General features: G+C 44.0%; 4 protein-coding genes, 1 long non-coding RNA gene and 1 pseudogene across 5 annotated transcripts; 3 read left to right on the top strand and 3 right to left on the bottom strand.

Moving 5' to 3' along the window:
• Positions 1-10111: 10111 nt before the first annotated feature.
• LOC112902870 lies at positions 10112-14034 on the bottom strand. The gene is made up of 7 exons (XM_025972054.1): positions 13834-14034; positions 12664-12750; positions 12296-12529; positions 12009-12176; positions 11334-11387; positions 11076-11222; positions 10112-10728 (listed from the first exon to the last, which is right to left on the bottom strand). Exons 1-7 carry the CDS (start codon positions 13984-13986, stop codon positions 10354-10356), a joined length of 1218 nt encoding a protein of 405 aa, XP_025827839.1. The 5' UTR covers positions 13987-14034; the 3' UTR covers positions 10112-10353.
• Positions 14035-29248: 15214 nt separating this feature from the next.
• Positions 29249-30447, top strand: LOC112902420 (NAD(P)H-quinone oxidoreductase subunit T, chloroplastic). The gene is made up of 2 exons (XM_025971490.1): positions 29249-29607; positions 29850-30447. The coding sequence occupies exons 1-2, from the start codon at positions 29294-29296 to the stop codon at positions 30268-30270; spliced, it is 735 nt and encodes a 244-aa protein (XP_025827275.1). The 5' UTR covers positions 29249-29293; the 3' UTR covers positions 30271-30447.
• LOC112902419 (pyruvate kinase 1, cytosolic-like) lies at positions 30436-36553 on the bottom strand. Its single transcript, XM_025971489.1, has 16 exons — positions 36254-36553; positions 35679-35775; positions 35449-35546; positions 34182-34337; positions 33864-33941; positions 33655-33786; positions 33044-33124; positions 32422-32490; positions 32251-32340; positions 31774-31918; positions 31612-31700; positions 31437-31532; positions 31288-31355; positions 31097-31196; positions 30927-30983; positions 30436-30841 (listed from the first exon to the last, which is right to left on the bottom strand). Exons 1-16 carry the CDS (start codon positions 36323-36325, stop codon positions 30686-30688), a joined length of 1584 nt encoding a protein of 527 aa, XP_025827274.1. The 5' UTR covers positions 36326-36553; the 3' UTR covers positions 30436-30685.
• Positions 36554-43934: 7381 nt separating this feature from the next.
• On the top strand, positions 43935-44727 carry LOC112903407. Its single transcript, XR_003230801.1, has 3 exons — positions 43935-44111; positions 44485-44570; positions 44711-44727. It is a non-coding gene; the product is annotated as an uncharacterized LOC112903407 (long non-coding RNA).
• Positions 44728-45450: 723 nt separating this feature from the next.
• On the top strand, positions 45451-46743 carry LOC112903650 (annotated as a pseudogene).
• Positions 46744-68219: 21476 nt separating this feature from the next.
• On the bottom strand, positions 68220-68867 carry LOC112903400 (dirigent protein 21-like). Its single transcript, XM_025972657.1, has one exon. It carries the CDS (start codon positions 68762-68764, stop codon positions 68324-68326), a length of 441 nt encoding a protein of 146 aa, XP_025828442.1. The 5' UTR covers positions 68765-68867; the 3' UTR covers positions 68220-68323.
• Positions 68868-71811: the final 2944 nt, after the last annotated feature.

The following is a 71811-nucleotide window of genomic DNA, read 5'->3' as shown; positions in this document are numbered from 1 at the left end:
GCCGGATTCGGTGTCGGCTCGGGGGTTAGGGTTTCGAAAAAAACATTTTAGCGTGTGATTTTCTTAGCAAATTTTTGGGACGTCACAGACGTCACAGTAGCCCCCAAGGGTTACATGCCCGTCGAGAGGCATACCCAAAAAGGTAGCCGATCTTGTGAAGAACAAGTCAGAAAAGGTATAAGTCACTTAGCTTGATTCGTGGATGAATGTTGACGAAGCCGTAGAGCTCGTTGATGGAACTGCGACGGTTTGTTGATGAAGCTCGACTAGTCGGAGTCGATTCCGACTAGTTTTCAAGTCGAGACGAGTAGATGATGTAGTCGTTGCCATGAGGCTCACCCACGACTAGTTTCTAGTCGAGACGAGTAGTCGAAGTAGCCTTCGGCGGGCAGCCGATCGTCCTCGCGAAGTTGAAGTGATCGCCGGCGGGCCGCCGAGCCTCCTCGCGAAGTCGAAGTAGTCGAACTCGTCGCTGCTGCTCGCGGATATTGCGGCACAAGCCGAAGTTGAACCGGGTCGTTGAGGTCGACGGCCACGGTGCATCGACGTTGCAGCACGAGGTGAAGTCGAGCAGAGTAGTCGAGGTCGATGTAGCCGTTCGCTGAAGGATCCAATCTCAAACTCGATGAATCGATCCGCCGATGCATACATACGAAGTAGCAATCTGCCACCTTGAGTGGATTGATGTTGGTGAAGAGGTCCTTCAAATTCGCCCAATGATCGCGACGATCGGCCCCATGGTGGGCGCCAGCTTTCGGTGTTTTTACCGTCAGCCTACCTAGGGATACCCTAAGGTAGGTGATTATTTGGTGAGGGATCGCCGGATCTAGAACTTGAAGGTGAACGCAAGGACACAAGACACAAATTTAGACAGGTGAACGCAAGGACACAAGACACAAATTTAGACAGGTTCGGGCCGCTAGAGTAGCGTAATACCCTACGTCCTGTTTTGGGGTGTTGTATATTACGTCCTGCGCTTGGGTGTTGAGTTGCCTATTGGCTGCTCTCTGTTGGTTCTCTATTTATCTAGGTATCCCTACCCTCCTTTATATATCCCAGAGGACAGGGTTCCTAGTAGGATTACAAGGTAGGAGTCCTAGTAGGATTACAAGGCATGAGTCCTAATAGGATTACGGTGGAATCCTAGTAGGAATAAGACTTTTTTTTCCTCACGGGTAGGTTTTTTGCGGTACCTAGGGGATCTATCCCTGACAAGTAGCCGCTACTATTTTCTAAAAATGACAATAAATTAGATATCTTATAGCAATGATAAAGTGCACAACGACTTCAAAAATATCAAACTTGTATAGTACTTGAAGCTGTCGTTGTTGAGCGAGAAAACCTTGCATGTACTCGTGTTGTTGCCTTGCCCACTCCTCTTGCCTCTGCATTGCCTCTCTCTGCTGTCTTATCTCCTCCTGCAATCGACTTTCCCTTTCGTAGCCCCAAGAACTCTGAGAGGACTGAGAACACCATGCCTCACTCAAAGCACCACTTGTGTCAATAATGCCATTCAACATGCTGAACCTGCCATGCTTCTTCCCTCCCCCGCTTGAGTACAAGGCACCAACATCCACATCACTCCGCCTCCAATCGTACTCCTCCTCATGATGTGCCACCATTTCATGAACATATCTCACCTACCATTCAAGCAGGCAATATTAAGATAATATTTGTTTCATCACTTAATTCAAATCAAATTGTTGTACTAACCAGAGTCTGTGTGGCATTCTCACTGCAAAGCAACTCTGGCTGTGTAGGATCAGCGCCGTGGTGGCCTCGAATGTATGTCTCAATATAGCTTGGGGCCACCCCACTTTGTGCCTTCTGCCAAAGAAGAATTTGTGATATTGAAAACAAGTACATAATAATCAAATTGAAATAATAAACAGCTACCATTTGACGAGCCAAACGAAGATGTCCATCGGCCCCATATCTTTGTGTAACCCGTGGTCCTTCTTGACAATTAGCTCTCTTCGTCCTGGATTTTTCCACAAAGCTGGGTGAAGCCCAATCAGCACAAAGTACTCACCAAGCATCTGGACACTTTCTCAACCAAGGCAAACCGCTAATATCAACTTGAAGATACTCATCCTCTCGGAGATATAACTCAGAAGCGCCCTATTTCTTGTTCATGTCTTGCACCTTTATCTTCTTGTAGTATAAGCAAACATACTGCATACGAGCATTGGACATCATATCCCTAACCACCTTCGTAGGGACTGCTCCTCCCCCTCCGGCAAATGATACCTCTCCTAAAAATAAAAATAAATTAGTTATACGAGTTATACAAGTTATGACAAAAATTACCCAGAACTCATTCCAAACCCTCGCTGCAGTCATGATGCCCTGATCATCTGATTGCAGCTTATAGTGCTCCCACTTCAATGCAGGCTGAAGCACACCTCCAACAGTGACCATTCCTGGGTAGTGAAACCGACAAAGTGTTCCCAATGTTGCATTCACAGGTCTTAACCTATTTTTTCCCTCCCAACAAATGTCATCCCACTATCTACAATCAGAACATCATACCCATCATGTTTCTTACTTAAACTATATAAAATATTGAATGAAACAATCACAACAATAAAATAGATTACTTACCAATCCCTATGTGGCCTAATCTGTCGATGATTTGCCGGATTTGTAGCTACAGGAGTTATCATATTGTTGCCTCTAAATCTAAATACATCGTATTAGTTAGCTAGCGCATATAAATTTTTTAATAAATTGATCATAAGTACCTGAACACAGGTTGAGCAGCAGTATCCTCATCTTCCTCCTCCTCTTCCCCCTCCTCTGCCTCCTCCTCTGCATCTCCATCTCTCTCCTCGCATCCTTCTCTATCCTCGCACCCATCTCCCTCTCCACCTCCATCTCCATCGCCGTCCACATTCGCAACATGTTCTTCCTCCTCCACACCCCTACCTACCTCTTCTTGCTGTTCAAGGACAAGAAGATATTTAGTGTGATTAAAGAAATTAAATTACACATGAAAAGTAAATATGACTTACTTGCTGAGCCTCATCTAGACATCGCTGAAGTGCACTTCTTCGACTGAGATGCGAACTGCTGCCTCTAAACAGAGAAGACCTAACCGAAGACGTGATACCATCATTCTTCTTTCCTTGACTCCTTGAAGATGAGGAGACATCCTTCTTTCCCTTCAAAGACTGCACAAATGACCTCATCCTGAAAGAAGCAGATTATGGATAGTAAATATCATATAAAGCAATAGTAAATAGAAGATAACAAGTTTCATAACAACAATTAGCAAATACTACACTACTAAGGAAAACTAGTTTTTACATCACATTACATGTCAAAAGTCGTCGGGGTCATCTTCATCAGCTATGGTGTCTCCAGCCATCATACATCCAACTTCGATCATCTCCCATTTTCTCAAACTAGCTACTTCATTAACAAAATTAAGAATGTTACTTCCTTAACGATACTAAGCAAACAAAAATTATCAAGCATATGTAACACAAATCATTTTAGATATCATTAATGCTATATATTTTCTAAGAAATGAACCAGAAATCTTATAACAATCACAAATTTTATACGAACAGAATCACAATCGGAGGAAATCTCCAGCCAGGTGGCGGAATGCACCCGCCTAATCCTAGTTTTAGGAATAGTTTGGGGGAGACCTAGGAGCGCTTGATCGATGGGCGGATGAACACGGGCAGGACACGAGGATTTAGAGTGGTTCGGGCCGCCGGAGCGTAATACCCTACGTCCACTTATGTGTTGTATTGATTGCCGAAGCTTGGGAAAGCTTGTGAATCTAGTCCTTGTGTAAGCCTGAGATGGAACTTGTCCTCTAATGGGTGCACCCTCCCTTTTATAGTCCAAGGGAGGTGCTTACACTGAGCGGGGCTCCGACAGGTGGGCCCGGCCAACAGGAGCCTTTTATATGAAAGATATGGAGATCTTCATCTCCAGCTCCTCTCCGTAGTCCTCTCTATCGAGAAGTTGATGTGCATATCTACAGCCAGGATATGGCCGTGTGCCGCCTTGCCTGCACAGTGGCTGCTGTCATTGTTACTCAATAGTGGAAGCCGTGCTGCCGCTGTTGGGTCAGGACCCTTTGTCAGGCGAAGAAGCAGCGCTGACCCACCGCGCCGTCGCTTCCGCGCGCACTGTGGTAGATAGGCTGGTGTCCCATGAAGGGCCTTCTACCACGGGCACGTGGCAGGGCCAGCCCTGCTCCTACCTCCGAAGCTGCTCGTGGCAGTGTCGGACCCCTTCCCGGGGGGAGGGGGTCCGGGCCCCTGAGCCCGGTTGGAGCAGTCAGACCCGTGGGGGTCTGGCCCTCACACGTGGTGGCACCGGACCTCCCTGGGGAGTCCGGGTCCGTGGGGGCCATTTCAGAGCAACCTGCCCTCGTGGGCACGTGGAAGCGCCAGACCTATAAGAGCACGGCGGAGGTCCGGAGACCATGATCCCAGCTGCCAAGCCCGGGCCGTACGCCACGTCACCCAGAGAACGAGGGAGAGGTTACGGATAACCTTACACCCGTCTGGATGGTCACCCTGTTAGAAGACTCACTGGCGGGCTAGGCCCGTGGAGAGGCAGATCTCCTCGCAGCGGACTATTACGACCTTCTGGTCGTTGAGCAGCTCCTTGGCGATGATGGAGGATAGGCGGCCGAGCATGTGGTGGCGCGCGTCCACTACGATGCGCTTGGCGCACACGCCGGAGCCAGACACCATCGCACTCTCCTATGAGGCGACAGCGAGACGCTAAGGGTCTGGACACCCTAGTAGGAGGTACCCCTGTCCGTATGTACCGACAGAGGCCCCCCCACTTTGTGCCTCCTGCCAAAGAAGAAATTGTGATATTGCAAACAAGTATATAATAATCAAATTGAAATAATAAACAGCTACCATTTGACGAGCCAAATGAAGGTAAGCATAGGCCCCGTATCTTTGTGTAACCCGTGGTCCTACTTGACGATTAGCTCTCTTCATCCTAGATTTTTTCACGAAGCTGGGTGAAGCCCAATAAGCACAAAGTGCCCGCCAAGCATCTGGACACTTTCTCAACGAACGCAATCCGCTAATATCAACTTGAAGATACTCATCCTCTCGGAGATATATCTCAGAAGCGTCCAATTTCTTGTTCATGTCTTGCAGTTTTATCTTCTTGTAGTATAAGCAAACACACTATATACGAGCATTGGGCAAGGGCGCGCGCGTAGCAGCGACCGGCGGGGCAGCAGGCCGCGAGCAAGGGCGCGCGTGGGCAGCCGCGGCCGGCAGGGCAGCGAGCCGCGGGCAGGGGTTCGCGCGGGGCGGCGGGCGCGGGCGCGGCCATGCGCGGGCGCACGTGGGGCGGCGGGCGGCGGGGCGGCGGCGGCGGAACGGCTGGGAGTGAAACGAAGTGAAAGCAACGGGCAGCGGCGGGGCGGAAGGTGACCTGCTGAAGAGTTAGGATAAGATCAATTTCGTCGGCCAAGTCAAGCCAACGAAAATAAATTTAGTTTCGTCGTCTTAGGTCAAGCTGACGAAACTATTGAAGAGATACGACCAATATCACACCCGATTTATAAAGAACATAAATCGAGCAATCATATATGCGCCAGGATCAAGTCACGCATATATACAACGGAATCATCAAGATATCACAACACATATCACGAATATATTAATATAAATCGTAAATAAATCGTAAATGAATTATTTTATTACAACCGAATCAAGAATCGGTTCAAGAGTTGCGGAAGCGTAAAAGAGATACATGAAGAGTAGGGCGCCACAGGGACGTCGACTGGGAGACAAACGCCTAGAAGTCGTCGAAGCCGCTGACGTAGTCCTCCACGTTGCCAGGCACTGAGCAGCAGTCGAAGGCATCCAAGAGAACAGAAAAGTAGAGAGGCAAGTGTGAGTACAAACTAGTACTCAACAAGTATAACACAAACTATGAGGCTCTAGGCTAGCTGACTCAACTGCATTAGCTTTTAGTCTTGGCAATTTTTATTAAAACTATTTACTATAAGTGGATGAATTATCATAACCCAAGTTGCATAAGAAATTAATCAGTATTAATTAAGAACTACTGGGAACCATCCAAACCAAAACCACCCGGGGAATCTCCCTAATCAAAGGTTGATAACCCCACTAATCAGACGGAGGATCTGGACCGCTCATGACTGTGAGCACAGCTGATATATCAGTTTTACACTCTCGAGAGATTGCACAACTTTACCCACAAGTCGTGAGCTACGCTAGTTGTTCATCACACTTCCTTAGGTGAGATGGCTAGCAAGCACACTACGAGACCGTTACAAAGGATCACGTTGGTAAGGTGTAACCGCTAAGGATTCTGGATCAGCAACGATGGGACCCACCTCCGGGGGTACAAGACACACAGCACAGACCAAGCCGGAGGAGCAGGGACCATTGAAGCTTACCACCCCTCTTGCCCACGCAGGTAAGTTACTCCCGAACCAACACGACCTAATTAGTAAGTCAAGACCGTCCCATTCCAGTCTTGTGGTTGCGCGGTTGTCCCAGGTTGTCGCTCTATGAACCGGTCCTTAGGGAGAGTGGCCAACCAAGCACTAAGCACCGTGCTGGCCCCCTAAACCATGTTTCTACAAAAAAACATATTTTTAAGGACGCACAAACCACTCAAGCACACAGCATAGAGGGTCGGCTCCAGAATTAAGTTGCATAAGATCATTAACAATTTAATTAAAAAGGACCAAGTGTGTTATAGCGCAGCAACCTAGCACAACTAACCAAAATGCAACCCAAAGGATATATATAAAGGAATATAAAGTGGCTAGGAAGTCCTTATAGGCATACAGAATTAAAATGCAGTATGAAATTGTATTTAAAAGTGATAGGATATTCATGTTATACTTGCCTTCCTCGAAACTCTCCTGCTGCTGCTCAAACTGCTCAGAAGCTGGCGGCTCCTGGTACTTGTCCAAAGGCTCCGCGTCTACTCACGATCGCAACGCCAAAACATAGTCCAGCACATACACATATATGCAAACAAGGATAAAATATAAGAAACAGTACAACATTACATAGAAACAGCTCACAAAACTATGCTAGAACTATTCTACGTGTTACAACGATCGCGTGAGCGCCAGAATCGCATAAAACGGACCTAAGACGCGAAATCTAGGGCTAAAACAAGGTCCAGGGGCTTTTCTGCGAGAAAACAGAACTTCCAGGGGGGTCTGCACAAAAACCAGGACCTAAATGAAATTAAAGGCTAGACGCAGGGGCTAACATGTGAAAACACAGGGCATGGACTGCGGGTACTAATTCCAGTAAGCTCAGGAGGTCAAAAGGGAAGAAAAGGACCTATCTGTAAATACTTTTGAACTAGAGATGGATGGCGGATTAATTCCTCAAAAGGGCAGGGGCTCTTTAGCAAAAGAAACAGGCTGAAGGGGTACGCGGCTTCTAATCTGGGCAGTTGGATCTAAATCGAACGGTTCGGACGCATTCCGGTTCGGACGGTCCGATCTGAACAGCATGGTTCGGAGTGGTCCGATCTGGATCGGACTGGTCCGATCTGGTTGGGCTCGCGGGGACGGCGGGTCTGCACGGCGGCGCACGCCGGTGACAGCGTTCCAGGGGCTAGGGCGGGTCCTGGGCCACGACATCTGGCGCATAAGCTTCGGGAATGGAGTGTGATGCTCACCAGGGGCTTGCGGACACCGGAGCTGCTGCGTAGACTAGGGTCGATGACGGCCGGCGGCGAAGAAGGTCGGGTTCTTGCGGACCAGCGGCTGCAGACGAGCCCCGGGGTTCAGGTCACCCTAGATCGCCTTAGGAGGCTCCTACGAGGATGACTGAGGGGTTAAGAGGGCGCAAAGATCACCGGCGGCGAGGAATTTCGGGGGCAGAGCGGGGTACCGGCGGCGGTCCTCGACTCGATTCCGGCACGGGCAGGACGGCGAAGCCGCTGCAAGCCTCGGCCGGGGCTGGGACGCACCGGAGCGGCCGACCCACGACGGAGCAGAGACTCTGCACGCGGAGCAAGCGGGCGGCGGCGCTAGGGCTTCGGGGTGGCTGCAGCGGGGTAGGGGTAAGGGCGCAGGGGGTTGGGGGATCCTATTTGTGGGCGATGGGGCAACCTCGGCATGCGGGCTGGTACTAGGGCTCGCCGGAGATTTCGGGCGGTCGTTGCGCAGCCGGTAGAGGAAGGAGGAAGAAGGGACCGACAGGTGGGGTCGAGCTGGGGGAATGACCGAGAAAGAAGGAATGACTGAGAAAAGAACGGGAATGACTGAGAATAGAAGGAATGACTGAGAACAGAAGGAATGACTGCGAAAAGAAGGAATGACTGAGAAAAGAAAGAATGACTGAGAATAGAAGGAATGACTGACCTACCTTCCTGTTTCCTTCCTTTACTTTTCCCGCACCAACTCAAATCTATTTGAATTCAACTCAAATTTGAATTCAACTCCTATGCACTCAACCAAATAAAACTTATGCACCAGCATGAATGCACAAACATGTTGAACCTAAGATAAATTTTAATTCTTTGTGAATTAAATTATAAATAAATACAAGCTAGGCAAAATAAATCCTTAGAAAATTACTGGAGCCCAATTGAATTCATTATAAATCTCGAAATTTTACCTTAGGGTGTTACAACCAACTACAATTTCGTCGGCTTAGCTGGCCGACGAAAATATAGTTACTTTCGTCGGCTTAGGTCAAGCTGACGAATATAGGTCATTAGTTTCGTCGGCCGCTGCCAGGCCGACAAAAATATATATTTATTTTCGTCGGTTTGTTGTGGACCGACAAAAATAAATGTGACCGACGAAAATGAACTGTTTTGGTGTAGTGACCGCCATGACGCTCTATTGCAAATAAGGTTGAAAACAAGTAGGAAAACTAGTCAACCACTCACTTTCACATTTATTTTGAAAATGAAATACAAAACTGTAAAGCCGGATACGGATTACAAGCATGTATCCAAAATACACTCCGGCAAACTGAACATGTTTTGTAACAATCATTAAAAGAAAAGCCAAACTAAGAATATCGACATGTAGAAGAAATGTTGATGACTCCAAAATACCAACCAACCCAATTGACCTGACACATTAGTAATTCGCACCATACCAAACAATGCATAATGAAATAAGTCTCAGATAAAATAAATTCTATTATGAGTTTTTTGCACCACTACAAATAGATGGGCTAAAAGCAAAATTCCTTTTTGCAAGTTATCTTCAAAGTTTTGTATTGGCTCCATACATAGGCTATACTACAGAGGCCTACTACACATGGTTCAGTTGCAGCGGCGTCTCAGCATTTGACACAAATGACAAAGGATTTTTTTATCTGGTCGCATGGGTATCACTGTTATTGATGGATTGATTGTTATTATAGTGCCCGGTTCTTTATTTTGTGTAAGATTGTGAGCCTTTAAGGAAGAGGCTGGGATTCTTTCTGTAACGATGATTGAAATAAGTAAAGGTCCCTTTCCAAAATAAAAGCGATAGATGAGCTAAAACCGGTGAAGAAGAATAGCAAGTAAGAACATACATTTTTTTATGTATGTCACATCCGGTTTTAAGGAGAAAATCGGATGTATAACTATATATGCAATAGGATGAAGTTTAATACACTATAGCAATACCATTAGTGAATAGTCATGTTGCTATCACTAAAACGAGAATTACAGTAACTTAAAATCTACCAGAAAGACAAAGCTTACCCTAGAAACACAGTCTCCAAATTGACTGGAAATCGACTGGAGGTTGCATACACGTAGAACTCAACATCGTCTTCAGCTAGAAAACTTCACGTGAACTTTCAATTCTGAATATTCTTATGGTTGGTGCTCAGCAAGTATGGTGAATAATATAACATGAACGGAAATAACAAGGAAATGTTGATTAATTGACTATGATAAAAAAAATTTAGTTGGTTAAATTTTATTAACACTTCATTACTAGGGTATAAATTTATACCAACCCACGTTAAAAGAAACAAATAACAAAACCATATATCCATAACCATAAGCATGAACCACAATTCATTTTCAAATTCATTAATCATGTGAGGATCAGGCCACTGTTGACCGTGAGCATGGCTAATATATCGGTTTTATACGCTGCATCTTTCATAACAAACAACGATAGAAGTTCCTTATTCAATACACACTTGTCTGCAGTGCAGATAGACACCAGTAATAACAAACGATGATGGAAGTTCCTTATTCAATACACAATTGTCTGCAGTGCAGATACACACTTGTCTGCAGTGCGGATACACACTAATAATAACAAACGATGGTGGAAGTTCCTTATCAATATACACTTACGTACGTCCGGTTATGCAAATATTAGTAGTTCAAGGTTTATTATGGGCATTTAGAGTTCCTGCCAGGTCCTCCATAAAAGATGTAAGTGCCCCACTCGTTGCTACTGGTGCCATTCTGCACGTTATAGCAGTTGGGCCACTGATGTATCAAGCCCAAACCATTTGGTAGCCTGAGATAGTTGGATGAATCAACCACTTGGATGTTCCTGATGTAGCTGGCCTTGCCGTACCATTCGCTAGGGAAGTGTCCACTGCCCATTTGTGTGGAAGTTTGGCCGGCATTAGGTGGTGAGTACACCTCCCCACCCCATTGTACATAAGAGGCACTGCTCGCCAAGTAGGAGAAGATGGATGATGGCCAATAGCCTACAATAGTGCTTCCTACTTGCAACCACCAGTTGCCCCCTGTTGGGTCCTGCAAGCCAAAATTCAATAGACAATTCAGGAGACATTATTATGATGAGGAAGTATAGCGACCAGATTTGCAATATGCTTCATGTTAGAATATCAAGATAAAGATCCAGTTGAAGCTTTACTATAAAGGCTAACTTAATGTTGCATTTGTGGAGAAATCTCTATTTTCATAGGGGGAAATACAATTCCGTGAGTGAGATCTCAAACAGGTCAGAGCCACACTTAGTCTCCACATAATTTGAAGGGACATTGAGAAAGGAAAAAACAGTATTAAATGGAAGTCATACGGTAAGTATTTATGAACATTATTTTATATGTTCAGAACGTGAACATTTTTTTGTGTTTTACCTTCCAAATTAAAATATCGAATTCATACTGTGAGCCACCATAGACAGACTGAGGGGAGAGGCTACCACCGATAGCGATCTGATCATTTGTCTGGACGAAGCCTGAGCAGAATAGGTTGTAACATCCTGTTTTTTGGTACGCGTCACTCTACAATATTCCATAGAAGTAGCAATTAGTAACTTTATGCCTGAACTTGATAAAAAAGGATTAATATTACTAATGAAGATAAGAGCAATGTGGTGTGGCTATATATCTTACAGTCCAGTAAATGAAGAGTCTAGGATTGGCATCCCCATACATAGCTGGGTAAACCTGAAGTGTTGTAGAGAGCACAAAGTCATTAGCCACAATATAAATGCAAAAGATAGTGCAGAACTACGGAATGTTTAAGCTCGTACAACAGTATTATGTTAGCTACCCATAATATAATAACATTGACAACTTATGTTTTCCTTGGAAGAGAGAGAAGGAGAGCGTTTTTGTGGCCTTCCTTGGTGAAGCAACAACAACACACGACCATCAAACCTTTCTTTAATTTGATTATGAAAAACAAAAGCGCCAATATGAAACATGCCCATGGAATTCCTCTTCTCGATCCTTTCTCCAGTCCCACACTATTAAATATTACTACATGATCTTGTAGAGTAGAAGACAACCCACTATGGAAGTTATCTTGAATGCCATCTGCGGATATAAATTGGACATTTATATAGCTTTCTTTTTTCCTTTTTAAAGTTAGTATGTACATTACTATGCGCCCTTGGTTCCCAAAACCAATGCTGCTAAGACAACTCATGAAAGAAAAATATTGAATGGAGAACCTATAGTCCAGCTCCTACTCATGCTCTAGCCGTTTCTGCCACGAAAGCTGAAAGGCAGCGTTTAATAGAACTTATCAAAATGTGGTTTTAATTTTTCCTATGGAGGTTTCACCTGCCATCCTGCTTCGATGGTATTGAGGTCATTGTTGCCGTAGGAACCTGCAATGATCCAGAGTTGGGTCAGGCTGAAGTCTTGGGCCGTCTCGGTCGTTGGTTTCCACAAATTGATAGTAATTTTTGTTCCATAGTACTTATCCAGCGATGAAGATGCTACAGCATGCTGCTCAACGGGAGAACATAAAAAACTTAAATGAGAAATTTCAAAAAAAATAATTCAAAATAAGAAGATCATTACAAATAAAATGAAGGCGATTCTTGTCCTTGAATGATGTTTTGCACCTGGTGGCCGCTCGTCACATCACTAGACACAGGGTACAACTTTAGTATGTTCTTGGGCCTCTTCTTGCCATACCAATTGACCAAGCCGGCCCTCAGGACATCCTCCTCCTTGGTCCTTCGGATTGGTACGCTGTTCTCAGGGCACCTGCCATTCCGGTGCCATGTTTGGGTGATTGGATGAAGTACATTGTTGGAGTCATCATACAGACCTCCTGGGTGGTAAAAAGGCCGCATCTGAAAGGTGACGGGAGGAGCATCATTGCGTGGTATCATGATACATGTGATTGTGTTTTTGTGGGAGGAGGGGGGGGGGGTTCGTCTGCACCCCATCAGTGAAATGAAAGGGCAATGGTGCTTCGGAGAGAAACCTGGATTGTATGGTTCTTCAGGAGAGGATTATCGAATGCAGGCTGTTTGGAGACGGGCACACAGTCAATGATATCTCCATCTGGGCTCTGTTAATTTATCAGATCAGTAGTTGCAACGAAGGTAGGGAAAAGTAGAAGGTTACAAGCAAACTAGCAAATGATAGATTCATTCTACTCGCAATATACTCCTGGATGCCAAATGTAGAAGAAAATAAATGCGATTTAAGTTTAGAGATTTTGTGCAATTTCAGTGGAAAATGATCACCTTCTGTTATTACAAGTTATCAACCCGTGGTGGGGCAACTTATTTGAGAAGAGACAAGAGATTGGATATACATAATATAATCAGCAAATATCATTTATGTTAGAACATCATTTATTGCTTTATGATTAGAAATTATATGCATATGCCTGAATACTATAGAAAAATACCTTGTGCAACAGCAACTCCGCAAGTAATTGCTCTTCAGTATTAGGTAGATGTATAGAAGTGGTAACAATTTTTGTGGGATTTCTAAATATACCACTACTACATAAAGCGAATAGAATAAGATTTTTCGGGGACTCTAAAAGGTCGAACAGGACTCTCTATATATTAAAATTGTAGGTTGGAAGAGTTCTACAACTTTCAAGTTGATTTTTCCTTAAGTCATTATATGTTCAAATAATTGACCAGCGTTTGTAACAACAAGAATACGAAGGAAAAAAGACTACCATTGCATAAGAGTGAGATGGTACGAAGAGATCATGCGAGTGGTGAGGTTATGACCACTAGGCTTTTTTCTCTATTTTTCAATATTTTAAATAGCAGGCTACAGCGGAACTATAGCGGTTTTATGGAGCTGCCGCTATGACCACTGCAGTAAAAATTAGCGCGCTATAGCAGGCTATAGCAGCGCTAATAGCGGTTGAGAATTCAGCTACTAAATTCTATAACCCGCTATTTAAAATATTGCTATTTTCTTTTGTCAAGTTTTGTTCCAACTATATATCCTTGCCCGCTAGGCATATGTATATGCATGACTTGCATCTCGATCTGGTCGGCTATGTAGCCGGCATGGCTACTCGGCGTCATCTGTATGGTTTCTAGTGTCAGTTGGATAACATTGTCTGAGTATTTCTACACTAGTAGATTTTGTGTGTATGCTCTTCTCGTTAAGATGCCAATACCTTAACGCTCCTGAGAGGAGCCTTGTTGACCCGCTTGAGGAAGCTTCTCACCTGCCTCAGGTCCTGTTCCGAGACCCCGGCAGTACCCTCAAAGAAGAAGAGAAACGCGAGGGCCACGACGAGCGAGACCAAGCACGCTCGCGTCGCGGCCATTGAGCGTGTATGCCAGCCGTGCTAATAACTACAGATATCAGAGCTAGCTTCTCCTCTGGCTGTGGAGGTGGAGCGTCCAGCAGGCTGGCCTTTTATAGAGCCGGACAGTGTGTGCAATACTCCATTTGTTTGAGATATCCACTCATCAGACCACTGACCGCCGTTGTTTCGTTCGATGAGTTAACCTTGGTTTAGTGTTAATCACACGTGTTAATACAACAAGTTGCTATGAAGTACTACGACTGATGATTGCGTTGCGATTCATCGTGGAGAAGCAAAATAGCGGAAGCAAAAGGAGTCCGTGTTCTTACTGACTGTCACTAAAAGTCGCCCCAATTGACAGAGACGGTCCACGATACGAACCATGGTTAGAAATCCTATATAGCCACGGTTTGCTAGGTGGCCCGTCACCACTATAACAATCTTACACAACAAAATTTATAACTTTTTCTTATATACTTGGATGTAGACGAACTTTATGTAAACATTGTAGAGCTTGAAAAGATCTAAAATATTGTAGTGGATATGTTTTTCATTTGAGATTGTTTAGAGGTGCGAATATCTAATATAAAATTTAAAGAAGTTAATACAAAAGAATAGCATAAGTTATCTACTCAAAATTATTTGACAATACGGTGTGGTGGAGAGTAAGGTTTGCGCAAGCGTTCCGTTGAGGGTTAAAAATCCCAGTGAACGCATGGGCTCATTATTATTATCTCATGACTTGTGATGACTAGCAAAGGCTGGATATAACAAAGATTTTATTTTGTATTGTCTAGGGTTATTTTCTATTTCTTTTGATTTTTTTGTAACTGATTTTAGGAGCAGGTCAATAGACATGTCTCTAGAAGGCTCATGTCACGATCTGTCCTGATAAATCAATTTCTAGGGATGATCAACATGAGCCACAACGAGAAATTGATTTTTAAGGGCATTTGCATAGCTGCTCCTCGAAATGCTTTCTTTCCATCAACGAATATTAGCTATGCATGGGAAAATCATTCCTAGAAATAGCATTTGGACCGAGTGTTGACGATGACAAGCGGCATTTTCTGAGCTTTGAAGAAGATGAGCCATGTTGAGGATGTGTATGTAGCAGTTGCATGAACCACTTTCTAAAACCCTCACCTCATCTAAATCACACGAGCACGATGGGTTCTAAAGACATGCTCACCTATTCCTAGTGCATGCTGACATAGCAGGACGGAATGGACTATAATGGCAGTGCAACAACAAGATAAGAGGCAAAGGCCTAACCTGTTGAGACTACCTTAATCTAGGGTGGTCGTCGTCTCTAATTATAGAGAGATAAAACATCCTTCACATCCATATAGCAATATAGGACTAATCACTACTACAACCACCTCCATCACCGCCGTTCTTGGGGTTGTTGGATTAGAGTTGGCGGTGATGGGGTGGCACATCACCGCGGGGTCTAGAACCCCGCCGCGGAGAGGAGAGGGATGGTGAGGCGGTAGGGGAGAGAAGGGGATGCGGCGGCTGAGAAGAGGAAGGGAGGCGGTGGGGAGGAGGGGAGGCGGCGGCAGGGGAGGGGAGGGAGGCGGCGGTGGGGAGGAGAGACGGGGGGAGGAGGGGAGACAACATGGGGGAGAGGAGGGAAGGGGAGGTAGGGCAAGAGGTGGGGAGGCAGTGCACAAGAGATTACATGGGGGAGGGGGAGGGGAGGCGGATGAGGGGCAGGCGAGGATTTGGGGAGGAGGGAGAGATAGAGAGAGAGGGGGAATATGAGTGTAATGAGAGGGAGAGGAGGGGAAAAAATAAAGTGACGGGTATCACCACTGGGTCGTATTATGAACCGGGCAGTGATACCCGTACTGGGTCGTGATACCCACTATCAGTCTCATGTCTCATGCATCAGTACCAGTTGCATGAACCAATACTAAAAGAAGCATATAGTACATGTTGAAAACACCAGCCCATACTAAAGAGGCTACTACGCTGGCGCATGCAGGCGAACCCTTTACTACCAAGTGGTGTTTCTAATCGATACTAAAGGGTTTTGTTTTTCCCTATTTATTATTGTTATTCATGAAGAATCGTTGCACGTACCCAAGATATTACTCTACTATACAGACATTACTCCCGATTGAATTGAAATAATACATATGAAACTAAATAAATGTCACGACTGATCATGTAATTAAATAATACATATGAAACTAAATAAATATCACGACTGATCATGTAATTAATTATATGCTAATATATGAATACATAAATATTAGTATCACCATCGATCGACGTTTATAAGTGTTTTGTCACAATTAATTACAAGTATAAAATGTAAAATGTCACAATGTTGATGACCTTAGCTCTGGTTTATTGTGCTTTCGATATAGAAGAAGTCTCGTATAAGGTTCACGATCTCATAACAAATGAATCCTATGAGTGGCTCCGACACTGTCCAGATCATACCCTTCTCGAGGACCTCATCCCTTGTAGTCATCATCTATCGTCTGGAAAAGGTGAATATATTAAACCATCGCGTCAACATAGTGAGAAATGAATATTGCGAATGGTATATACGTACTTTAATGTCCTCACTCGTCATCTTTTCTCCTATTAATGTGCGCACATACTCATATACATAGTACCCATATAAATTATTTCCACTTTCTTGTCTCCAACACATATAGAACTCTATTCTAGGAAGATGGGTGTTGCATTGCTGCTACAGCGGCCGGTATATCTAGGCTGGACCGATAGACCATTCTCTACTAGTGTTTTGTCGACTTCCAAGGCAATAATAATGCATTCAACAAATAAATTAGGCAGCTGCTGCAGATGGCATCTCAACGACCTGAGTAATTATCTAGTATCGATTGACCACGACGGGTTAAATTTCTAAGGACACTAGGAATGCAGGCAGCGAGCGGGCGTGTCTCCATCATATATCATTGCAAAAATCCAACCACTTCAGTGGGCACAAGGTTTTCCGATCCGTATATATATTGGGCCAAATTACAGATAAGAACTGTGATTAGCTAAAAAATTAAATATTTAACTGTTGGAAAATAAAAAATATTTCTTAATTGAAACTATTAAATACTTGGGTTCCTTTTGGAAAAGAAATACATAGCATCAACATAATGATTAATTGTAGCAGAGTAGTAATAGACATGTAGTTGTTAGCCCATGCGACTCAATTGTAGTTCGATCTGATTGTGGTGTGCTGGAGGTTTAGTACCACCTTGGAAGTTTATGGGGGAAGGTGCTTTGTATATGTGTGCTCATTTCACGTGTAGGCAGATTTTGGACACCGGGTATTACAGTTGTGAGCTGTGCAACAATTGTACATGCGCACATCTCTTCAGCTTGAAAGAGCTAGCATGAAATTACCCATGTCATAGTTGAACTTAAATATACAATCATACACAGCAACCGGCTAATGACAATTGGCGGATTGTTGTGTACGAGTGAATGTCTAAGTTGCTGATGTTGGTGTAGTGTTTGCTCTAGACAATCTCTTGGTCGGTATACGTTAATTCAATTGCAATTGCAACCGGAATATGTTAACATGTAATTAGTTATATTGTATTAGAATTTTGGTTAGTTCGATCAGTATCCTGACATTGAAAAGCGATAGAAATTGATGGTTTATGAACTTTCGAATTGACATTGTTTATAGAGCACTTGAAATATTTAATGGCAATGTTAGTTGTAGATCCACTAGTTTGGATGAATGTCAAGTAGTATGAAACGTGCACGCATGTCTATGTGAGATATTGTTACAGCCAAATTGTTAGGCCAAGTCGTCTAGATAAGCACAAGGTTTTGAAAGTTAATTATTTGAACCTTTGAATATGGTGGTAATAAACAGTATGTAATTATGCCTGTTTGTTTGTTGCTGGTTACGAGCAGACCTACCTGGTTCAAGTCTTGGACAGAAAACCACGATTTTTGAAAGTGTAACTTGACTAAAATGATTAAATCTCAAATGGCCCCCTTTGTTAATCAACTAGCATGTAAATCTTGAGATAAGGTTGTAATATGCATGTTATTATTTGGACATAAATCTACAATAAGCTTGTAGAATTTTATCCTTCCATAAAGTGTGAAAATGACTGGCCCGCTTGACCCACGCAAACAGGCCAGAAAGCACAGGCCACGATCAAACTTTTTTGCTGGATTTTTTTTTCCACTACCGCTAAGCTCGGCTGTGCCCTTTTGCACGTAATGTTATTCAGTCTTTAAGTAGAAAGTATTTTTGCTCAAATATCACGCCTCCAAGATGTACATCCCACATACGAAATGAAATGCTCAAGTCCTCAATTTGTAACAAATTAACAATACCGTACCGTAGATATCCGGCAGGACGCCAACTTCCGAAAGTAGCCATCGCCGGCAGTTATATTACTAACTAAAACCGTGCGCCTCGGCCCTATTTCCAACCAAATATTAATGTTTCCTTTTCAAGTCGCATTAGTCATGGTGGTAAATGTACCCCCTTATCCTTAGTACATTTACCACAATATCAGGAATATTTTGAAAAAGACAGACAATATACTATGCATTGTTGATATATACTATGAACTAATTTGCTTGTTCTAAACGATGTATATTCGAGAACGGAGGTAGTAATTTGTTTATTCAGAAATAAGAATTTTATGTACTACGCTAAAGACTACATATTTTAGAACCATTTTTCACGTTTGTGCTATATTGCAAGTTGATTTGACAAGCTTTTATTTTATAATTGAGCCATTTTGAAATGAATTTATTTCGTGATTAATAAACTATAATGTTGTGTGTGCAGTTTTTTTTTCAGTGCATGGGTAGCGAGTTTAATTAGCTAGCTTGTGCTATTAGTAAGGGCCTGTTTGATCCGGGTGCTAAGTTTACTCTGCTAATTCTCTAGATGATCTAAACAGGAGGGAAACATGGGCTAGAGATTAGCTAACTCGCAAACTAAAGTTTAGTCCATTGACTCTCCAAACCTAGTTAATGATGGCCAATTTCTGGCTAATGGACTGAAGTTTAGTTGAAGGGTTGGCTTATTTAGATCATCTAGAGCTAAGTTTTAACTGACTAAAAATTTGCTTCTAGATCCAAACACACCCTAAGCCCCGAAGTGCAGATCAGACTGCTCCGCCTCAAGAGTAGTGGGTCACTCATTTCTCGTACTTCACACTGCTAATAATCAGAGCATAGCACCAGTAAACTAAAAGTTTCTTCGTGCCAAGTTCATCCACACAGCTGATTCTAAAGCCAAACACCGTCGAACTCTGCCTCCACTCCAGTTAAATTGAGGGGGGATTTAAATTCTGCAAGAGAAAAGGTGATGATGAAGTCTCAGGATCGAGGCAGTACCGAGGAACGTGGATCAATCCTGCTTGCGCTTACATCTGAATTGGCAGATGTTTTTTTCCCTCCATGTCTAAGTTGTCTAAGAAATCCTAGAAGTCATTTTTTTTTGTGGAGGGAGAGAGCCGTGAAGATGTTTGATCATGGGCCCTGGTTTTCAGCTTATGCTCTCCTCTCGGACTTCAGTTACAGCGGCGTGATGCAAACACGGCAGCCAGCGAACACGAGAGCAGGCGAGGCATGGCTGGGGCAGGAGGGGGACGGAACCCAGGTCACCCCCCCCCCCCACTAGGGGTCTGCCAGTGCTCCACGTATCAATCCACACAGTGAATATATAGCATCTCACATGTCTAGTCAAATTATCAATTCATCTTAGAAAGTATCAATCCAAACATTAATACGAACATTCAAAAACCGTGGTCTTTGACTTGAAGACTTCGACCAGGCATGTCTGCGTATGGTCAGTACCAAACTAATCAGCACATCATTGAAGTTGCGTATACGCTTCGATTTGGTTAGTATTTGAACAAGAAGCTGAGATTTTTTTCAATTAAAAAATTAGCATGTTAAGCCCGGAAGTCGATTATTTGTTAGCACCAAATTAAACTGGAACAGCACCTAAACAGGTAGGCCCGGTCGAAAATTTTGAGCAAAGTGCCCTGTATATGAGCACGCAATGAAAGGTAAGAACAAGTATTTTATCAATATGCTAGAATCGAATTGAGGTTGACGGGTAAAGGCACGTATATTACTATGAACTGCAGAAATGTAAAGGAGCGGGTAAGAGAGTTGAAACTCAGAACCAGGGGCGGAGCTGTAGCCAGCCGTCAGGGTCCGTCGACCCCGACGACCACAGGCAAATCCTTTTAAATCACTATTATTTATACCAATAATGACCTTGTAGAAAATTAAAATTACTACACGTCAACCTCGTACCGAAAATTTCTAGCTTTGCCCCTGCTCAGAACGATGATTTTTATACCGTGGTATCGATAGGCAATTGCCACCCCTAGTTCATGTTGGATCTCTACCACGGATATGCTCACTCACCAAGTCTCTCCCGATCAAAGTCTTAGGCTCACCACAAAGGTTCTCGCCAAGCCAGATGAGAAGTTTACCACAAAGGCAAGGCTCATCACTCCTTTCATTGTTCACCTTGACGCCGTCTTCACTACGAAGCTTTTCATCCAAGAAAGGGGTCTACTCTTCCACTGTACATGGTCTTACATGGTCGTCGTAAGCTATCAAGGACATATACCATGGGTATAGAATATCAAGGCAGAGTAGAGCCGGAGACCTCCATAGGGATGCCCGACCACCTACCGGAATGGTCAGTGCAACTCACATTGCAAACAAACGGCACATCCTGCCAAGGTCGGACTATAGTCACCGAAGTTCCCGGAACGACGAATCAAGGAACGAGGAACGGGAAACGGGGAACAGTACTTGGGAGGGATTTTTACACTGGAATGAAAATGTTCCCTGTTTCCGTCACTGTAACGGGTTCTCGGACACCCAACCTCCATTGCCTGGTTCCAGACTGATCGGCGAACAGGATCCATGGGCCATAGAAGGGAACGCCCGACTTCGGCGACCGCGAGGTCGGGAGGGCAGGCCAACCTCCAGGTAGGGTTTCGCCCAGTCAGGTCTCCGGTATGATTGCCTCCGGCGGCCAAAGACCATCACTGCTGCCAAACCGCACGCACGCGCTCCCCTGCTGTTGTCTGCTCAAACAGGAGGATGGAATGGGACGAAGCTTAGCCCTGCAAGATCTAAGCCGATAGGCCGCAGCGACATCAGAGCGGACCTGACACACTCCCGCCTGCGTGCTCACCTGCCCCGAGGGCATGTGGATGCCCCGTTTGACACCATGGTGCCATGTCCGAACAACCACAATAAAAAAGAGAAGCTGGTCTCTCCTCTTCTCTCTTGAAACCCAAGAAATATTCGCTAACTTCTCTCGCGGGGGCCTTCAGGAAAAGTGCAGTAGCAACGGATCATCCCCTACCAGCATCAAATCATCTGGTACCCCTGGTTCGATTTCATCATGAGAACATTCTCTCTGCACAGTTATCTGATGGAAACTCTGATGGTAGTACATGATTATCGGATAAATATTTGAGTGCAAATTAGTATGCACCGGATTATTCCCTGCTAATACCGGACCATCCCCTACTAGCACCGGGTCATCCGGTCACTCCGACAGATCAAGTAGTAGTAGAAGGATGACGACACGAGATGCTCCGATTTGATAATCTTTTACTCTATGAAAAGCTTACGAGATGCTCTATAAGATTATCCAGAAGTCCATCTCATTTTATTATATTTTAAATACCGAATAAATTGCCAAACTCCGACACTACGTCGGATCCTCCGGTCACCACTTTTCTATCTTAATATTTTGGTTGTAACTTTTTACTGGTACTCCGATTTTGATGATCTTGGACTATATAGAAAGCTTGTAAAATAAGATACAAGATTCTCCATCAATATAATTTATTTGATAAGTCAAGATATAAATATTTATCTGTTCTTAGACAAGTCCAATTCATTGCTCTCTTTGTCCTGACTAGGTAGTTTTCTTTGTGTTGAATCTTTGGCACGTTAATTGACGGACTGGATCTCGATGCAGCGGGTAGTTTGCACGTATTATATTATTACATTACAACATAAAATTAGTGGGGAATTTACGAAAATACTGCAGGAACATATATATAAATCCAGCTGGCAGGTCGAGCCACAGCTCAAAGGGCGCATGATGCCGTCTCCATGGACGGATCATCGGACGTCAGTTCTGCCTATCAGCCGCTGGCAGGGGCAAAGATCTGCGCAGGACTCAACTTGGCAGCCATCCGGGTGGGCATTCGGTTAGACCCAACCGAACCGATCGGTTTTTATAAAATTCAGTTATTCAAAAATAGGAACCGATCAATTCCTACGAAAATTCAAGATCGAGCATTTCGGATTCGGTTTTCGGTCGCGACCGAATTAACCCACCACTCAGTGGATCCTACACAAAATCAACGGATCCAATCATCTACATGTACCTTTTGAATAGTGAATTTTTATTTTTCTAAAATGTGAAATTGTGAATTATTGAAAATGTGAATTAGTGAATGCGTTACTACATGTACATTTGAATTAGTGAATTAGTGAAATTTGAATGTGAAAAATAACGAAAAGTGAGTTAGCGAATTAGTGAAATTTGAATGTGAAAGTTTCATAGTGAATTTGAATTGTGAATGTAAAATTTTCATTGTGAATGTAGAATTTTCATTAGTGAATTAGTAAATCAAGTGTATTCGATATTGTTTGAATTAGTTAGTTATTTTTTTCCATTTCAAAGATGTAAATTTGACTATGGTTAGTTAGTCCTTGATTCGATTATAGGAATGTAATTTGTGCTAAGTTTTTTTTCATTTGAATAAGGTTGGTTCTTTTCTTTTTTTATTTCAATGTGAAAATTTGAATATAGTTAGTGAATTTATTCATTTTTTATATTTATTCAATCCATTTGAAAAAAAAGAGAACCTTAATAGTGAATTCATTTGAATAGTGAGCGTAAGTAGTCCTCGATTCGATTATAGGAAAGACTTTGTGATGTCCGCATTCTTTCTCTCTCTCTCTTTTGCGAGAGACAAATACATAGACACTTACATAGAGAGACACATAGAGAGAGTCATAATGTGGACATTTCAGAGTACTTTTTATAAGAAAGTACGAGATCTATCTATTGTTAGTTCTTTTCTTTTTTATTTCAATGTGAAATTTTAAAAATACCATAGTTTTATTCAAATATTTCAAAGTGTTCGTTTGAATGGTAAAATAAACCGAGATACTCTAATGATGTATATAAGGATCTGTTTATGAAACAAAATTGCATGGCCTCCCCTGGACTCTTCTCCGAAAGAATAGAGGCACCAAATCTTAGAACTGATTTGGTGTTCTCCCTTCTTTCGAAGCGAGGGTCCAAGGAAACTCAATTTGTTTCGGAATCAGCGAACCATCTCAGAAACTCAATTTGTTTGGGATGTATAAGAAGAAAAAGAGATCTAGTAATGTGAACAAGGAAGAGATAGTGGGTGAAACATTCATGCGAGTTGTGGAGATGCTAAGAGGTGCAGGAGTAGCAATACCTCCTGAAATTGGCAGTAACCCTAGCACCCACCAAGGACGGAAAAGTAGTTGTGGGGAGGTGGAACAGAGAACACCGGGTCCATCACCTGAACCAGACACCATAGATGGCCTTATGGAGCTGACAGTTTGCAGCCTTCTGGATAGCAACTATAACATGGTGCTATGGTGCAACCTACTTTTATGCGGGGCAATACGAGGCACATCAATTTACCTATCCATGTTGGTGATGAGATCACAACCATTGGTGAAGCTCGTTTTCATCGGATACAGTGGCCAAGGTCAGGTATCCTAATACCACCAAGGACAAGGCCTCCTCCCACCTCTGGCCCCACATCATCTTCACTTCCTTCTAATCCTCGCAAGTCACCCTCGTTGCCTCCTCCTCCTCACAAGGATGAGCATGTGAGCCACTGGGTGCTCGACTGCTAGACCCACCTCCTCCTCCTCAAACGGATGAGCATGATGAGCCTCACAAGGAGGTGCTGGCTCAGAAGGAGACGCCGCCTCAGACGGAAAAACTGCATCTGTTGCCTCCATTTGGACTCAAGCCAATACTAAATACAAGCCTGGTGAGCCTATGCTATCAGAGGAGAATCTAAAGGCTGCTGGACCGTCATGTGTGGCCTTGCATAATCACTACATGCTAGAGAGTGCAAATGGATTCGACAACATTTGTGTATCGTATCAGGCATGCCATTTTGGATCTACAGCAAATAATTTTATGTTGCATTCGATGACATGTATGACCTATTCCACCTTGACGCATTGGACATAAGCTTGCCGAGGTGCTTCTCATTGTAAGTTCCTTGACACTAGAGTTTCATTAATTAGCTAGTACCATAATATTCAAACTAATAATTTGAGTTTTTATGTAGGAAAATGTTTGAAATGGCAAAAGAGAAGGGGGCAGATGTTGGATTTTTGGACCCACAAATATTCTCGGCAACGGTGATCCAATGGAATTCCAATACTGTAATAGATCAAATTGCTAAGCTTATGAATCATGACTTCATGGTAGGAGCGTACAACACGGGTGGCCACTAGGTGCTGGTACTCATTGTCATCAAGTGGAATCACGTATTCTATCTAGACTCCGCTAGAATTGTGCCGAAGCGAAAGTTCCTAGATGTCCAACAAGTTGTTAATTGGTAAGTTTGTTGTAGGTTTGTTTCTATATATGCAAATTTTCTAACTCTTTAATGTTCCTAATCACTAGCGCTCCATGTAGTGCCTTTGGAAAGTACATGAAGTCTAAAGGAACCAAACCAAAGTCCAAAGCACCAGCGAAACTCACGCATAGGACCGATTTTCAGGTAATTCTAGCAAGGAAATGAAGGATTCCATCATCGATGCAATATTACCTTCATTTATGACATTTATTCTACCATAACATTTTTGTGTATTGTAGTGCGCTCAACAACCACCAGGGAGCATGCTATGTGGTTTCTACGTTGCAATCAACATGATGAGCATGGTGTGTGACGGAACAACCTACAAAAAAGTTGTTGTATGTACTCATCACAATGCGTTTATGCATTAATCACTTGTTCTATTTTTTTACTATTTGCCAATATACTTTTATTAAGCATGGTATTCTGCAGGATTATAAAGCTCCACTCGGCCCAATTTCCAAAGACTCATATGAGATGATCTGGGAGATGCTATGCGATTTCATCATCAAGGATGTCATCCCACCAGACAGCCGCTGCTACCACGGTCCACTTTGAAACTGTGAGAACTTGTGATTATGACATGTGGAGAAAATTTGACCTTGATGTACATGTGTATATGTGTACATGTTTATATTTATATTATGTTACATGTTATATTTTTGTGAACTTGAGATGATATGTGAGGTTGCACTGTAAACTTGTGATATGTGATGATATGTTCATGTTGAGTTCCTGCATTGTAAACCTTTCCTTGCTGCTGTGGAGTATATATATTGCTTGCAGGTTCAAGGTGCTGCCAAATCCTGTCTAGTTCCAGGATGCAGCCAGGAAACAGGCCAGCCCAATCGAGCTGGCACAGCTATAAGTAACGGGCATCATGTACAACCTGTTACCTTTCACAAGTGACCCGTTACCTTCAAAATATCAATGGTAACGAGCTTTAAGTGATGACCGTCACCTTTGATTAGACACCGGTAACGGGAAACAAATGAAATCCCTTACCTTTGAGAAGTTATTGGTAACGAGCTGTTACCAATGTCATATGAAAGGCAACGGACATACATGACTCCCATTACCAATACTGATAGTGGCCCAGCGGGAGCTGCCGCACGGGGTGATTGGTAATGGCCATTAAGGGCACCTGTTACCAACTCTGACAGTGGGCCCAGAGGGAGCAGCCGCACGGGGTCATTGGTAACAACTATTAGTAACGGGCTTGTATAGCCGCCTGTTAGCGGTGACTGATAAATGGTAATGGGCGTCACGTGACACACGTTACCAATATAGACTGTGGGCCCAGCGGGAGCAGGCGCAAGTTGTGATTAGTAACAGACGTTCCCGAACGCCCGTTACTTTTTGCACATAATTGGTAATGACTGGTCATTAGTAACCTATAAACGGTAACATTGGCTATGCACGTTACCAATGGTTGTTTTTGCCTATTAACAATGTCAGTCATTCACGCAGTGCAAACCGTTTCTTTACTAGTGTCATCTGGACAATGGGACCTTTAATTTTGCCACTATTAGTAGATAACAAACGGGTGAATAATAATTGTTTACTATAGCATCAAATTGAGGTTGAGTATATATCATAGGCATCAAAGTTTCCCACCATCTGCACGTAATAAAATATATACTTCCAAAGAAAAATCGTAGCTGTGTTCTGCCATTTAGTAGGAGTCTAGTCGGATTACACGACCCGACTCGGGTGAGAAGATGTACAGTGGTCTCTTGGTGAGTCATGTGTTCTATCCTAATATGGTGGTCTAAGAGTCCAATCCTTGTCAAGGTATTTGACCTCCCATTATATGTTTCACCGGGTTTCCATAGATAGCCAAGCCAAGGGATAAGAGGGTTTGGTGAAAAGATGTAGTCATGGATGTATAACGGAGATGCTATACACCCCCGTACCAGCCTCCATCCGCTCGTATGCACATTTCAACAATCGTTCAGTCAGGTCCGTCTAGATCAGTGTACCAGCTCGACCTATTTCGTACCACGTGTTGTAATCCTGTTTGGCAAGCACGGTGGATTAGTATCCGATGTCCTCCACTGACCACCCATCCATACACTCCCCACCTGTCAGCGACTGGGTGTAAGCGCTTGGTGGTTTCCAAACTCGAGCCGGATTTCCTTGGATTTGATAGCTACGCTGCCACCTGCGCACATCCGTCTGACGTCATGATGCCAGGGTGGGGCAAAAGACGCTAACACTATCCTGCTATGCGCTGATTGTCGCGCCGAACAGAATACATCCACACTGTTTGCTTAGGACACTGTTTGTTTGTTTAGATGGATGGGTTTGGTATAGCAATTTTTTAGCACAGACTGCAGCGTCATTGCGTCAAATACTACGCTAATCAAATAGAATATTTCCCACTGAAGCCGCGAAATCAATTCGGGGGCGTTGGAGAGAGCGCTAGGGAGGCATGGCGCAGCCTGCCAATTGCGCCTGATTTGGTGTGGTGGTGCACAGTACGCCAACTTTAGCATATGTTTTAGCGCAGCGCTGCGGATGTTTTTCCGCGAAAAGGTGCGTCAAAGTGGTTTGGCGCTGCGCTAAACAGATGTGGTGTGGATTGTCTAACAAGGGCATGCCATGCGTTCCACAGGTCCCAGACTAACGTGGCGCTGCGACCTAGACCTAGGGGGTGACCTCACCTGAGTCTTGCCCTGGAATGGTCCATCCGAAATCCCCTAGTACTCTTGTCTTGTCGCGACTTTCAGGGTCCACTTCCATGAAACTTTTGACGCTTGCTATCGTGGCACCATGTCTGGATGGTCCACGTGTCTCGAAAATTTTCAGGCCAGGAACCACATGTTGTACTGATGGTGATTCCATATTCAATCATCCATTTGTAATTTGATTCATGTAAAACGATTCTTTGTATATCCAGACAAGGAAATTAGAATTGTGTCAGATTCTATAAAATTATGTTCCGTATGAAATCAATTCATTTTCTTGGATGCAAACTTGTCCTAGTTGACTTCTTTGGTGCTTTGTGTGAAATGTCAGGCGTGAACGAACCATTTGTCTCGCTTTCCCCCTCTCCTACAGGTACCTGATTCAGTCGCACAGGATAAGTTTTCAAGCCTAAAAACTACAAGTTACAAGTACCTGTAACCTGTTTGCTCGTCGCTCCATCCCGTGGCTTGTGAAAGTATTCATAATTAAATATATATATATATATATATGATAATTGTGTTACTATGTCAACAAAGGGACAGGGGCGCAGCTAGGGGGTGGTTCGGGTGGGCCATGGACCACCTTGAGAATCCAGTCCAAGGCATATTACCCCCTTGTTTAGCAATCTAGATCGATCCATTCCGAAAAAAGAAGACATCGTGTCCGTCGCGTCCTTTCACTGAGGTATTGTTGTGCGTTCAGTTTTTCCCTCGAGACAATCGTGCGGCACTGACTGAAATCAGAGCACGGAACGTCAGGCCGTTGAGCAAGAACAGCGCTGCAGCAGCTAGCATCGGCAAATACTTTGGTACTAGGCAGCTAGGCCTTGCTGGCGGCAAGCACAACACCACGGCAGGGACTACCGGAGTCCGGAGACCTGCGAGCCACGACGCCATTGCACGTATGCACGCTTGTACATTATGGTTGTGTCGACTGCATTAAGCAAATTTCAAAAATGTTTATTTTAGAATGTTGGTTTCAATAAGTTCTTATTTATATATTGTTATTAAAAATTCATATTTCAAAAATATTTATTTTAGAATGTTGGTTTCAATAAGTTCTTATTTATATATTGTTATTAAAAATTCATATTAAGTTGCATTGGACCACCCTAGACTGAAATCCTAGCTACGCCACTGCAAAGGGATGTAGCTCAAACGCTCGCTTTGCATGTGAGAGGCACGGGGTTTGATCCCCCGCATCTCCATTTTTTTCGTTCTTTCTTTAACCTTAATTTCTCCTCCACAAGCAGCGCGTTGGGGCCTTGGGGGTGTGTGTGGCTGAACCGCATTGCGTGTGACCTTACCTGATGCAGGTGTTTCTGTGGCAGAGATATTTCAAATTTTACCTAGGTGCCGATAAGGAAAATCCTCGGGTTCCTACGGCTGCCGTTTCGTTACTCTGTGGCCATATTTGTTACTGTCTTGTTGAAATTTGAACATTGGTACGGAAATTTTTTGAGCATTGCTCATGCTCCATGCTTTGTAGTAAATTTGTAATAGCAAAGCCAACCGCATCAAAATAAAATAAGAAAAAGGAGAGAGATGCTTAATTAGCAAGGAAATGCATTATTTTATAATACATGACAAGAAGTTGTTATGCAAGACCAAAGCAGCAATACAGGATAAGTTTGGGCGAATTGGATCAATGATCTCATCAGGCGGCAGAAAAAGACATTCAAACTCCCAAGTCCCGAAATAGCAAATCGGTACTACCTCAATGTAAATTTGGACGCGATATGTATATAACGACCCAATTCACCGTAATTTATTTCCACGTCGTCGTACTTTTTCTTGATGTAATTCGTGACGTAAAGCCAGAAATAACTTGAATTGCCAGTGTATCATACGAATAACGACGATACGAGGTGGGGCCACCTTATCGCCTTCCTACCACCACTCGCATGCACGAGCACCTGTCTCAAGAATCCCTCCGCGGCCTCAGATAATACTCCCCTGCCGCAGACACTGACACGCACATTCCCCATGGCGGCAGCCACGGCCTCGCGCCCCCTCACGCCCCTCCTCCACCGGCACCACCCTCGTAGCTGGCGGCGCGCGAGCGCCGTCGTCGTTGCCGCCGCGAGCACGCCGGAGGCCGAGCCGACGGCGGCCGGGTCGGGGCAGGAGAAGAAGAAGACGGTGGACACGAGGATACACTGGTCGGACCCGGACGAAGGGTGGATCGGTGGCAAGGCTAAGAAGGACGGCGCTGGCGGCGTTGGCGGCCGCAGCAAGAACGAGCCGCTGGGAGGGAGGTTTGCCGACCTCATCAACGCCGCGTCCGAGTCTCACTACCAGTTGAGTCCATATTTCCTGTCCAGGCTCCTTCCATCCAAGCTGAAACTCTCTGAATCGTAGTTCAAATTTCCAGATTTAGTCAATCTCGTTGCCGTCAGTTGCTTCTTCCCTGAAATTAAGCACCAAAAGTAGTGTTATTCAGCTCATATTTTCTCCTGATGGCGAATTAATTCATGTGTAAACTGCAAAATCAGTGACTATGAGCCGAGCATCTAACATGACTTGATGTAAATTATCAAAGGTTCCTGGGGATAGCGCCGGAGGCGGACATCGAGGAGATCAAGGCGGCGTACCGGCGGCTGTCCAAGGAGTACCACCCAGACACGACGACGCTGCCGCTCAAGGTGGCATCGGAGAAGTTCATCCGCCTCCGGGAGGTGTACAACGTGCTGAGCAAGGAGGAGTCCCGGCGGTTCTACGACTGGACGCTGGCGCAGGAGGCCGAGAGCCGGCGGCTGCAGCAGCTCAGGTCCAGGCTCGAGGACCCCTACGAGCAGGACATCCAGAACTACGAGTCCGTGCCGGACATGGTAGACCGCCTCGGCGGCAGGAACATGAAGCTCAGCGACCAGGCCATGACCGCGCTCACCATCGATTTTGTCATCATCATCATCTCCGTAATCTGCATCATCTACGCTCTGTTCTTCAAGGAGCAGTACTGATGGCAGCGTATCAACAGCAGCAAGGTTGAAGGAGTGTACCATATACAGAACAGTATTCCTAGGTAAATTAACTGATAATACCTCAAGCCTGTCTTTATAGATGTTATATACAGTGTTATGATGTAATGTCAAATAGAACAAGATAGCAACAAATAATTCATGGTATTTTGTCAACAATCCTATATGCGTTTGCTCATCAAACCATAATTCCAGTATAGGTCTCTGAGACAATCTTGGTTTATTGGATCAAAACTTCGAAATATTTGAAATCTGAAGAGAGGCAAAATCACCTAAAAAGACAACTGGTGCACATGCTGTACTCTCTAGTTATCTTTGGTCAAATAAGTGAGAAAAACTGGAGGTAATCTCCCATGCATCACATGAACCAATAGTATGGGTTGTGGGTATCTAATGTTTAACCTTCACACTCTATGATCTTGACAACAGAAGAATCACCAATCTTTTCAAAGATTATCACCCTGTCGAAAGGCTTCACTATGCCGACTGACCGACCATAGTTCAGTGCCAGTTTTATCCCATACTCTTCCTTTGTGAGCCCACCAGTTTCGGCCTGATAAAGAGTTTAAACTGACCTGGTAAGTTCTATGTTTTCTTTACACTAGCTCTAACGTTAACAATAACTACTTCATACATACCTCATCAGTACTCCCCATCAAAGGGTACACGCCCCTCACTGCAAAGCATTGCCTTGCCTGAAAGTGATTCAAAAATGGTCAAACAAAAGTTTGTAGATCCTGCTTCATGGTGAAGAAAATACTATGCAAGTACCAAACTCAATAAAATCGAAGAGGTGCAAGTTAGTCACCTGAGTGGTGCCATAAGAACGCCACTTTGATGGATCAGACCCTTCACGCGGGAAGATAACTGCTAAAACTGGCATTGTCGGCCTGTACTTAGAAACTAACCTGCACAATGATAAGCATGAAATTATTCGATTGCTTCATATGACATGAACTTGTCTAGTAAGGTGCTGATCTCAGAGTAAATATAGGGCACCTAGCAGCTCTCCCTGAGAATGTGAACACAACGATTGCAGCAGCTTTTACTTTAATCGCAGAACCAACCTAAGAAAAGCAAACAATGGTTGATCAGTAATATTCTAGATTAGAAAACCTCTATTTGACCCAATGAATGATAGTATTTACCGCTGCTGATGCCACAGATTCCTCATGGGGCATCGGGTCACCAACATGCCACATTACTTTCTTGAATTGAAGTGGTTGGTTATACACAGTCTCAGCCTAGAAGACTTATAACTGATTAGTCAAATATTTTGGATGGTTCACTAAAGTTTATTCTTATAAATAGGTAGGGACATACTTCTGCACATATTCTGCCCACAGTACTCACTGCATCAACAGGATAGAGCCCTCGAAGTGTCTCAGCACCGAGCAAAATACCATCAGTTCCTGGAATTTGAACAGCGCGAAAACTAAGCAAGACATTCATTAAGTGGCCAAAATGTAGTAAATGTCAACTAACCATCTAGCACAGCATTTGCAACATCAGTGGCCTCTGCACGTGTAGGGCGTAGGTTGTCAATCATGCTGTCCACAACTCTAGTGACGATCACAGGTTTACCCTCTAGATTGCATTTATGAATAGCTGTCTTCTGGAACATGAAAACCTGATGCGTCAAGAGTACACGTGTCAACAACTATATGCAATCACAGCATTTATGTAAATTTTGAGCAGGAAAGCAAATGTTGCAGCAGTATTTCTTGGTCTTTCTTCAGCCTATAATAACAACCAAATAAGTAACTTGAACTGTAAAATGATAAGCATATAAATGTAAGACTTTTGCACCATAACGTTGGACATTGTCATGTATTTATATTGCTATGCTACTTAAGACTTACCATTGCAAGGAATAATTGATTGACACTAATATTGAAATATCTGATAACATGCTAGTGATAGACAGTGTAAATCTCTATTTCATAGACAATTAGAACATACATTTTCTGGTGGAAGGTCAATTCCCAGGTCTCCTCGAGAAATAATAATGCCATCAGCCTCTTTGAGAATTTCATCAAAATGATCCAAACCCTAGAATGAAATGCTGCAATAATTACAGCATAGAAATGAAACAAACTGACAACAGGATCTTTGCAAAAGCATGATGATTACCTCAGAATTTTCAATCTTCGCATATATTTGTGTCTCAGGAAGATCATGTGATTGTAAAAAGGATTTAAGCTGCACATCACAAATATCTGAAGATCAGCAGAGCCTCTACAATTATCATATGTTACTTCAATAACTCAGATACTGTATGCCAAAAAGCATGAATAGCTTATTATGGTACAAAGAAGTGAATAATGTGTGCTCTCAGATCGAGGGAGAAGAAGTTACAAACTAACACCATATCCATATGCAAATATCAAACAAAGTGATCAACATGTTATATATTTTTATCTACAAGTGTCTGTGTTACATTATCTTAGACACTATTTACCCCATGTACTTCAATTAACTGAATAAGCATCAATGTTGTTGATTATCTTCAGAGATGAAAGTACATGTGTGCACGGTGGATGTGCCTTGACTAAATGTATAGTTTCAATTGGCTGATAATTTGCACAACTGCTCTTAGAATTTGATTTTTGCTAGTGGAATCGACGTCACATGAATGCCTCAGATAAATGATCTACTTGAAGGAACCGTAAACGCAAAATGAACAAGTAGGTGACCAATCAACTGAATGTTTAAGTCAAGCACAAGATTGAAAGCATTAGGAAACAAAACTCACCTCCCTAACATCCTCAGCAGAGCGTGTATGGGAAAGAGAAATAATATCAACGTTGTTACGGGAACCCCAAGTTGAAATGACCTATTGCAAGAAAACTGTACTCAGGACAATCTTCAAAACATATAAGAGCACTAGTATTATAAAAATATACGTGCCTTAGTAAACAAAGTAATCTTTAGAGAATTGAGTGTTTAACTTTGAGGAATGTGATTTGATGTATGATCTAAATTGCATTCACATACAGATCGAAGACAGATGTCTGCGTATAAATACATAATGCTCACATATGGGACATCTGTTTATACATGCAGCATGATAGAAGTACACATTCTTCTATATTTGCAGTATATCGACTTGTAAAGCCCAACCAGAAAACACATTCAGTTTCTTTCATGAAAACCATATAATTTCTGTGGTTGAGTTTTTGGTCAAAAGCAAAACAAAAGGAAATAAAAATAAGAAAGGACATGAAAAAGAACTATCATTTCTTTTGTACAAAAAAGTTTTCTAGCCTAATCTTTTTGTGCAAAAAAAAATGTAAAGCAAAACAGGAATATTGCACTATAGAACTTAGTGATGGTGTAAAGAAGTTGAGAGGTGGTCCACATTACTTGTTTATCATATTCACTCAATGTTGGCAAACTGATGTGGACTTGTGAAGCATGCAAAGTGAAAATGGGGCCAGCAAGTGTAGCTGCGTTCTTCACAAGACAATTCACATTTTCACCAGAAGTGTCCACAACCTACAAATTGTGTCATATGAGGAATTTAGGAACTGCAAAATAGCATTTACTTGACAAAAAATTAAAACTGCACACACCTCTAACCACACAGATGTCGTTTCACTTCCAGTGAAGAGATATTGACCCATAAAAAGAGTATCACCCTTCTTCACATCCTGAATTTACAGGAAGGGCAATTTAGTAGAATATTCAATGTCCTAAGAGTTTAAGTATTACAAGTCAAATCGAAATATTAAATACGAGGTATTTTTATTGGCACAGCAGAAAAGTTGAGATGTTTCTTATCGCACATGAATGATATACTCAAATTAGACCAGGTGAGCAGGAAAACCCAATGTGGATTGTGGGGAGCAAAAGAAACAAACATTTCTAATTAATCCACATTATTCACTTACTTTTGCAAGATCACCAAATTTAATTGGTAAGATCTCAGCAGATAGAGCTTTAGAAATATCTGGAGTTATGATAACATGGTTCCCAGCTTTCAACTCAATTGGCCCACCTGTGGAATTGTGAACCTGAATTTCTGGACCCAGAGTATCAAGCATTACCTATGCGTAGTAATTGTAAATCAAGTTAGATGCCTCCAGGATATGAATCAAAATGAAAAAAGTGGCAAGCAAAGGCATCACATTTTCTAACAGAGTTAGAATAATGCACAAAAGGCCAACCAAAATGCATATAGGAAAGACATGAACATTCAAAAAGACAAAAAAAATCACAATTCTCTAACTTAAAGAAACTTATAAATAAGAAAACAAAATATAGGCAGGAAATTTCAGATAAACTATAAATATATGATATGTCTAACTGCCAAAGTAAGATATGCCTTTGTGCTAACCATTGAAAAGAAATTCAGCATGTTCTCCAGCTACTTCAGAAAACATATCCGGAAACAATTGAAGACAGTTTGATTGTCTACCACAAATAGTATATTCGACTAATCTTACAATAGCTGAGAAATCATCCTTCGGTAGTGCCACCCATCCACTTACTTAGCCAGAAGCTCCATTATTTTACACAAAATAGTTGTGACAAAAATCCTTTTTAAAATGTTAGGCATCCATATTGCATATGTGTGCTCATGGGACAGCAAATTGAAACATCACAGTGCTAAATTTTAAAATGAACAAATCCTAGTTGTCAGGGAGGGATTTGTACAACTTCCTTAATAACAATATAAATTAAATAGAAGCCCATAGAGAAAATGAACCAAAAACAGGGGACAGCATGTTTCAAAAAATGTTGATTATACCATACAGTGGTAGATATATAAAATGTGACTTGTAAGCAACTAAGCATCCAAAATTTACATATGCACATGCATAATAGAAGACCAAAATTAATTTCAAAGCTACCATTTCAACAATATTGTGAATGTACAGTCTATATACATAAACTGAATTCAAATGACAAAACCATGTTCAAAAGTAAGACATATAAAACCCCGCCAAATAAGTTGGAAGTGATAAAAAAAACCCAGTGATTCATCAAGTGACACAGGGCAATAGGCAATGTCTTTTCCACTCAAATTCCAGTTACCGAATTCCCCATGCATGGCAGTGTTTGCACATTGAAACATACTTCAACAGTCATTGAAACATACTTCAACAATCATGTCCAGATTTGTTAATAATTGAGTCAGAAGAAGAATGAACTTACAGGGCACAACTTCTTCACATTCTGCGCCGCTTTCCTCAGATTGTTAAGGGTCTCCTGGTGATACTCAGCTTCCATCCATGAGAAATCGAACCGCGCAACTGCAAAATGAAAGATACACATATCATCACCACTATTAGCATTAGTTAACATAACAATAACCAACAATATAAAAGTAAGCCTCACTGCAAATAAATCCAGAACAGATAAAGTTGTGATCAAACTACTCTAACCTGACATTCCAGCAGTGAGGCATTCCTGAATAACCTGGACAGAGTGCGACTTGGGCCCGAGCGTCCCAACAATCTTGGTGAGGGATGGGAACACTTTCTGCACAGGTGCAGGTTTCAATGATTAGAAAGAGTGATGTCCATAATCCTCAAAACCAAATCAAATCTATAAGTTCCATCAAATCTATGAGTTCGCCCTAACTAAGGTGTACTGAATAATCCCAATTTCAAATCTCACACACAAATTGGTACCGTCACAGGTTGGTCAAGGCAAATTGGCCCGATAATAAACCCCGGGCTGACCTGGCCCGTGACGCGAATCACACACATTACATAAGAAATGGATCCTCGCATTTCCGCGAAACCCCGGGCGGCCTCTCCGCGCACCGAATCGGACCGTTCCAATCAAACTTACAAACAACGCGATTCAACAATCACCACATCCAGATGCAGAGGTCGGGGCCGGCCATAGTAGGTACGCGCGGACGCCCGAGGAAGAGAGATCCTGCGAGCGAGGGAGCGAGAGAAATGGATGCCCGGACAGGTGGAGGAGGTGGGGAGCAGGCGGCGGCGCTTACGGGCTTGGCGGGGGCGAGCACGGAGGCGAGGCGGAGCGGCTCCTCCAGGAGCATGTGGCTGGCGCCCTGCATCTCTCTTCCTGTCCTCCTCCTCCTTCCGGGAAGACCACCCTCCCTCGCTGCTCTAGGGTTTTGCGGACTGCGCCTCTCCCCTCTCTCCGGCTCGATGCGATCGCCCCGCGGCTCGAGCAAGACGAGGACAAGGACGGGAAGACTGGGAGAGAGAAAATGGAGCAAACAAATCGTGGGGAGAAAGAAAGGAAGGAAGGAAGGAAAAGAAAAATAAAAGGAGGGCGAACACGTGGCCTTTCGACTTGGCTTCCCGTTTGTTTGATCTTCTCGACGGTTGGAAGCGACAAAAGGCTGGCTGGGGTCACTGGCTCGTGGGCGCCCCCGGGGAATCGATGCCGAACTCTCCGCGTGCCATGCGGGTCCGGGTGGTGCCGGTCCACTTGTCAGGAGGTTAGAGTGGTGAGGGGTAACGGGTTGTGCGTATCAGAAGTTCACGCGCGTGATGGCCAGGACTGGAGCCCAGAGATAGGGAACGCTTCGCAGTGGATGCGCGCCGCGCTGCGTGGAACGGCCGATCGGACGGCGGGAGGTGCTCCCGGCGCGCGAAAAGGCGTGCGCACCAGGGGACAGTCGTCGTCGTTGGGGCAGCGTGGAGAACTGGGATACGGGCTTGGTCGTCGCGCAGCATGGGACCCACGAGTTAGCTTTGTGGGCTTCCACGCCAAGCGTGGATGACTAGGGTCACGCCACGTGTAAGAGTATCTCCGGTAGTTTTTCTAAAATCTACTCTTTAAATTATTATTATTTAAATTATTTAAAAAATTATTTGAGTAAAAATTATTTTCTATATGTACTCTACAACAGTTTGTTTTATATATTGCACCAAGTTTTAAGAGTAACGTTTTCTCTTATTTTTACTTAGCAAGAAATTCGGAACAGAGAAGATTTATATTTAGATATATAATTAAAAAGTTTGTTAAAGGCTAAATTTTTTACCAAAATTTTTATTTTTAAAGATATAAAAAAATCTTTTAAATTTTTATTTTTAAAGATATAAAGAACCTCTTGACATGAAATAGGGAGCACGATAGGACCCGGTCCAGGCAGCCGCAACGGGCCGATAGCAGCTTGCGATAGTGATTCCACGTCTATTTTGGCTTACGTGGAGGCGAGAGAAACGAGGAGAGTGGGATCCATATCGCCCGACCTAGCGAGAGCCGATAGCACGCCTTCCTAGGTTGAGTGGCCCCCATTTCTAAGGCTCCGTTTGGTTCCGCTTCCGGCAGGCGATTCGCTTCCAAAAAATCCGCTTCGCAACCAAAGGGGTCGGACAGCCGTAGAGATTTTTTGGAATCTATCGATTCCCGCAGTGCGAGCGACGCAGCGACCCGCAGGGCCGATTCTACCGATTCCCGCACACAAATTACCCACGTTGCCACTCTTAAGTCGTAACGGTTCGGTTCTTTTCTTCCATCTCCCGTGCGCCTCCTCCCCCACCCTCTCCCTCTGCCCCCCGACGCTTCCCCGCCGCCGCCCGCCGCCCCCCAGGCCGCCCCCGACGCGGCCCCCGCCGCCGCCCGCCGCCCCCCGACGCGCCTCCCTGCCGCGCCGCCCACCGTGTCCCCCGACACCGCCGAGCTCCCGCCACCGCCCCACCCCCGACCTCGTGCCCACACCACCCCCCCCCCCCCGTCCTGGTGCCGCGGCCGCCCATCGCCCACTCCTCCGATCCGAATCTAGCGCAAGCTCGGGCTCGGCCTGGGCCCAGGCTCCCGCCGCGGCGTCCCCGTAGTCGTCAGCTGAAGCTCCCGAGGTGCGTGCCGCGCGGATCCGTGCTCATATTCGTCGTATGCGGTGGAACAAATTCCTGGTACCAGTTATGCTTGGTTTGATATGAGCGATGTTGCTTGTGTTTACAAACGATGCATATGCATATGCTATTATTGTACTGTCTTGTCTCTTTTCTTTTTATGTGTAGTGGTTACTAGTGGAAGTTAACATGCACTATGGACCAGCATCTACTGAACATTACAGAATTCCAATGTGCACTAAACAGATAACAAAAACTGCTCTTTAGAAATATATGCATCCCCTTCCTGTTTTATTTTAGAAAATGGAAATATACCTGCACCCCTTTCCTGTAATGGAAACGCTTATCACTGATAAATGCAACACTTTTTAATTGCTGGCTGCTGCCACAACAATTTCATCAAAGCATATAGCTTCTGTAGTGGAAAGTTACACAACCACACTACCCCCTACAGCACCAAAAGAAACCTCATGTCACAAATACTCAACTCAGACCACGTCAATCTATCTAGAACATACATGGTCAACACAATGCTCCATGAGCTCTCAAATAAAACAAAATAAAAACAAGACTCTGAAATTGTATTTGTGACCAAATCTCTGCCTAGATCTCGTACTTCATACTTGAAATTGTTTGTCCATTCAGTGCACTCAAACTTGTTGGATCTGCCTTGTAGGAAGCAGTGGCGAATCCAGCAGCTGATTTTGGGGAGGTAAGGGGGCTTGATCCCCCTAGCCCCCTGTAGATCCGCCCCTGGTAGTAAGGCTTGTGCAGAATAGTGGTTTAATAATGTAGGAAAAGAACAGATAAGGAGATGCGGAGCGCAGAGTGCTGATAAAAGAAATTCAGAACAGATAAGGAGATAGGAAGAATGTTCAATCAAAAATATTTCTGTGCATGTGCTAAGTAGTAAATCGTTTGTTTCCTTCAGAATGCAAGATAAACATGATGTATTTGAATATATCTGTGCATGTGCTAAGTTTAGGATGAGTTTGAAGTTCTGTTTTCATTATAAGCCATGTAGGTTTTGAGGTTCAGGTTTCACACAAACTTGTAGGGAATTTTCAGTGGTTACACAATCTTTTTTCACAAAGGTTGTGTTCTTTGTTACCTACCTATTTGAAGCCTGACCTTCAGTCCTCTAGCTATCAACTAGTAAAAGCATGGAATTTATCTAGCTTGTTTGTTGCCGCTGTTATCATTGTTAACAATAATAGTGGGAATGAGCTAATAGATAATGTTAGATTACTCAACTTCCAGGAAATAGTCCAGCTCACCTTGTGTCTTTGGCTCTTTGCAGACAAGAATGACAGAAGTTGTAATGATGTTTCAGTTAACTCATCATATGATAAACTATGCCACTGGCTTCTAAATATTTTGATGCTTACATTGATCTTTATTGGTAGGAAGGTCAGCATCACGCCCTGCTCCGCGTGCTGCTCCAGTGAGAAACCCACCACAGCCAGGTACTTTTGTGATTTACAACAATATAATGAATAGAAGCGTGACTTGACATTTGATTTTAATTTGGTGTTGTTGCATGGTTTGTATTTGGGTATCTTGATTGAAATATTGCAATATTATATTATGGTACAAGTATGTTTTAGTTTATAATGCATTCCTGTTCATAATGTGCCAGCTGAAAATTCTTTTTGCAGAGCGCCAGGCTCGTCCTCCAGCTCCTGCTCAGAGCGGTGGTGGCTCCATCCTTGGAGGAATTAGATCCACAATTGCTCAAGGTTGGTATTGACAGCTTGTCCTTTTCGGGTCCACATATATCGTGTTAAAAATATCTTCTTGACAACACTATTCGAATTTGTAACTGGTCATACCAGTTTTACATTTACATTCTGGCAGCTTGATAATTCTTTTTATTCACACTAGTATAGCTGAAAAGGCGGTGTGGGATAAGAAAAATGTGAAGCACTTCTGTGACATATGCATGCGTGAGGTTAATGCTGGGCATAGGCTATTAGATCATTTGAACAAAGTCGGATGGAAGAATGTTGCAGAAAAATTTGAACACATAACTGGTCGGAAACTAGAACATTTGCAACTCAAGAATAATCAGTCCTATATCTTTTGTATTAATTATATATATCAAACAATTCTAATTATGTTAATTTCCTCTCCAAAACGGTCATCTACGTATCCTTACGATTAATCAGCATATAAACAGTCCTATACAGTCTCAGGGGCAAAACTGACATTTCTCACAGAATCCCACAGCTGACAGCTGTTTCAGTCAAACAGTTTTCAGCTTTCCCACAGCTGTCAGCTCACAGCAGTTTTGCCACAACTGATTCCAAAAATTAGATTTTCAGAAATCTACAACTGAACCAAACACAACCCTGCCGAGCTTCCCCAAGTATGAGGGGAGAGGTGAGGCCTCGGCGCCGTCGACCGGGTGGGGTGAATCGTGGCCGTAGCAGCCGCGAGCGGACCACTGCCGAGCACCAGTTAATTTGTGGAGCTCGCACGAGAGAGTGAGCTGCCGCCATTGGCATCGATGACGGCGAGGCTGTACTACCACCGCCGCGCCGCTACAGTTCCTTCTCTCGTCGGCGAGCTCGAAACTCGAAAGGACCCATGGCAAGTTTCTAGCGGTGCGACAAGTGCAGGACTCGTGGCGAGGATGTGAGGGTGGCACAAGACGGTGACGACCTCGAGGCAGCGCGTAGTGCGGCGTGACGGTCGCAACCTCCTCCATGCCCAGCCGCCACCCTCCGGTTAAAGAAGCAAATAAACAGAGGCGGCATGCTACAATGAAACGAGCTGCTGTTGGTTTGCTTGCTTTGTTTAGATGGAAGCAGGGGCGGATATGGGCCTAGGGCTACTAGGGCCACGGCCCTAGATGTGGCCCAAAAAACCACTTGGACCCCCTATAATTTTCTATGTCCCAGCAAAGGTTCATGTTAAGTGGTCCTAGTCCTCAGCTGGTCCAAGTTCTTTCGCAGCCCACTAGTGTAACACCCTAAATTTGCAAACTACAAAAAAATTAAATAAAATGTTAGGTTTAAAGGAGCCATAGGGCATTTGATAAACAATTTTCCTTAATTATAAAAAGAAATATAAGGAACCATAGGATTTGTGCATTTCATGCTCTTTGCACTGTTATTTTAGTTGCCTTCTATTTGAATTCAAATTTTATTTTCAAACTTAAAAGCATTTGTTTTGCTTTTTCTCTCTTTTCCCTCTCTCTCTTCTCTTCTTTGGGCCCAGCCCAGCCGGCCACCTTCCCTCCTCTCTTTCTTCCCTTCTCTCCCTCCCCAGCAGCCCGGCCCACGGCCTTCTTCCTTTCTCCTTTTCTCTCCCCCCCCCCCGCACGCGGCCCAGCTCCCCGCACGGCCAAAGCCAGCCGCGGCCTTCTTCCCTCCCTTCTTCTTTTTCACCCGCGCGCAGCCCACTCCTCGCTCCCGGCCCAATCCGCCCGCGCCCCCGCTCCTTCCTCTCTTTCCCCCGCTGACCGACGGGCCCCACTTGTCGGGGCCGTCTCCCTCCCCGCGCCCGACTCGGACTCGAGTCCGAGTCCGGCCGGTGCGCGTCGCGCGGGGCCACGGGCCCGCACGCCCAGGCACCCCGGGGCCGCCTCTATTTAAGGCGCCGCCGCCCGTGCCCTAGCCACAAGCCGCAGCCGCCGCCTCCCGCCCCCGAAACCCTAGCGCACGCGCCCTCCGCCGCCGCCATTGCCGCCCGCGTCTCAGGCCGCCACCGCTCGCCGTCGTGCCGTCACTCCGGCCGATGTCGGCGCCCCTAAACACCCCAATTGGGATCCCCTTGCCGTGCGCTACCTCCCCGTCCAAACTGCACGTGAAACCAAGGTCGGGAGCGCGTTTTCGCGTTGTCTCCAACGAAGCTCCGCCGCCCGCCGCCGTTCCTGCCTCGCCGCCGGCGTCTCGCCGCCGCCCCGAGCCGTCAGCACCGTCCCCACCGTCGGATCGAGATCCGACGGCCCAGATCTAAACCATCTCGAGTCAATCGGATCTGATACCGGTCAACCATGACCTTTTTGCAGATTAGCCCTTAAGTTTCCCAGGAATCAACCCGCGGTCCACCTCAGTTCAAAAATAATCGCGTTTAGGTCCTTTTTCTTCTGTTTAGACCCCTGTAGTTTTCCAAAATAGAACCCGCCTTCCAGACCCTTCAGTTTAGCAGACTAACCCCTCTGTCTAGGGTTTATTTGCAATCTAACCCTCGGTTTCTTCTGTGAGAGCCCTTCTAGATTTAAAACCTTCACAAATAAGCCCCTGGAATCCTGTTTTAGCCCTAATTCCTCCGTTTTAACTCCGATTTCATCGATTCTTGCGCTCGCGCGATCCTTACGGCATGAGCAGTCGTTTTATTACATTATTTTGTTCTGTTTATATTGGTTGGTGTGCTGTTTCTTATTATTTACACTTGTTTGCTTGTATGTGCTTGTGTACGACAATAGACGATACACAGTTCGAGGGTCCGCAAGAGCCGAGATTTGAAGAATTTCCTGAGCAGCAGCAGTTTGCTAACGAAGGCAAGTGGTCCTTGATCATGTTTCAATCCTATTAATATTACAAATTACACCTTTACTTTATATGCATGCATGTGTCTAGAAAATGATGGATCCCAAGTTAAGGACATGCCTAGTTTCAATTGAACTTTCTTGATTAAACCTGGGTATTTATATTTATGTTGTAGCTACGCTATTTGCTTCTACATAGATTTTACTTGGATAACCTGGATATCATGATAATGTTTTATCTATTTTAGAATACTGTTTGGTGATAAATAAGATTATTGAATCAATTGGAACATGGAGAACCACCTAGAAAAACAGTACAACCACAATACTATATGGCTCTGGTCTTGGCTAATTAATTAGAAACCTTAGCTTGTGATGATCTTACCGAAAGGGCAAGAGGGGTTGCATTGACGGGGTATAGCTCGGTCCTTTTGAGGCACATGGCTATGTGGTCCTTGGCTAAGATATTTCCTCATTAGGGAGGGTTATGACGGGTTTAACTTGAAACCTTAGTGGATTGTCATGAGTTAGGGGGTCTTTGTAAAGGTCTCGTAGTGAATCCCTGCCACTCACCCTGGAAGTGTTTAAGGGCCTTGCAAACCCGGGCATCAAGGGAAACACGAATTGTGGGTAAAGTGTACAACCTCTGCAGAGTGAAAACTGATATATCAGCCGTGCTCACGGTTAAGAGTGGCTTGGACCCTCACATGATAATTAAACATAAAGATGATCTAAATCACTGGTTCTGTTTATTTATCTCTGTGTTGTGGATTGAATCACCTCAGATAGTTTGTTTAAGGGATGGTATATACTTACACTTAGCTAATGCTTGCCTAACTAAAACTTGACCAACTAAAAATGCATACCGCAATCAAACCATATCAGCTTTTCCTTGGTTATAGCCTTGCATGTCATATAATTTACTCCACTTGCTGAGTACCAACCATAAGTGTACTCACACTTATTTTATTAAAAACAATGCTGCTCAGAACAAGATAATTGCCCGATGTTTCCCGAAGATATTGAAGAATACCAGGCGTATGTCTCCCAGTCATCTGCCTGTGAAGTTGAAGTCCGCTGCTATTCATCGACGTTTACTTATTCGCTTAAGCTTAAGACTGTCGGTCATGTAATAAAGTACTATTATACTCTATTTCGTTAATACATTGTTTCGAATATTCGTTTGTGACGTCTACTGTATGTACGGAATTTGATCCTGACGCACATATGAGATGCATTCTGTTACCTTTTCTAGACCGTGTGATAACTAGCTTCCCGCGGCCTGTCTCCCCACGCGCTCGCCCCCAGCTCCGCAGCCCTTAACGATTTGCGGAGCCCCGAGCGCCGCCTGCCGTTCTGCTTGACTGCTCATCTTCCCAGCCGCCAACCCTAAGCCACGAGCGCCGACAGCAAGAGGCCGACAGGCACGGCGCGGGCGTGCGGCGCCGTGTCCCGGCCGCTCGGTGTCCAGGCGGCCAGCGCCCAACGCCACCACCCACCAGCACGGCAGGCGGACGGCCGGCAGCAAGCCAGCAAGCAAGGTCAATTTGATTTTACCTCCCCCGATCGGTCAATCTTGCAATGCATATTTATTTTCTCTGCTAAAATTGGACAAATTGGCTTATGAGATCATTTATGCCCCATTATGTAGACTAAATTACTAAATGAAGAGGACCAGGACAATAAAATTATTTTTTCTCCTGCTCCTACGCCTGTAACTGCACCTGAGCAACCTTCTGTTGAGCCATCAGGCCAACCTCCTGATGTTGAACAACAAGCAGAGCCAGAGACAGAGTGTAGTACAGCCTGAAATAGTAGCATCGAGAGCTAGCAATGTGGATGCCGGTAATGTAGAAACAGAAGGTGCTAGCAATGATCCTCATGTTGTACTCAATGATGGTGATATTGTTGCAGGTCCTGGACTACGCACACCAATTGAGCAAACGCATCCAAGTATTAGGGATGCAGCCAAAAGAGCATATGTTTTTGGCACTTGTTAGGTATTTCTTTACAATTTTTCAAATTTTTATTGAGTTTGATGTACAATTAAAGTTGGAATTGGAGATATAGTCTAAATTATGCAATTTAAGCACTTTTTGGCTATTGCTATTATGACTATTAGTATGTGGATTCGTTTCAGTGCTTTAAGGCCTTAGAGCAACTCCAACAAGAAGTCCTAAAATTAGGCCCTAAAAGTTAAATTTATACCTTATTTGAGTTATTTAGGGCCCAACAGATTTTTGTTACTCCAACAATGGGGCCCTATTATTGGTTAATTCTGGTTTTCCGGTGGAGTTTGGCGCCAACATTTTAGCGCTTCCGCGCGCGCCGCGCGATTTGGTGCCTTCCCGCTAAAACGAGATTTGGCCAGAGGCTTGCCCGCGCTTTCATTCGGCCAACACTTACGCACAACTGCGCCGTCAGTCAGATCTGCATGGTCGACGGCGAGCGGGGGACCGACCACAGACCGTGGCGCATCATCCCAGCTTCACGCGGTCGATCCAGCAGGAGGGTGGGCCGGCCAGAGGTCCTGCAGCATCAAGCATCAGGCTTCACGTCGTCCTCCTTCAACGCCTGGTATGATTCTCCCATTTTTCTAAACGTTCTCCAATTTTTCTAAACGTTTCCTGCCTTTTGTCCACTAGTTGTGACTGATAGATTAGTACTCGTATTGTTTGTTTTTCTTATGATTCTTTAACGTTAACGAAGCAAACTTCCTTTCAGTTGCCGTGATAGGCTAATTAACGATAGATAGTGTTGTGTTGTTTGATCTTGTGTGAGTATTTAACATTAACAAAGCGGCTTGCATATCCACTATACATGCTTTTGATCCATTGTTACTTGCTTTGTTTTTCATAACTTTTTTAATATTTCAGAAGGATGTCTGCAAGTGAAATAACTAGAATTCATCATGAAGATGAAGATTTAGATGATGAGCTTGACCACTTCATGCTTCTTATGATGGGTGAATATCAGAAGAGGAGGCATAAGAAGCGAAAAAGACACCGGGGTTCAGTTTTTGGACACAAGGTATACAATCGAGAAAGAGAAGAGCATGCTAGAAAATTATATTGTGACTACTTTGCTGAAAAACCAACATATCCTGAGAAGATTTTTCGACGATGTTTTCGGATGAGTTCTCGTCTCTTCAAAAGGATAGCTGAAGCTGTTGAAAAGCATGACAAATATTTTACTCAGAAAAAAAATGCAGCTGGTGCTCGTGGGTTTTCTTGTTTGCAAAAAGTAACAGCAGCATTCAGACAGCTAGCTTACGGTGTTCCAGCAGATTATGTTGATGAGTATGTACGGATGGGTGAAAGCACTGCTATTGAGAGTCTAAGAAGATTTGTGAGAGCAATTTGTGAAGTGTTTGGCAAAGAATACTTGAGAGCCCCCAACGAAGAAGATACAACTAGATTGCTTAATATTGCTGCACAGCGTGGATTTCCAGGCATGCTCGGTAGTATTGATTGTATGCACTGGAAGTGGAAAAATTGCCCTACAGCTTATCACGGTTTTTTTTGTGGTCATGTGAAGGAACCAACTATCATACTAGAGGCAGTTGCATCTACAGATTTATGGATCTGGCATGCCTTCTTCGGTCTACCAGGGTCACACAATGATATTAATGTTTTACGGAGATCTCCTCTCTTTGACAGACTTGTTGAAGGTGAAGCCCCGTCTGTTAACTATAAGGTTAACGGGCACAATTATGATATGGGTTACTACCTGGCTGATGGGATTTATCCTAATTGGGCAGCATTTGTGAAAACAATAAAGGCCCCGGCAAATTCGAAGGATAAAATTTTTGCTGCCGCGCAAGAGGCTCAGAGGAAGGATGTGGAGCGTGCGTTTGGTGTGTTGCAGGCTCGCTTTGCTATTGTTCGGAATCCGGCACGATTTTGGGATGAAGCAACACTTTGAGATATTATGTTGGCATGTATAATAATGCACAACATGATTATTGAAGATGAACGTAATGCTAAAGGCCTTGAGGTGCCTTATGACAAAAAAGATGCTGAGACAGAAGGTGTGGTATCGCGTGCATGGACTTCAAATTTTTCATCATTTATTAGCAACAAAGAAATTCAAGACCCACATGTGCACCATCAGCTACAGAAAGACCTCGTTGAACACCTATGGGAGCGGGAAGGGCGAAAGGAGCAACATTAGTTTATTGTAGTTCATTTTATTTAATCACATCTATCTTATATTTGTATTTTATTGTGGGTACGTTATCTAGTACGTTGTCTATCAACTTTTGATAATGGTCGTTTAGTTTCCTGTTCTTGGTACTTGTTTCTGTCCTAAGCAGTTGTTTTATGTGTTTCTACCATCAGTTTTTTATGCCCCGAGCATTTACTAGCTTTTTTATGTGTTTCTGTATGAGCTGAACGTCTCCTTATACAGTCACAATCAACACATATGGGTATACAGGGATACAGGTATTACCAGGCTGTGCACTCATACGGGCATACAGGGATATACAGCTCGAATATAAAAAACTAATATATGCATTACCAGGCTGGAGAACATAAACTAATGAGATTGTGTATCTGTCCAAAACAAAAGCTGAACTAAAGTTATTAAAACATACTAGTATTATGGCTGACTACTTCCGAAACGACGAGCCAAAATCTCTCGTTTCATTAACTTAAAGTACTGTTTCGATTCTTCGTCCATTGTGCTTGTGTCTGTTTGCATTATCTCTTTGTCCTGTCGATCTCGCTCCAATTCAAGCTTATTCTTCTCCAGCTCATAGAACTTCTCATCACGGGCCTTCCGATCATTCTGTGTTTCTTGCCTTGCTTCTCTCATCTTTTTGACCTCTTCAAAGAAAGGATCACCATCAGCATCACAGGCACCATGCTTTCTCGCTCGTGCTTTTTCCTTCTCGGCCTTCCTCCCTGGTGGTCTGTCAGCATTGACAGGAGCATCACCACTACCATTGTTTGGTTCATGGTGGTCTTTCAGCCTTGATTCTCTGAATGCCCACTTTGGCTCATGCCTAAGAATAACCCACGCATGGAAGACAGAAAATGCCTTCCCTTCATGGTCTTCCCGGAATTTTGCTTTCGCTTCAGCTAGCTACAAAATCACACAAGGTAACTATGTGACAAACTGCATGTTATGCGAAGAAGAATAAAACATGGGCACCATATAAGCTATTTACCTTGTCATCACTAGTCTTACCACTTTGATTTTTCCTTTCTACAGCGTCATAATAAGCCTGAAAAACATTCACTTCCTTCTGAATTATACCCCAACGATGCTTAAGTGATGACCAATTACGATCAGACTCGAATTTCTTGTTCTTGTGGAAGTATTTCCATACTCTTTCCCAAAATGTGCCATCTTTTTGATCCCTTCCAGTAATAGGATCCTTACTTACATTAAGATAGCCGGAAACCAACAATATGTCCTCCTCTTCACTGAAATTCTTGGATCGGCCCCTCTTAGCCGGCTGCGAGTTCATCTCATTCACCGATGGTATCTCTACCACTTCATTATCACCTGCCACATAATAATCGGAGCCAAAACCATATGCAGCGCCCTGGTTGAGTAGAGAAGTGTAACCACCTTGGGAGTTCATAGCGCTGCAAAAAAAAAAACAAATACTTATAGGAAGCTAAAAGTAATATTATTGTCCACAGCTAAAAGTAATACAAACCTGTATTCAGAAGACATCCAAGGGGGATTGCCGTCGCTGAACATTGAGTTTGGTCCACTTCCTACAGGTTGTGGGGGTTCAGACATCGTCCAAGAGGAAACGTCGTTGGCAAACATCGATTGCAGTTGAGATGCAGATTCTGGGGGTGCAGTGGCTCCTGCTGACATGGGAGCTCCAGATTCTTGGCAAATGACACCTACGGCAGCGTTTAACGAAGACCTACGACGTCCCCTGACGTGTGGCTGCTGCAGTTTTCTTGAATCCATCTTCAAACAGTGCCGCACCGCGCCCTGGGCGGGGAAGAGAAGCCGCGCCTGCCTGGGAGACGAGCGCCGCGTCCTGGGCGGGGAAGAGAAGCCGCACCTGCCTGCGAGACGAGCGCCGCGTCCTGGGCGGGGAAGAGAAGCCGCGCCTGCTTGGGAGACGAGCGCCGCGCCCTGGGCGAGGAGCCGAGGAAGAGGAACCGCGTGCCAGCGAGGGAGACGAACGGCGGCGCCTGCTGCGTGGCGGCGCTGAAGATTGGTGGCGCCCTGGGCGAGGAAGAGGAGCCACGCGCCGGCGAGGGAGACGAACGGCCGCGCCTGCTGTGTAGCGGCGCTGAAGATTCGTGGCGCCCTAGGCGAGGAAGAGGAACCGCGCGCCGGCGAGGGAGACGGACAGCCGCGCCTGCTGCGTGGCGGCGCTGAAGATTCGTGGGAGGTGTCCGGTGGTTGTGATACGCGCTCTACCGGATAGGACCTTTCGCCCAGGTACTATATCTAGAACCTCATGGTTGGAGTCCTAAATAAATTTGATCAATTTTTATAAAATAAAGCTTTTGTTGGAAGCTATTTTGTATGCTTAAGTCCTATATTTTAAAATAGGACCCAGTTTAAGAGCTTTGTTGGAGTTGCTCTTAGATAAGTGGCCTTAGGCGTGAAAAACTGCCAGCTCCGCCACTGGATGGAAGAAGATGCCGGTGCTGTGCTTGGATTGAACAGAGAGAGATTGGGATATGGGAGATGTCGAGATGGGCTTGCTCCTTGCTTGCTGAAGGCTTGATTTGGGGCAAGAAGAAGCTAGTGCGGGGGGAGCTGGGATGAGGATGGAGGTGGTGGTGGTAGGTCCCACGTAAATAGAAAATGATTTTCTAAAGAGTGACCGATGGAGTAGTTGCCGTTTTTCTATCTACACAAGCTGAGCTGGCAGTGCTATAGAGAGCAATTGACGTTTATTGTTGCGGGTGCCCTTAGGCGGGCCGAGGCATGCCTGCGAGCCCACGGTCTTGGATGCGATGGACCTTTTTTCAAAAAAGGGATTTAAAAAAACTAAAATTCGAAAAAGGGGTGCTAGTTGGGAAAATTTAGAGAAATGGGTGCCTCCCGCCCGCTGAACGGGCGGGACGCTTTGGGCCCGGGACATCCCGCCCGCCCAGCGGGCGGGATGTCCCTCGAGGGCCTCTTCGCAAACAATTTCTTCGCGAAGAGGTCCCTGGGAGGGTATCCCGCCCAACTAAAGGGCAGGATGTTGTGCTGAGGGGCATCCCGCCCATTGGTAGGGCGGGAGGTCACCCCACAAGCTATATAAGCCGCAACCTGCCCCAAAAATGCCATTTTATCCAGCAAAAATCAGAAAAAAAGAGAAAGAGAGGAGAGGAAGAGAGAAGAGGAAGCGGTGAAGCCCTGTCCACACGTCGATTTTGAGGTATATTCTCATTCTAGCCATATAAGTACTTGAAAATAACTATAATTTAGGAAATATTTCTTAGAATAGTTATGTTTTGAATAGTTTTTAGTATTTTCATTTGTTTTTAGTATAATTTATAATCTGAATAGTTTAGAATCTGTAAAATATAATCTGAGAGTCGTTGAAATTTAGGATCGTCGTTCGTTGTGTATTAATATATAGTATAACTAGTTTATTAATGATTGACAGATATGTCTTCCGAGAAGGGTATTTTCAGTATATATTACGGAGAAGGAAATGTGATTTATGGGTCGAATGGGGTAGATTTAAGTGAATTCAACTGTGCGGTCAGAGGAATTACCAGACCGCACGAGAGGACATTTGAATCCCTATGCAACTGGTTAATGAGGGGATTAAGGATTAATCAGGAGACACACACTGTGAGTGTTCAATGCGTCATAAATCGTACCACTCACGCTTTAATCTGGGAGCTTATGCCACTTGCAAGCAACGAGGACTGGTTAACTTATCTGCAAAATGCAAGTCATTGGCAGTGGCCACTGGTACTCCTTGTCAGTGTGCACCAAAACCCTTTGATAAATATTGAAGCTGCTCCGGGGGATGAAAATATTGATGAAGAAGTCGAGGAGGCAAAAATTGAGGCAGGTGGCACCGCAGCACCTCAATGCGTGGCTGATGAGGGGGAGAACATACCCTTTATTGTTGAACAGCTGCAAGACGAAGAACGTGAATTGGATGAAGCAATGAATGCCGATTCGTCTGATGATGACGATGATGTGCCTCAAGATTGGGTAAGCAGCGACTTCAGTCATCTTGTCGTAGATGACGGATGTAGCTGGCCTTCGGATTGCAGGGAGAATGAAATTATCCAGGGTGCAAGGTACCACTCAATTGAAGAGGTGAAGGAAGCTGTTAAGTGCTGGTCTCTCTCTCTTATGCGAGAGTTTAAGACAGTCGAGTGCAAATCTCGTAAGTACGATGTGGTATGTGTGAAGGATGGTTGTCCATGGCGGGTGCATGCCTACAAGGGTAAATGGAAAGATTATTGGGAATGCTCCATTGTCACTCAGCACACTTGTCATTTTCCTAGGGTGCAGAAGAGCCATCGCAACCTCACGTCGCAATACATCGCAAATGAGATGTACGGGATGATAGTAGAGAACTTGTCATATGAATCAAAGTCTATTATCAGGTACATTTAGGAAAATACAAGTATACCATCTCATACAGTAAGGCGTGGAGTGCAAAACAAAAGGTGTTGGAGATGAGGTTTGGTACGTTGGTACGTTCGAAGCTGCATATGATAATGTTCCTCGAATGCTGGCCGTCCTATGTCAGAGAAATCCTGCTATGACCTGAAAACTCTAGACAGAGGAGAAGGTCCGCCCCACACATTGCAGCGGGTCTTTTTCAGCTTGGGTCCATGCATTAACGCATTCCATCACTGCCGGCCTATCCTGTGCATCGACGGGACCTTTCTCACAGGAAAGTATAGATTGCAAATGCTGACAGCTATTGGACTGGATGGAAACAATCAATTGCTGCCTGTTGCTTTTGCTTATGTTGAGAGTGAGAACACAGACAGTTGGTACTGGTTTCTGGAACGGGTTAAGCTTGCAGTCGTTCGGGATGGGGAAGATGTCTGCCTGATTCATGATCGTCACGCCGGCATACTGAGGGCAATTCTAGATTTGCAGCAGGGGTGTGTGGAGACCGGAGAGCCGCCCAAGTGGCGTGATATTCGCAGTAGGTGGTGCATGAGGCATATCGGTGCAAACTTTTTCAGGCAATTCAAGAACAAGCACCTTATGGATATGTTCAAGAGGCTATGCAAGAAAACGAATCAGCAAAAATTTAACAAGCAGTGGCAGAAACTTGATGAACTGACCGGGAAGAAAAGAGCCGAGGACGCATCAAAAAACATAACTGCACAGGATGAAGCAGAGGCTTTGTGCCCTTTGCCAACAGATACTGCACGTACTCGCAGAAGGTTTGGGTCAGCGGTGAAAAAATTTTCTGAATGGATTGAGAATGAACCTAAGGAGAAGTGGGCGTTACTTTATGATACCGATGATGCAAGGTACGGTATAATGACCACCAATTTCGCCGAAGTTTACAATTGGGTGCTGCGAGATGTTCGTGGGCTTCCACTGGTTGCAATTGTTGAATTCATTGTCCGTGGATGTACCGATTACTTTCGGGAGCGGTTCACTAAAAATCAGGTATTCATGCGAGATCCAGACAGAAATTTTGGATTCAAGATAACAGAATATATGACTAAGATGGCAGAAAGCGCCCGGCTACACCATGTACGGCAATGTGGAACACAAGAGCTCAAGTTTGAGGTATCTCCTAAAGATAGGGCGCGACATGGCATGAGACGTCAAACTCCTGTAAAGGAGTGCATTCTCAAGTTTGATGGAACTTGTTGTTGCTCATGCATGAGGTCCAAGTTGCTGCACTTACCTTATTCTCATGTAATGGCTGCTTGTGCGGATATTGGACATCCTGTCGATCTATATGTTTCACATTACTTCAGAAAGGAGACAATTGCTAGCACCTGGCAGTATGAGATCTATGGGTTCCGTTTGGTTGGATCGTTCATTGAGACAGCGAATCCTGTTATATATATTCCAGATCCAAGATCATCACGGGTTAAGAGAGGGCGCCGTCAGTCACGGCGTATTCGTAATGATATGGATGAGTCAGAGCTCCGTCCGAGGATACAACGCTGCAGTGCATGTAATCAGATTGGACACACGTATAAACGTTGTCCAACCAATGATGCTGGCCCCAGTTGTGCTGAAGCTGGCCCTACAGGTGATGCTACAGATGGAAGACCTCCGGTTGCATCAAGAAGTGGGAGACGTCGCCGATCGAGTGCTAGTACGTCATCAGGCATCATTTAGTTGTAATTTTATTTAAACGTTATTTGCTCATATGTAATATTTGCTGCGTTGAGATTCTATCAGACCTGGATACGTATTTGTAATATTTGCCGCATTGACTGAAGACACAGTATTTGGATTCATGTATTTGTAATATTTGTAATGTTCATTATCATATTATTTTATTTTTAATGGCTTCATATATTGTACTATTGTAATATTTACATTCTACGTTGCAAACGTTATCGTTTAACTATCTTCGTACGAGTTTTAGATACCGTAATCTTCTTCGTAAAATTGAATTAAAATTTTATATGCATACATAAGAGTATGGCGAATAAATCTTATATTTGAAAAAATTCTGAATTTTAAATAGTTTCTGAAACAAAAAATCTAAGAAAAAATATAACAAAAATGGACCAGGAGCGTCCAGCCCAGTGGCCGGGCGGGAGGCATCCCGCCCAGTGGCCGGGCGGGAGGCCTGCTTCAGGGACCTCTTGTCGAATAAAAAAAGTTTTCTTATTCGCGAAGAGATCCCTGGAAATTTTTTTAGCCTCCCGCCCTATGGTTGGGCGGGAGGCTCCTTTCCGCCCGTTCAGCGGGCGGGAGGCACCCATTTCTCTAAATTTCTCCAACTGGCACCCCTTTTTCGAATTTTTTTTAATCCCCTTTTTAGAAAAAAGTCGGATGCGTTGGAGCATTTCAGTCGGTCCGGTCCAGCAAAAGAAACGCTATAATAATTCTCAAAAGAAAAAAAAACGCTATAATACTGCTGGGCCTTCAACAATTCAACCATTCGTTTCAAATCTTCTCATCAAATTGGATGGTAACGTGTCCATCATGGCAAATAAAAATAGTATTGCCGATAATGTACGGGAGACCGGGGCCGCTATTGGGCGATTGTTCGCTGCTACACCTCCCTAGCGAATACGGGTCATCACGGCTACCAGGTAGCTGCGAAATCCTACCTAACTATACGGGTGGGACGGTGGGTAACCAAAGCTGCTGGCTGTACCAGTTACTAATTTTCCACCAATTCAAAATTCCCACATCCAGCTTCCGAGCATTTTGGTCCAGTGGCGGACCTAGAAATTGAATTTAGGTAGGCCTAGCTAAAAATTTGAATATGCGATACAATATTATTTGTTACAAAATTCAGTCTCGCAGCTGTAATATTCTCATACAATTTGGTGTATACAAGTATAAACTAACCAAATGTATAATAATATTTTTAAAAGGTCCAATAGTACCTTCAATTCAACAAATAGGTTCTAAACTTGCATAATTACAATATAAAAATTAAATTAATAATAGATTAGGAGCTGGAAAAATCATTTATAAAGGTTATAAGTCATACTTGAAAGAACAATGAAAACTGGAAAAGAGCATCTAATAGACAAAACTATCATCACTTTCAAATAAGACACAGATTTGTGAGATTTGAATGAGCTAAGTGTATACTTGAACACTGCAGTAAATCCTTGAAAACTTACACATATCATTAAGCAACCAATTCCGTTGGGATGCTGTTGCTGCATGCGCTAGAGCGTTGAGCAGTAAAAACAGCGGCAACAGCAAATTAAACAGGCTGGAGCCTGACGGAGAGTGGGCGTGGCCGCGTGGGCGAGCAGCAACAGACAACAACTTTGGGCCGGGACGGACAGCGCGTTGGGCCTCAAGTGGAGCGAGCGGACAGCGAGTTTTTTTTAAAAAAGGGTTTAAAAAAAATTAAAATTCCAAAAAGGGGTGCCGGTTGAGAAAAATTTGAAAAATGGGTGCCTCCCGCCCGATCATCGGGCGGGAGGCGTGGGGCCGGGCACATCCCGCCCAACCAGCGGGCGGGACCCTCAAAAAACTTTTTCCAGGCCCCCCCGAGGGCCCCTTCGCGAATAACAAACTTTTCTTATTCGCGAACGGGTCCCTGAGGGAGCATCCCGCCCGGCCAGAGGGCGGGAGGCATCCCGCCCGGCCAGTGGGCGGGATGTTTAGAGCCATTTTTTTTTTATTTTCCTTTGGAATTTATGATTTACAATCTATTTGAAATTGAGACTGTTTTCAAATGCAATATTGATTCGCCATATTCTTTTGTGTACATATAAAATTTTAATTCAATTTTACGAAGAAGATTGCTCTATCTAAAATTCGTATGAAGATGGTTAAACGATAACGTTTTGCAACGTAGAATCCGAATATTACGACAGTACGATAGATCAACCGATTAAAAAGAAAATAGTATCATACAAAAACAGTTTAAATATAAAAAGTTCACCAAATCAAGAGTATCTACTCCGCATGTCCCGGACCTCGCGCTCTCTTGGGCCTCCCGCCCCTAGTCCTAGGCCGTCGGCGTATGTGGTCCTCCGAGTACGTAAATGCATCTGGAGCACGGTGAGGACGAGGCGGAGGAGGTGCAGGTGTGAAGGGGTCATCCTGGGACTGTGCACCTGGAGCGTCATATGTCTGGGATGGACCAATGATGTCAGGCTCGGCGCCGCCGCCCACCAGCTCTGACCAAGTGGCGGAGCCGCCCTCCCAGGCGTCCCAGTCCGGCACACCGAATGGACCGCCGTATGCAGGAGCTCCCGTCGACCATGCATGCTGAGCATAGCCATAAGAGTACGGTGCAGCTGGCCTCGAGCCTGACGGGAGAGACGGTCCTGGAGCATAGGCGCCAAACGTCTGAGGCTCCATTCTTGCAGGAGGAGGTCCCATTGCCGTCGAGTGCATGACTACAAAAAGAAATGAAATTAGTCGTGTAAATCATAGGTGATTGAAATGGCAATTATGAAGAACTTACAGCTTGAACTAGCGGTAGTACCGCTGGACGCTGCGTGCGGTGCTGTAGAGGTCGACGGGCCAGCTGTGTACACGTCGTACTGCCCAGCCAGAGGGTGCAGATCCTGAGCCTGTAATATATTTGTTCAAAACTTAGAGGTACTCACATATGATTCAATTAAATTAAATAAAAAATAGCTGGACGTACCCTAAATTGTATTACCCAACTCTTGGCGGGGCCGGGCAAATCAGGTACGTTCACAACAAGTGGCGGGTTCGCGGGACCAAACCGCTCCTGCAGCTCCACCCTCCAGAAAGGTGGCACGGCAACCGGGCCAACAGCTTCACCCGCAATGGGAAGCCCGAGCAGGTACGACACGTCCTGCAACGTGGGGGCCATCTCCCCGCACGGCAAGTGGAACGTGTGCGTCTCCGGACGCCACCTGTCCGCCAACGCTGCAAGTAGAGAGCGGTCCAGCTGCATCCGCTTCTTCGCGCCACCGTCTTGACCGTCGCCGGCCTGAAGCATACGTGCGAGTGGCAGCAAACCAGCCTCACGTAACCTGTATATTTTGCATTGTGGTTACAATTATCTTACACGCTATACATTAGTTTCGTAAAAAAAATATAAAGTATCACCTGTCAAGCCAGCGGTCGTCCAGGTGCAACAACTCCTTTGCTACACGAGGGCGCAACTCGTGAAGCTCCTGCCCCTCCACCGCAGCCAGGTACGACCTGTGCCGTTCATCGATGTGCGCGTCAAGGAGCTCTGGTGTCTGCGCCATATCTGCATGAAAAATATAAGTACCGTAAGACACATTCCTACGAACAATTGAAAATACTATAAACTATTTACAATAGAACTAACCTAACAAATATTTGTAAAAGCTATTCAAAATACTGAAATCTATTCAAAATATAACTACCCTAAAAAATATATCTAAAAACTACTGCAATTATAAAAACTATTCAAAATATAACTACCCTAAGAAATATTTCTAAAAGCTATTCAAAATACCGAAACCTATTCAAAATACCGAAACCTATTCGAAATATAACTACCCTAAAAAATATATCTAAAAACTACTGCAATTATAAAAACTATTTAAAATATAACTAGCCTAAGAAATATATCTACCAACTATTAAAATACTCAAAACTATTTAAAATAGAACTATCCTAACAAATATTTCTAAAAACTATTGAAAATACTGAATTCTACGTATAACTACCCTAACAAATATTCGTAAAAATAATTATTAATTATACGATTATAATACCTCCAAACCGACGTGTGGACAGGGCTTCGCCGCTTCGTCTCCTCTCTTCCTCTCCTCTCCTCCTTTTCTTTTTTCTGATTTTTGATGAATTTTATGAGAATTAGGGGGTGGGTGGGGGCTTAAATAGTGGGGGGGGACATCCCGCCCGTTGGGAGGGCGGGACGTGGGCCTCCCGCCCGTTGGGGGCATCCCCCCAACGGGCGGGAGGCCCACGTCCCGCCCTCCCAACGGGCGGGAGGCCCCTCGGAGGACATCCCGCCCGTTGGAAGGGCGGGATGTGGCCTGACTTTTCGCAAAAAGGCCCCTGCGAAGAGGATTTCCTCCCCCCGCCGACCCCCCGCCCGTTGGATGGGCGGGATGCGTCATCCCGCCCTTTCATTGGGCGGGATGTACCCATTTTCCGAAATTTCCCAAACCGGCACCCTTTTTTTGAATTTAAATTTCTTTTTAACCCTTTTTTAAAAAAAAGTCGCGGACAGCAGTTGTGTTGGGCTAGTGTTTGCATGTTACCTGTTGGGCCATTTCTTCGATTTGGACCACAAATGCTAAGTAGTAAAAATATTTTGGGCCAAAATTTAGAGTAGTACTGGGCCTATCTTGACTACCCTTTAGGTTCGCCACTGTTTTGGTATCACTTAGGTGTGTTTGGTTGGGCTTTTCAACTTGCTTTTGCTTATGTAAAAACCAAAAGCCAATCAAAGGGCTTTAACGCCTATGTGCTTTTGCCAAAAAACAGCTTTCACCGTAGTACAAGGCAAAAGCACATCCCCCCGCTTTCAGTGACTTTTGGGGTAAAAAATTACCCACCTACCACTGATTACGAAAAAAAAGTTCGTTCTATCCCACCTCCCATCCCCATAAGCCCTATCCCACCCCCGCCTACCGTCCCCATCCAGCCCGCCGCCCCGCCTCCCGCGCACTGCCCCGCCCGGCGCCGCGCCGCCCCGGCCGCCTCGACACCGCGCTGCCCTGGCTGCCCCGACATGAGTATTTCACACAAATCCGTGATTAAAAGTTTTCTAGTATTCTTATGGCCAATCTTATCTGTTCTGTGCCTATGAAATTAAGAGTTTAGATATGATATCACATTTGAACAAGCATTTGAGCAAGTATATTTTATCTGTATCAATTCCAACTTAATCATGCTGCATGCAAATTGATTGGAAAATTTTTGTTTGGCTCAAGAAACGGTGACAAGGCAGATTGGGGTGATGTTTTTTTAGGCACTTGTACGATGCATGCAAAGAAGAGATAGAAGCTGGGAATAGGCTGTTGGGAATTTTCACTACTACTGGTTGGAAGAATTTTATTTAAGTTTGCAGAAAAATTTGGTGATAAACGTACCAAAAAATAATTGAAGAACAAGATAGATGCTTTGAAAAAGGATTATACATTTTTTATGGAGTTCAAGAATCTTGCAACTGGACTTGGATGGGATGAGGCTAAACAAACCGTGGACTGCTCGGATGAATGGTGAAATGAACATGAACACCTTGCTATAAGTGGAACAGTGGAATAATCTGACTTTGATATTTTTCCACTAATATTTGTTATATACTGTGCCTTACTGATTCTATTTTTTATTTAATTTCGGAGGTGTAAGAAAGCAATCAAATGCCCTCAGTTGAAGTTCCAGAAACAAGACCCAAAGTTTCTTGATGATATGCATTATGTGTTTGGCAAGACATATTTTCCTTCATTTTTCGTGCCACCTAAAGGTATGCATGGTACATCATTTTCTTCATTTTACGTTAGTTGTACTTGTATTATTTATTTTGCCTCACTTGCTTACTTTTATAGGAAATATTATCTTGTGGATTCAGATTATCCAAACCGAATGGGGTATCTTACACCTTATAAAGGAAGCACACATGCATCGTACCTCCTAAAAAAAAGTACGACGTGTTCAATTTCTTACATTTGTCCCTTCGAAATGTGATCGAAAAGTCTTTTGAAGTATTGAAGCAGAAGTGGTGTATTTTGAAGAGCATGCCAAGTTTCTCACCTCGTACTTAGAAGCATATAATCATGGCTTGTTTTGCTTTGCATAATTTTATCCGTGATAACAATTTGTATGATAAGGAGTTTGAGAGGTGTGATGCTGATGAGCAGTACTTGGTACCATCTATAAGTGGTATAGCATAAACACAAGAATATGAGAGTGAAGAGGTAGAGAATAAGGATACCATGAATACCATTCGTGACAAGATAGCTGATGATTTGGTTAATGCGAGAGTAGGATAGTTATGTTGACATATATCATAATTTTATAAGCTATTTACCTTGTGTAATTGCTACAGTTCTATTTATCTGGACCATATAGATGAAAAACTTAGAAAATTTAATATTTTTCTTTCTAAAAGATACATTTACATGCGAAATAGTGAACATATTAAGTTTGTACGAGTATTTTGGTATATAGATAATCCCACAAACCTTCAGAGGTATTACAGGTATTTCACCCACAGCATACAGTTTCCCACAGCTCACAGCTGCTCTAAACAAATGGTCTTCTGCTTTGCCCATAACAGTTTTTTTACAGCAACTTTTCCACAGCCCACAGCTCATAGCAGCTTTTTAAAAATCACAGCCCAACCAAACGCACCCTAGATTACAAGCTTCTTCCTATAATACTTTGCACGACCTTGCCTTCGCGTTCAGGACAGCGTGGTGCATGGGTAGTGAAATGAGAGGGGTAGTTTTACACACACACACACACACACATATATATATATATGCGTGTGGAAGCATTCCTTTCAATTTACATGTTTAAAACTTCATATTCGAATTTAAATAAAAAATAAAAAACTTTACACTAGAATTAAAAATTTTAAAATCACATAATTAAAAGTCTGTATATCTCTAACTTTCAAGTGATAGATAAAAGCCTTTGTATTAGGAATGTATAAACTTTGAAATTATTTACTGAAAACTTTAAATACCTTTAGTTTAAAAATCGCAAAACAAAACAACTTTGTACTTGGAATTAAAAAACTTTGAAACATCATATCTAAAACTTTGTAGATCTCCAGCAGTTCCCTTTTCTACCAGCCACAACCTACAAGTACGGTGCAGTGACATCATGCTTCAAGGATTTTACTCCTGGATCCAAAACTTTTGTAATTGCAAACTTTGCACTCCGAATTTGAACTTCTACTAGCATATTATAAAAAGGATAACTTTGTAATTTTAAATTTTGCAGTCTTAAACTTTGAACTAGCACATTTAAAACTTTGTACTTTCAGATCTAATACTTTGTATTCGCATATTTAACACTTTATATTCTAGATCCAATACTTTGTAAAAATTCGGTACATACATCTCTAACTTTAACTTTCAAGTGATACATATAAAACAATGCACTGTGAATACAAAAACTTCAAAATTATGTACACAAAAGTTTTTATAGTTATCAATGTGACTTGATCTTACATGTATGCTTGATAAGTACAATGCTAAAAAGTCTTATTTCGGCATAGTGGCATATCATTGACACAATTTGAAATCATTAGGTTTAGTCAAGCAACCTATTGTGCAAAGTGCCTAGCTTAGCAACGGATTAGAGTTCAAAGCAACGGTTCAGAGTAGATAAGATCTGTTGGCAGCAGGGTCATGACATGACCAGCTAAAGCAAAAAGCATTAAGCCAGCGTGTCCGTTCGCTGCTATATGCTAGCAGCGCTAACAAAGAAATTTGTTATCCGCTCATCTCCTCGCGCCCTTCGCCCTTTCCATCAATCACCGCATGCACGTGGAAGCAATTCACCTTCGCCCCGATTACATTACTTAGGGTGTGTGTTTGGTTCAGCTGTGAATTCCTTAAAATCTAATTTCTAGAATCAGCTGTGGGAAAGCTGTTGTGAGCTGACAGCTGTGGGAAAGCTGCGAAACAGCTGTCAGCTGTGGATTCCTGTAAAAATATCAGTTTTGCCCCAGAGACTGTATAGGACTGTTTATATGCTAATTAATTGTAAGGATATGTAGATGACCGTTTTGGAAAGGAAATTATCATAATTAGAATTGTTTTATATATATAATTAATACAAAAGATATATAGATCCACCTTGACCCAACTAAAATATTATCTTCAACTAATCAAAGCATTAGCTATGTTATCACGAACAGTGTTCATGGTAACCTCATTCTCCTCCTCAATAATTTCATCCACTTATGATTGCGCCACTTCTTGTTCCTCGGTGTCGTCCTCATCTCACGGCATATAGTTCTCATCTTCATCACATTTCTCAAACGCATCATCTTGTAACGTCCTATCACGAATGAAATTGTGCAATGCCATGCAAGCCATAATGATATGCGCCTGCGTACGAGTTGAGAAACTTGGCATCGACTTTAATATACGCCACTTTTGCTTAAGGACTCCAAATGCACGCTCAATTACATTGCGAAGGGATGAATGCAAATAATTGAACATCTCATATTTCCCTTGAGGTGCTCGTTGTCTGCGAAGACGAAATTTGGGTAGATGATATGTACTTCCTTTATAAGGAGCAAGATATCCGGTTCGGTTCGGATAACCGGAATCGACAAGGTAGTATTTGCCTAAAATAGAACACTAGTTAATGACATATACTTCATGACTTATACTTCAAATAATACCAAATGTATACACAAAGTTAGCATTTGTACCTGCAGGTGGTTTCGGAAATTTGTCACCAAAATTTGTTAAGGCATGATTGAGGATCCGTGTGTCATGCGTAGAGCCCGGCCAACCAGTAACCACAAAAGTAAACCTCATATCAAAATCATAAACTGCTAGAATATTTTGCGATGTGTACCCATACCGACATGTGTGGTTGACAACATCCTCTGTAGGTACCGAAACTTGTACATGTGACCTATCTATAGCTCCAATAGTATCTTTGAAATGAGGCCAGAATCGGTTTTCTCTAACCTTTGCATGCTCCGTACTGAAAGTAGGATCTCTCGGTGTGATATTATCTTTTGCTAATGTTCGCAAACATTTCAAGACTTCCTTAAATTTAGTGTGAACTATCCATAGGGACCAAACGAAGCGGTTTTCAGCTTGAGAAAAAGATTGAGATCCTCCAACAATCCATAAAAACATAGCTAGTGACTCCACAGATGAAACATTGCTTGTTGACTTCAAACCGTAGTTAGCGACAAGCAAATTATGAAGTACCCAGAAAATCTCAGGAGTCATCCTAAACATCTTGTAGAAATATCTAGGGGCAGCTAGGCACTCTTCGACCCACTCAATTCCAGATTATTGAGGATTTTTGTAATCATTTTTATTCAAGTACCTTTCGGTGTACCGGTCACCTAAATGACCAATGTTGGCAGCCTGCTTGGACAACTCGGCTAGAAGTTGAAGTCCATTGTGACCCTTCTTTGCCAAATCATCCATGCCTCTGCAAGCATAAGCATAACAAGTACATACCATAAGCCACATTTCAGATTATCAAGATACAGGTCTGAACGTATGAGGACTCAAATAAATCATTATTCATACAAATACGGGTCTGAACGTATTAGGACTCAAACATAATGGTTTGCAAACACAAGAACAACAATATAATGGTCCAAACAACAATAAGGATTCAAATAACAAGAACGAACATAATGATTAAGGCAACTTCTTCATCTCATGCTCCCTTTGCAGCAAATCAAGTCTTCCTTCATTTGTGTCAAGCAATCCGAGGAGCTCCCTAAATTCAGATTTCATTATCGATATTGCAGCTGTATGCATGAGGCCAGTTTTCTCCTGTACTCCACATTCTTTCACCATCCTCATGGCCTCCGCAAGGGTAGGAATGTTGCTGGTCATATAAGGGGCCGATGAAGCTTCTATACTACTGGTAATCTTGTTCACTCCATCTTCGATCTTGCTGCAGGTTTGCTTGTACAGACGTAAAAATGGACTTTTCTCTTCCTTGCCATCCGCACACATAGAAGAAGGGTCTTTACGCTTCTTGCCTTTCTGTTGGAGCATAGTGGATATGTGGATATTTGAGGGGCTTCTCTCAACCTCATGCACTTCATCATCACTGCAATTATCAGACAAATCTCCAGGTATGGAAGCAGATGCTCCAGTAACATGTGCACTTCCAAACATGATGTGCATCGCCTCCAAGTTGTCCGGACCACGTTTTCTAAACTGTACATGTTTGCATTTCCTTCCATTGCTTGGATCGTTGCATCTCTGCAATACATTGGTTCAATTAGATACTACAAAATATCCAAGAAAACTACAAAATGACAATTGTTGTGACACTCACCGCAAGATGCTCGTTCCACCATTCATTTGAACAATCTACAGTCTGCTTTTCATCATTCCAACCAAGGCCAGTGGCAGCATTTTTTAACTCCATAAAAATAGTATAACTTCTTTTGAGAGCATCCCATTTATTCTTGAGTTGCAAATGTTCTAGTTTCCGACCAGTTTTCTGTTCAAACTTTTCTGCAACATTCTTCCATCCGACTCTATTCAAATAACCTAATGGCCTATGCCCAACATTAACCTCATGCATGCATATGTCACAGAACTGCTTCACATTTTCCTTATCCCACACCGCCTTCTGAATGGAGGCGTGTATTGTAGTTGCTAAATCTATCGGCAGATGATCGTGACGATAAGGCATGCTCTATGCGTAAATCTATGATGAAACGAGAAAAATTAAATGGAAAGGAAAAGAAAAGAAAAGTACAGGGTGAGATTAAGGGGGAGACTGTTGGATTGATCTCCCAGAGACCCTCGGACCTCAACGGGCCCGATGGGCCTCCTCTCCCACGCGCCCTGATCGGGGGCGCTCCAGCCCGTTGATAGCTGGTGGGCTCCCGTCGCACTACGCTATAAAGAGGAGGTGGGAGCCAGCGGCACACGACACGAGGTTCGCCGTGCCGCCGCCACCCCACCTATAGACCTAAAACCCTAACCGATCTAGTGGAAGCGCAGCAGCGGCGGGAAGACTCACCCACGGCCGTCGTCAACCCCGCCACCGCGTCCCCATACTCCTCGGTCGCGACCCGAAGCTAGACTACCTCAAGCATCACCGCCATCTGAGACGATGGCGGGTCCCTCTGCTGCTCCCGCGATGCAGGGACACGATGGTATAGATCCCATGCCCCTTCTCCTCTCTCCCTCACGTTATCTCGATTTGTTTTAGATCTACTCGACTTCTTCCGATCTTTTCACGCGGTAGTCGATCCATGACTCCATCACTTTCATCCCTGGGCGCATGATTACTGATAATGCCCTCATTGCTTTTGAGTGTTTACATGCTATAAATTCTAATGCAGATGAGAGGAGCAGGTTTTGTGCATACAAGTTGGATCTCTCCAAGGCGTATGACAGAGTTGAATGGTGTTGTCTTCGCAACGCGTTATTGAAACTAGGCTTTCAGAGTATATAGGTGGATCGGGTTATGACTTGTGTCACCTCGGTTCGCTACACTGTTCGTTTCAATGGTGTCATGTCGGCACCCTTTACACCAACTCGTGGTCTATGGCAAGGTGACCCTCTTTCGCCATACCTGTTCCTTTTTATCGCTGATGGTTTATCCACCTTGATCAACAGGAAAGTAGCCACAGTTGCACTTAGGGAGCTAGTGGTCTGCCGCAATGCTCCGGGTGTTTCACATCTCCTTTTTGCAGATGATACGTTGTTGTTCTTTAGAGCTTCGACTGATCAAGCTGAGGTGGTTAAGGAGATATTGTCGACCTATGGCAAATGCACGGGGCAACAAATTAACCTGGCAAAGTGTTCCATCATGTTTAATGACAAAATGCAGCCAGCACTGAAGGAGCAAGTTAAATCTATATTGCAAGTGGAGAAGGATGTGCTTGACGCACGGTACTTGGGAGTTCGGACTGCCAACGCCGAAAGGGAGAATGAAGGGGGACCGGTTCCAGCACTTGAAGGAGCGGCTCAGCAAACGTCTCAAGGACTTCTTGGAGAAACACATGTCCAGTGCAGCGAAAGAGATCCTCATTAAGTCGGTGGCCCAAGCGCTGCCAACATACATCATGGGAGTTTCTAAGCTCCCTTTGGGCCTGTGTGATGATCTGATGAACACCATTAGGAGTTTCTGGTGGGGTGTGGAAAATGGCAAGAGGAAGACAGCTTGGATTGCATGGGATGAAATGATACAGAAGAAATGTTGTGGCGGCCTGGGCTTCAAAGATTTAAGGCTGTTCAATCAGGCCATGCTGGCTCGGCAGGCCTGGCGCCTGTTTCAGTTCCCGGACAGCTTATGTGCCCGCTTGTTCAAAGCAAAGTACTTTCCGCGAGGGAACTTAGTTGACACTGCTTTCTGCTCAAATGCTTCTGCAACTTGGCAAGCTATACTGCACGGGCTGGAGCTTCTCAAGCAAGGCATAATTTGGCGAGTCGGTAATGGAACACAAATCCGCATATGGCGTGATCCATGGATACCAAGGGAGCTGTCGCTCGAGGTGACATCTCGACAGGGGAGGTGTCACTTGCGGTGGGTGTCAGAGTTGCTGGATATTGATGGAAGGGGATGGGATTTTAATAAGATAAATTAAATATTCAACCAGCCTGATACTGAGGAAATTGCAAAGATCAAAATTCCTACGAGGCTGTCGAAGGACTTCATAGCGTGGCACTGGGAGAAGAGTGGAGTCTTCTCAGTGCGCAGTGCTTACAACCTGGCTCTCAAACTCAAGCTGGGTCAGGGGATGCAGGCGTCTAGCTCAGCCCCAGACGGAGCGAGGAATTAAGCTATGGCAACGTGTGTGGAGCGGCCATGTGCCACCAAAAGTAAATGTGTTTATATAGAAGTTGGCCACGAATATTCTGCCAACCAGGCGGGTCAAATTTATCCGACGTCTGGAGCCCATTGATACTTGCCCATTATATGATCGAGAGCCGGAATCAAGCTACCATGCCACGGTCACATGTCCACAAGCCCAGGGACTCTGTTTGGCTATGCAAGATCACTGGCAGCTGCCAGATGATGAAGCCTGCTTCAGATACACTGGCCCAGATTGGCGGCTCCTCTTACTGGAACAATGTTGAGATACAGAGCGAGATCTTACAAAGCTGCTATTGTGGAAGACCTGGTCTATACACAAAAACATCACGCATCAGGCAGGACCAACTAGCATATCAGAGGCTGTACATGCTTTATGCTCCATGTAGGCTACTCCGGTATTATGGAGGAAGGAGAAGGGACCAGAGGGAAAGGGAAGGCGCCCTGTTCGTGGGCTGGCAAGAAGAAGCAGCTTCGACCGGTGAACGCGGAGCAGGAAAGGAAATCCAAGTGGGAGCCACCCCCGGCGGGGTGGATAAAGTTCAACGTCGACGGTTCCTTTGTCCAGCAATCTGGTGAAGCGGGTGTTGGAGTAATAGCTCGCGACAGCAAGGGGGACGTGCTCCTCACAGCATAGCGAGTCCTTTTCAACTGTCAGGATGCTGCAGAAGCAGAAGCTCAGGCTTGTTTAGAAGGATTTTGGTTGGCTGCACAATGGACTCATGAACCGGTCATTGTTGAATCAGATTGCACAAGAACCGTCCAAGCCATGCAAGTAACGGAGGACCGACCCGCTGTAAGCTTCATCCTGCTGGAAGCCAAGGATCAAGCGCGGATGTTATCGGAGTGGCGAGTTGCCAAGGTTAAAAGAGAGTGTAATCTAGTTGCTAATAAATTAGCTCACCTAGCTAGAAGGACTACGCACACTGCTGTGTGGTTAGGACATGCGCCTGCGTGTGTCGATGACATCGTCAAGAACGATTGTGCTCCTTCCAACTAATCAATAAAGCTCTCTTTTACCTGAAAAAAAGAGGATGGACATGGACTTGTACATGGGCTGCCTCGATGTCAGAGACGACGCTCTTTGATAGCGCTGTATGAGAGCCTGTCGGCGCAGGGTCGCGACTTGTGCATGGAATCCGTCCAGCGCCTTGTTGATTTCACCAACCATGTTGCTGATCTTTTCCCTGAGCTCCCAGTCTAGAGGTCAAATATTTCAGCGAACACCAATCATTAACCCATAATAAGATGAATGCAGTGTCTTCACTTTGCTAATCTCTTCTTTTTTCCACAACAGGATCAAGGAGGACAAACAGGGCTGGGTGGTGAGGGCAAAGGACCCCTCCAAAAGACTGATGGACTTGGGTATTCGTTTCAGTCCACTAGACATAACCATCAGGGACACTGTGGATTGCTTCAGAAGGCTCATCTAGCCTGTGAACATGTGCTGTTGTTTGTCTGCCTCACAGAACTGCTGTACGACAGCTCAGCGAAATAAACTGCCAGAGTTGATCATAGACATATCATCCTTGTCAAATGCTAGGGGGCAGGGGCACATAGTGAAATGCTAGAAAATGAAGTTGATACAAAAGGAACAAAATCATTCACTGGCAGAGTAACAGGTGAGTAGGGGAAAGGGCGATGTGCTGATATCCCATCTCTCCATGGAATCGAAGCTGAAGCAAACTCGAGGCTTGATCAAAGGCTAGGTTTTCAATTTGAGTTTCGGATTCTATCACCACCGAATAATTACCAAAGTTCGCATAGTGTTGGCGAAATTTCACCGATTTTTTACAGTATTCATCAAAATATATGATTTTCTCAAGCTTTTGGATATAAACAAATGATTAGCATGATTTGTGGCTATTCATTTATTGAGTTGAAGAATATGGAACATAAATAATAGTAAATATGAGCCTTGAGTAATATGTTTACGATAAAAAGCAGATCCATAATTCTAATAGTAAGTTTCAGTTTTTTCTTTTAGTCACAACCAAAATAACTAAAATTCTCAAAATTTTGATGAAATTCCGCCAAAATTGGAAACCTATTCATAGGTGATTGTAATGTCAGCTTCAGTCGATCGGTTTCGTATTACCACTAATTAATGTGAGAACACGTGCAAATCAACTTTTCATATCTTTTTACTTTAATATTGCTGGAGTTGTCGCGTTACAACCCATACGGTTCTCACGGAGAACATAATATATTGCAGCACATTTGTACTTCGAAGAGTTGTATTAGTTAGTGTAGAGTTAGAATTTTTTAGTACCCAAGTACCAAAATCCGACTTGCAATTTTGTTATTCTTGAAAGGACCCTAAAAAGGCTCTTTTCAGTAACTATTTGTGCTTATATGTATTTGTGTTTTTTTTTTCATGCGGTGAAAGGCAATCTATTACCGCACTTGAAATTTTTCGCATCATCATTGTCATTTGTCATCCCTATTTCCTAACCAAACACGTCAGTCTTGAAGAAACATGAACGGGCCGGGCTTATTAGGCTTTAAAAGCAAACGGACAGTGGACATTTCACACCTTGGAAGTTCTTGAAGATAGGTGATGGAAGTTCTGAAGATTGGGAATCTGTCACCGGAACTTCACAAAAATAGAGCCTTTAGAATTTAATACACGGCACCATGACTTTCGCACACTCGCACGGCAGTATATTATTGCTGAAAGAAACTCCTAAATAACGTCCGGCTACACGCTCAGGTACATGTCGATCCTGAGCACGGCGTTTTTGTTGCTTGGGTTGAAGGAGTGCGTCCTGAGCAAGCCATACCCGGTGGCGCTGCGGAACCTGCCGGCCCCGCCGACGACCGGCAGCGGCAGCTCCCGGACCTTGTCAAGGACGGCGTCCCTGGCCTGGACGACGATGTAGCTGCCGTTGTGCCCCCCCGCCGTGAACACCATGGTGAGGCAGTGCATCACCGCCAGCTCGTGCTGGGCCGCGAAGAGGTAGAACCCCTGCGCGCGCCCCACGGCCGGCGACGCCACGCCGGGGCCCTCCGTCAGCGGGTCGTCGACCACGTACATGTCGCCGAAGCGGGTGGTGGGGTCGCCCGGCAGCGGCGTCGTGCCCCTTGCCACCGGCACCACCGTCGCGGGGCTCCCAGGTGACGCCGTCACCGTGTCGTGCATTTAGAACCGGAGGTGCGTGGTGGCGGCGGCACCGGCGAGCGCCACGGAGATGAGTGCCAGTTGGAGCTGGGCGGTAGTGCGCTTGATGTTGGCCATGGTGCGATGGACTTGTGAACGAAACGATGGAGACCTTGATAGAAACCTATATGTAGAATTGGGCCTCCTTCCCATTGGTCCAGAAGAAGTTGACCGTCGGTTCCGATAAACTCCCAGTTGGAGATAAGTGGAAATGGTACTCCATCCATTTATTTTTATAAGGCACATATGTATTTCAGAACTTAAAATTTGTAATCGTTGACCAAATATTAGCATATGAAATATACAGATTACATGGAAAATATTTTTATCCGATTCATATTTGAAAATATTTTCACATGAGAATGATTTTACAGTTGAACTTCATATATTTATTAATTACATGTGACATTAGTGGACAAATCCTATTCGTAGAGACAGGATCATGTCAAATGCGATCCTATATATTTGAATTGGACGGAGTACATCATCCGAGGCTAGATGCGCGTGTGCGTAATAACCGAGCAAGCTGTATCTGGAGCCGTGGGCAACGGTCCGTATAATATAGAAAGTCAACCTTGCAATTTTAGTTATTTCTTTAGTGCCAAACTGCCTGGTAACATTCTATATTTGGAAGATGACTTATCGCACAACCATGGGCCCTGAAGCTCGGAGCAGCCAATTCACGAGCTCCAGCCTCCAGGGCCCATGACAAATATCTGTCACAGCTAACTCACAAGCTCCGGCCTCCAGGGCCCTGGCGAACGCCATACCAAAAACAGAGATAATTTTCATGCTCACGTCTCATTATACCAAGAGTCAGGAACTTAATCTTAAAATTAGATCCAAAGGGTATATTGGTATTTTCATCCTCACATCTCATTATTACTAAAACATATATTTGACCGTCTCATTTTGTGAATACTTTCCATCTATTTTTCTTGAATCCCCTCAGCGTCCGGGCACCACGACACGACTCCCTGCGCCAGACCGCCCGGTCGCTAGGTACGCTTGTCTACATGAGGACGTGAAATTCATGAGGTACGGTCGTCGGTCGTCGCAGCTTGAGCAGGCTGCCGAGTGAACGCACGCAGCCTGGGCCGGCAAAGAAGGCAGGAGACGATACTGTATAAACACATTTTGGATTGCACCAAAACGATATGGTTTCAAGCATTAGTCAAAACATTATTGCGGCTCAAACTATGAAACATGGGTCTATAGCTAGGACAGATAGTTCCTGAGCTACAGACCAATGCATCAACAATCGACATACATGAGAAGAAATGGTTCCACTGAACGGATAATAGAACAACAAAAGACCAACCATAACGCTGCCAAGTACTGGACCTTGGTCTAATACCACAAACAAAAACACACTAAAGCTTCGACAAACAACACTATTTATTCAAATATTAACTCCACTCATACTTTATTTGTGAATTGAATTCACCATGCCAATCGGCTGATAGCATCATTCCATCTCACTAGTTGCACTTCGATCCAACGGTGTTGCACCTTAGACCTGTACAAAGAAAAAAAGTCAAAATCGTTGCAAATGTTACATTCTAGAAATCGGCATCAACAAATAAATAAACACACACAGTATATATATATATATATACATATTTCTTATATATACAATCATATATATATATTTAACCTTGCTGTCAAATCTAAAAAGTTAATTAAGGTGTACTTACCGCTGACTCTGGAGCGTGGAATACTGGAATACATGAATATCAAGCTCTTTTATGGCATCAGTGGCAGTACTACTCTGGGAATTTGTGAACTTGATTGTTCCATGCGCACTAGCAAATGCTGCAGTCCCACCCGTAATTGACCATTGGCCATTGGCCATTTGGTTTTACTTCTATTGTCCCCGACACCTCAAGTGTGGACCCTGCAAAACTATTTAGTGCACAAAAAAACATCAAGTTTCAGGTATCATAATTATGTCTACCATAATGGTCCTAACATTATGGATTTTATTATTTTGGCAATATAATATTGTAATTATAAAACAATAATACAATCTACAAAAAAGAAACAGTCCATAAACTACATCATATGTGTAAGATGTTGTTTTTACCTGCCGTTGCGGAACACTATGGTGTGAGCAGTGTACCTGACCAGCTTGAAGATGAAAGCCTTGCAGACGTCCCACAACATTTTGAGTCGCACTGAGCCCTGTGGTGAGAACCCAGTCGTGGACTATCACAGTGCCAAACCCTATAGGTTCCGGTGAGAAGGTATATTCGTTCCGGTTTGGAACACCTGGCAAGTGAGGGAACTGGTGCAAGTACATATGAAGGCGAGTCTCATTCTCTTGGAACACTTCCACGGATTTGGATAGATGTCTTCAAGGACGTTGGCCTTGGTCAGGATTGCTGGCAGGAATACGAAGAGAAAAATCAAGGTGCGAGAGGGAGTAGTCATGTTTGTATGATTGTGGTGGCTAGAGTTGCGAGAGGAAGATAGAGTTGTTTAAAGAGTTTGTATTGTTTGTGTGTACTGTGTGGCGAATGAGGGGAAGAGAGGTGGTATTTATAGAATACCATGGAGTCCCCAACCCTTTCTTCGTTAAGAATACATGGACTCATGGAGTGGGAGAATCAAGCAGGGAAAGTATTCATGAAAATTTACTTTATTGCACATTGGCACTCCTAAATATGTGTACAATGCATGAAGGAACATGGGAAGTGCGAGCTTGGTTGTTCTAAAAAGGTAAATACATCTTGAAAATGAAACCGCGTTATGACTCAACTAAGGTGAAAGATGTTTCCACAAGAAGCAAAGGCATAGGTACATGATGAGGTTGGCTATTTTGATATGGTGGTATGGTGGTGCATTTCCTTGTAGTTGCCCTGGATGCAATGTTACATATATGGTTGTATAAATTTGAGTATGTTTGGATGGACTAAAGTTGAGCGCTAAACTTTAGAATCTATTGACATTCATACCTCTGCTGAAGTTTTTGAATCTTGACTAAAGTTTAGCTTATCTAGATGGGTTAGTACTAATTAAAATTTAGC

Source organism: Panicum hallii, chromosome 8 (genome assembly GCF_002211085.1).
Source record: "Panicum hallii strain FIL2 chromosome 8, PHallii_v3.1, whole genome shotgun sequence".
NCBI lineage: Eukaryota > Viridiplantae > Streptophyta > Magnoliopsida > Poales > Poaceae > Panicum > Panicum hallii.
This window is presented reverse-complemented; position numbering and strand designations above follow the sequence as displayed.

Coding starts and splice junctions, on each gene's coding strand:
- LOC112902420 (XM_025971490.1), top strand. CDS start 29,294: ATGGCGGCAGCCACGGCCTCGCGCCCCCTCACGCCCCTCCTCCACCGG. Junction 29,608..29,849: donor GCGTCCGAGTCTCACTACCA/GTTGAGTCCATA, acceptor AAATTATCAAAG/GTTCCTGGGGATAGCGCCGG.
- LOC112903400 (XM_025972657.1), bottom strand. CDS start 68,764: ATGCACGACACGGTGACGGCGTCACCTGGGAGCCCCGCGACGGTGGTG.
- LOC112902419 (XM_025971489.1), bottom strand. CDS start 36,325: ATGCAGGGCGCCAGCCACATGCTCCTGGAGGAGCCGCTCCGCCTCGCC. Junction 34,338..35,448: donor ATGTGAAGAAGTTGTGCCCT/GTAAGTTCATTC, acceptor TACTACGCATAG/GTAATGCTTGATACTCTGGG. Junction 33,942..34,181: donor AATTTGGTGATCTTGCAAAA/GTAAGTGAATAA, acceptor CTGTAAATTCAG/GATGTGAAGAAGGGTGATAC.
- LOC112902870 (XM_025972054.1), bottom strand. CDS start 13,986: ATGGCCGCGACGCGAGCGTGCTTGGTCTCGCTCGTCGTGGCCCTCGCG. Junction 11,388..12,008: donor CCATCGAAGCAGGATGGCAG/GTGAAACCTCCA, acceptor ACAACACTTCAG/GTTTACCCAGCTATGTATGG. Junction 11,223..11,333: donor GACTCTTCATTTACTGGACT/GTAAGATATATA, acceptor GGAATATTGTAG/AGTGACGCGTACCAAAAAAC.